This window comes from Phoxinus phoxinus (assembly GCF_949152265.1).
Source record: "Phoxinus phoxinus genome assembly, chromosome: 1".
NCBI classification, from domain to species: domain Eukaryota; kingdom Metazoa; phylum Chordata; class Actinopteri; order Cypriniformes; family Leuciscidae; genus Phoxinus; species Phoxinus phoxinus.
This window is the reverse complement of record NC_136876.1, coordinates 52,697,754-52,769,842: the sequence shown is the minus strand read 5'-3', so window position 1 is coordinate 52,769,842 and position 72,089 is coordinate 52,697,754. Positions and strand designations below refer to the sequence as shown.

The window sequence follows — 72,089 nt, the reverse complement described above, 5'->3', positions numbered from 1 at the left end:
ATATTTCTGATTACAATAAAAGAAGAAATCATATGCTAATATCCTCCAACGAAAAAACTTTATTTATTTTTACATAACCAACCAGCATAATGTAAAAATTACCTGCTTAAAAAAGAACAACATCCAATTAACAACCTTTTATAAATAAATGAAAATGAATTAATCAATCCATTAGATAAAACTTAATGAAACTCGGTTCAAAACTGACTTAAATAATCCTTGAAACCATTATCATAATGTCAGAGAGATTTCTTGTTTTAAACATTACCTAGTTATTATTATACACTTGATATAACATGTCACATTAAAACAGAGTTAGTTATGTTCCAGTCCATTTTGGTTTCTGTTCATAAGAATTATCATAACATCAGATTTTGTGGCTATAGTAATTGGTAGCACATTATGGGCTTTTAGTCTTAGGACTTCTGGTTAGTGACCATAATGTTTTAAGAAATATTTTTTTAATATTTAGAAACAAGTTCATAAGATCTATCTGAAGCACGAGCGTCAGTCTATACTCACTATACAGTCTATACAAACTCCTCTACCATGGCTAATAGCCGAGGGCTAACACAGATGGCACAAGCGGTGGCACAAACACAGTTTCCAGCGGCACACCTCGCATTATCTTACACATGACAACAGGGAAGCCATCACATACTCACAAAAGAAGCCCGTACAACTGGCCACCTAACAGGGGAACTCCAGGGCCCTAATAAATGTTACCTTACCTTATATAGACATTGACATGTCCCCTTAACTCTACACAGGGAACGAGGTCTGTAGAGAGATACACTTTAGTGTTAGTTGCACACAAAAATTACTCTTTAGATGACCAGCGGCCTGCGGCGTGAAGACTCGCCGGATAGTTCTTGTGAACCTTTACATGAATGAAAGAGGCGCTCTTACTAACCAAGCCGAGGCGGGCCACCAGACCATAGTGCTCATCATGGGTCCTGCCCCAGGCCTGAAGTAAGGATCGCCTGGGGGGTCGGGAAGAGAGGAGAGGGCTGTGATGTAATGAAGTCCTCCGGGGAGATTATCCATCAGCGACTCTGTGTACTGGATAACCTCCCTCAGATCTCTCTTCTTGCGGGAGGCGACACTGGCTCTCTGGCCCTGTCTACAGTCCTCGGACCATGAAGACCAGGCCTTCCCGCCTGCCTGGCGTGGACCCGGATCTCAGCGGTATGCAGGTCCTGTAAAGCAGATGAGCGCGCCTTCGCCTCCTGAACTTCCCAACCACTGCCTCCTCGGAGGAGCCAAAGAGTTCAGAGGGCGAGACCGGCGAATCGAGGAGAAAGGCCTTCTCTTTCAGGTTTAACCATAGACCGTATATAAACTGGACACAGCGACCCCATAGGTTTCAACAGAGAAAAGTAAAGCCCATTAGAAGCATCACTTCCTGATCGCCAGGCGAACTGCACAGGCTCAAACTGAGCTTGAGACGTGATGTGACGTGAGCCTGTCTGACAGCTGTCAGTCTTCTAGTCGCTGTGCCGAGAGAACTCTGAATCATTCCCTTCCGAATCTCGCAGAGACGGAGAGCGTGAGCATTAGCTGTCCATGAGCTAGCAGCGGGAGCAGCTTCATCACTCTCTATGGGCTTCTCTCTTGACTTTATCAGACGCTATGCCTCCACGTCCCCCCGATTGCCTGCGAGCTTCTCCGCCGGTCTATACGGTAATTTCTCGACTTGTGCGACAGAGTCGCGCGATTATGACGCAATCGTTAGCCTATTTTTACAAAAACTGCTTCTACGGGGCCATAACGTAAGATACAAGATAATGGAGCCTTTTATACAATGCCGTGTTTCTTTAGAAATAAATAATGGACAAATGGAGTCTTTAAACGCCTCAGATGTAAAGTTATTCGCTGTCAAAGTGACGCCAAAATGAATGGGAGTCAATGGAATGCTAACAGCAGGTGGGGGTCCGCTAATCAAAGGCGGCGCCCGGGGAAGCTTCAGTTTCCGGTGGATGGATTACCCCCTTGGGTTTAACCACAGATGTCTCTCCGTGGCCACCATCGCCGCCATCGAGCAGTCTGTTTGGCCCGGAGAGCAAGGTCCGTGGTACGGCCTCAACGCCTGCCCCCTGGTGGAGATCCCGCAGCCGGTCGGTCTGGTACGCCTGTAGCACCGCCTGACCCGCTGCCGTGTATGCTCTGCCATTCAAACGTGCTGTGGTCTTCAGCGGTTTGGATGGCAGGGTTGGAGCTCTCAGTGTTGACGCCCGCCCAGACACGAGATAGTTCGCAAACGTCTCGTCAATGGGCGGCATCGGCACATACCCATGCTCTCCGATCCCCTCAACATCAGCGAAACTACCCCGCTGATGTCGGTGGATACTGGCAGAGAATGGGTTCTTCCATGCCCTCTCGATCTCTGTGTGAAGATCAGGAAGGAACGCAAGGCTGAGCTGGTGGCCTATGGCCGGGGAGAAACCGATCGTCAAGCCGGCCGCGTGCGGTCTCTCCCCTAACATGACGCTCCATGACATCCACCAGCTCCGCATACACGGGGCAGGGTGGTTGAGAGGTCTCAGGATCTGCCTGAGTGTCACCCTCATCAGCCGTATCCTGCTCGTCCTGAAGAGCACTCGCTGGAGGAACAGTAGGAGAATAGTCTTCCTCATCCACCCGCAGCTCACCCTCGTCAGCCGCCGAATCGACCGAGAGGTTTACAGCCCTCTCAAGGTGATCGACGAGCTCCATCTGGGAACCCCATGATCTGCCTCAGCACGAGCAGGACCTGAACCACGAGGTCCAGATGCTGAGCCCTCTTCACTCGAGAGCCAGACGAGAGCGGAGCGTTTTCAGAGAGAAATGCTCACAGTTTACACAGAGGCGGCTCCCTCGAGAACCTCCCGTGCTCTTCACCCAGGCAGACAACACACAGTTCGTGTCTGTCACCCGGCGTCAAAAACCTCGGGCACGGGTCGACACACTTCAGAAAACAATCAGCCTTTGATTTGATTGTGATTTCAGACCCCTTCTCACGCCCGAGGCGTTCCCCTAGCGTCATGCGACGCAGTGCGAGTTCCCTTTCGAAAGGAAACTTTTAACGAACCCAAATGGGCCAATAATGTGATGGCTCTTCCAATCGTATTGTCATATGGGGCCATAACTTCAAAATGTACAGTATGGCAATCCCTATTTCTTAAAAACATTGCAGCAAACATATTTTTCAACATTATTAATTTTATATAAATATATATATTTAAAGCTTTATATTTACTATGAATTGAAATTGAAAATTTGTAGAAATAAGTACAATCATATATCAATGAGAAATGTGCCCCCTTAAAAAAGTACACTGTAAAAAAAATTTTTGGTTTAACTTAAAAAAGCAAGTTACCTTGTTGCCTTAAAATTTTGAGTTAATACAATGAAGAAGAATGGTTTAATAAACAGAAACTCCAAATAGTATGTTATCTTCACACATTAGTTATTGAACTTGATTTGACAAAAGATAAAAAGTTGTGATAACAAATCATTAATTTTTTTTTTTTTACAGTGTATTAACACAATAAACAGTCTTAACACAAAGGGGTTAAAGACTATTGGACTGTTAAGACACTTGTTCACTAGGTTTTAAGTCAAGTCAAGTCATCTTCATTTATATAGTGCTTTTAACAATGTGTATTGTTTCAAAGCTGCTTTACAGAGATAAACGTATAATTTAAGGTAACAGATTGTTTTGGCTTTATAGCGTTTCTTGAATAATGTTACTTTCCAGCTAAAGTTAGTTTTGATTGATTCACTTCCGTCGAAAGGATAATTTGTTATTAAATTAGGGGCGCTAAGATGACACCGTTCTCTCTACACAGACTTTAAACGCGAACCTGTGAGAAACGCTGATGGCGCTCACGTGCGCATCAAGAATTAATTCTATAGTTATGTGTGTTTGAATATATGTGCGCATGTTTGTAATTCTCTACAAACCAAGCCTATACAAACTACTTGTCCTGCCTATAGATTTGATAGAGAATTTTATTTTATCACTACGGGGGAGATACGCAAATTTTCCACAATGCTTTATCTGTAGAGTGGTAAAGGGATCCTCCATAGGGAGAGGCTAGTTGGCACTTCAGCACTGCGTTGTCATCGGGTCCAGGCAAAGGTCTTTCGTCAGATCTGGATACGGCCTGGATCCGGCAGGCTGCGGGAAAACCTCAGGATAAACGGAGAGACTAAAATTAGCGTAGATGCCATTCTTCTTATAATGTAACGAGTACATCAGGATTTACGGGAAGTGTTCCCAGTTCCGGCTGACCTAATCTATGCAGCCTAACATTGAGTTATAGAAGTCTATAATGCATTATGTGAATGCTAGGCCAAAGAGATGTGTCTTTAATCTAGATTTGAACTGACAGAGTGTGTCTGCTTCCCGGACAATGGTAGGAAGACTGTTCCAAAGTTTTGGTGCTAAATAGGAAAAGGATCTACCGCCAGCAGTCGATTTTGATATTCTAGGTATTATTAACTGGCCGGAATTTTGAGATCGCAGTAGACGTGAAGGACTATAATGCGTTAAGAGCTCGCTCAAGTACTGCGGAGCTAAACCATTTAGTGCTTTGTAAGTAACCAGCAATATTTTAAAATTGATACAATGTTTAATAGGCAGCCAATGCAGTGTTGACAGAACGGGGCTAATATGGTCATACTTCCTGGTTCTGGTAAGAACTCGAGCTGCTGCGTTTTGAACTAGCTGTAGTTTGTTTGTTAAGCGTGCAGGGCAACCACCCAGTAGAGCATTACAATAATCTAGCCTTGAGGTCATGAAAGCATGAACTAATTGTTCCGCATTTGTCAATGAGAGCATATGGCGTAATTTAGATATATTTTTAAGATGGAAAAATGCGGTTTACAGATACTAGACACGTGACTTTCAAATGAAAGATTGGTATCAAAGCGACCAAAGGTTCCTAACCGACGACGAAGACTTAATAAAGCAGCCATCAAGTGTTAGACAGTATTCTAGGTTATTACGTGAGGAAGTTTTTTGTCCAATAATTAGAATCTCTGTTTTTTCTGAATTTAGTAGTAGGAAATTACTAGTCATCCAGTATTTTATATCAGCTATGCATTCCGTTAATTGTGTGAATTGGTAAGTTTCGTTAGGTTTTGAAGAAATATACAGAGTATCGTCGGCATAACAGTGAAAGCTAATTCCATGTTTCCTAATGATATCTCCTAATGGTAGCATGTACAGAGTGAACAGCAGCGGTCCTAGTACTGAGCATTGTGGTACGCCATACTGAACTTGTGATTATTTAACAGTGGCAATATTTTCACAGGACACATTCTGGAAAAAGTTAACATCTAGGATTTCATCATCTAGTCTGTACATTTCCCCATCAGCTGAAGCTATTATTTTTTACTGTACTTTATATTTACTGAAAAATATTTCATTTTTTGGTCCCCATGGGGAACACAGCTTATAAATCATACTAAATTATGTTGTTTGTTTTCTTCTTTTTTTGTTGTTGTTGTTGTTTGAAAATCTAAAAATGCAGAAAGTTTAGGTTTAGGGGATAGCATATACAGTTTGTACAGTATAAAAATAATGATGTCTATATGGAAAGTCCCAAAAAATGAAAACCCAACGTGTGTGTGTGTGTGTATTCTAATTCATTATGGTTTGGTCTGTTCAAATAAAAATGTTTATTCCTTTTACTTGTTTTGACACTAGACTGGGTGACCCGGTGGTTCAAATATTGATACCGAAGGGATTGCGGGAGTTAATTTTGAAAACTGCTCACGGTAACATAGCTGGTCATTTTGGAGTGAAGAAAACCTATCACAGCGTGATGCGTTATTTCTTTTGGCCTCGATTAAAGCGTGACGTGGCTGCTTTTATAAAAACTTGCCATGTCTGTCAATTGGTATGAAAGCCGAACGAGGTGATCTCTCCAGCTCCGTTGTATCCTATTCCATTGGTGGAAAATCCATTTGAGCATCTAACGATTGATTGTGTGGGGCCATTGCCTCCTTCTAAAACGGGTTCCATCTATATATTGACCGTGATGTGCCAAACTAGGCGATACCCTGCTGCATATCAGTTGCGGAATATTACTACAAAGTCTGTAGTGAAAGCTTTGACTCAGTTTATCTCCATATTTGGAATTCCTCGTGTTATTCAGTCTGACAGGGGAACAAATTTTACATCTCGTATGTTTGCCCAAATTCTAAAACAGTTGCGGGTAGATCATCAAAAAAGCAGTGCTTACCATCCAGAGAGTCAGGGGGCCCTCGAACACTTCCATCAAACACTAAAACAGTTGTTGAGAACGTACTGTACTGAATTGATGAAAGACTGGGAGGAGGGACTACCTTGGTTGTTGCTCGCTGTTCGTGAGGTCACTCAAGAAAGTTTGGGTTTCAGCCCTAATGAATTAGTATTTGGACATAAGGTAAGGGGACCGCTCGCGCTGTTGCGTGACGATTTATTGGAAACCGAACCGCCTGTGAATCTTTTGGATTACGTAAACGGGTTCCGATATAGGTTGTATTTGGCCGGTACAGTAGCCCGTGAAAATCTGGGTAAGGCAAAATCCAAAATGAAAGCCTGGTTTGATCAAAAGGCAGAAAACAGGGAATTCAATTCTGGAGATAAGGTTTTGGTGATGCTTCCAATGATTGGTTCCTCTTTTGCTTCAAAATTTTCTGGACCTTACACTGTGCTTGAACAACTTTCAGAACAAAACTATATGATTTCTACTCCGGTATAGGAAGAAGAAGGCTCAGTTGTGCGATGTAAATCAACTGAAGCCTTATTTGGTTCGGGAAATTGGACCAGATGCCGCTGTTGGAGGTGCTGTTGCGTTTGCAGTAAGGGGTGAAAGTGGGTCTTTGCAAGATGGGGTTGAGAAGGATATTTTTGACGAATATTTAATCCAACATAGACTTCGAAATTCTGAGCAATTAAAGAGATTGGATATTATGCTTGGGCATTTATCTCAAGATGGTTGTGAGGAATTAATACATCTGATAACTGAGTTTCAAGTGCTTTTTTCTGATACTCCTTCATGCACTGACATGATTCAGCATATTGATGTTGGTGACTCCCAACCTATTCGACAGCGATTTTATCGTGTGTCTCCCGATAAACAAAAACTTTTGGAATCAGAGGTAAAGTATTGGAGAATGGACTTACGGAACGGTCAAGTTCCAGTTGGGCTTCTCCTTGTCTTCTGGTTACAAAACCAGAAGGAACATTTAGGTTTTGTACCGATTATAGAAGATTGAATGCTGTAACTAAATCCGACTCTTTTCCACTTCCACGAATCGAAGACTGCATTGATTCGGTGGGGTCAGCTAAATTTGTTACGAAGATTGATTTACTTCAGGGATATTATCAGGTACCCCTAACATCTCTTGCTCAGGAAGTCTGTGCTTTCACGACGTCTTCAGGATTATATTCTTATAAGCGTATGAGTTTTGGTCTTCGAAACGCTCCAGCTACATTCCAGCGCCTGATGAATCTGGTAATCTCTGGGCTTGAGGGATGTGCTGTGTATCTGGATGATGTGGTGGTGTATAGCCAGACATGGGAAGAACATCTTTGCCAATTGCGCACTCTATTTACTCGTCTTGAGACAGCAAAGTTGACGGTAAATTCAGCGAAATTTGAATTTGCACGTGCCACTGTAGTCTATTTGGGAAATGTGGTAGGACAATGTAAAGTTTGTCCTGTTCGGGCAAAAGTCCATGCCAATTTCCCAGTTCTTTCTACGAAGAAAGAGCTAATGAGATTTCTAGGAAATCTGGTTACTATCGAAAATTCTGTGAAAATTTCTCAACAGTGGTGGCTCCTTTAACAGATTTGTTAAAAGGCAAACAGAAATATGAATGGTCCTCAAATTGTCAAAATGCTTTTGATAATGCCAAACTTTTGCTGAGTTCATTTTGTTTGATTTCTGAGGCTGGTTAAAATCTTATTCTGTGATAGATTATGTTTCTTGTTTGTGTATTATGTTTACAGAGTACCTTTTATAAGGGCCTCTGTCTTTGGGAGGGAGCTGTGACGATCCAAGGGGCTGTGGTATTATATTGTGTCCAGCAGGTGTCTCTGTGTAACCCTTGTTGTGTCCTTAGGTGAATTGCTGTGACACAGGTGTGGAGAATTGATGTCATCAACCGTGCTGCTTATAAGCTGCTGGTTTTGTCACCCTTGAAGGCAGAAAGCTTGGGATCCCGGTCCGGCTGGTCTCGCTGTTTGGTGGTCATGCTGGCTTTCTCGCCCTCTCCAGTCCAAAGCTTGATGTTTTTGTATCTTTATAGTATTTTAATATAATGTAGTTATTCGTGTTGTCTTGATGAAATGCTTAATTTTACAACTTTGATTATGTTGTATGGCCTCTCCCTTCATTTTGCTACTCCTTGAGCCAAGGGGTCGTAACAAAACAAATAAAATATATCTCGTTAATTTCTAAAACATACAGATTTTTTTTTACAAAGAAACATTATGACAAACTTTGTCAGCATGTTTCACCGCATGGGTGGGGGTATTTATCATATTTATGCTGCTTGAATCTTCCTAGGAATAGATTGACTAGACCAAGTACAGTTTTTGCTTTAAAATGTAAAAAGAACAAGTATTGGAACAGGAACTGTTTAATAAACAATACACTTTAGGTTAGATTTAAACAACTTTATACAGCTTGTAGGAAGATTCAAGTTTTAATTAAAAAAAAAAACATATCTATTTAAGATTTAAATTAAACAATCTTTTCATTTTAGAAGGTCATATTTAAACGTTTACGATTATGCTCTGGTAAAAAGAGTGAACTCATATGCTGTGGCACAGTGACCTCTGACCCCGTCTCTGCCAGAACACTTGTCTGCTGTCAAGACCTCACCACAGAAGTCCTCTGAGATTTATCAGTTCAATTTAAACTACAGTATTTGAAGCCTTTCATTTTACCGTATGGATATCATTGCATGAGGAATGACTTACTTCACTCTCAGAAAATGTTTTTATTTTTTATTTATATGTTCATTTAGCTAAACTATAATAATTGTTTCGCTTTTTATTTTAATATCATGTTTCTTTTTATATTTTGCGCGTTATATAAAATTATATATTTTCAAACATCTTCTTTAAAATAGAGAAAAGTTCCTTTTATAGAACGTGTGTGTGTGTATGTGTGCGTGTGCGTGCGCGTGCGTGTATTCTAATTCATTATAGTTTGGTCTGTTCAAATAAAAATGTTTATTCCTTTTTGTTTTGACATTTTCTCATTATTTCACTCATTGCTCACAGAGACGGGGAGCCACACACACACACACACACACACACACACACACACACACACACACACACACACACACACACACACACACACACACACACGACCCTGTGCTGGAGTGAGGAAGAGGAGGATACCACAGTCCACAGATATGAAACATCAGGAGTTTGATTTGCGATGTCAAAGTTCAAAATTAACAAAGCTCATATTAATCACCAGATAACAGGAACAACATAAATATTACAGAAATATGCAAATGTCATAGGTCATATTGATATGATAGGTCAGAGGTGGGGGAGGTGTCCCATGTAAGTAATACTTATTTGTTCAACCTTATTGCCTTATTGTTTATTTTCTAATATATATGTCTAATCACAGATGTGTACACTGATTAAATGGTTAAAAGTGAACATAGATCTGAAACTGCTGAGTCTGTGAAGGGTTGTGATTATATCAGCGTACTGTCATTCTCAAAAAGAAAACAAAGCATTCATCACAAAGCGTTTTTTTTTAATGTGTGAATATGAATTATAATGTGTTGTTCAAGCTCTCTCAGATCAGCTCTGTTGTGTAGGTTTTGAATCTGAGGGTTATTCACTTAGTCTTACGTTAGCAACATGGTGGATAATCCCCGTCCTTCCTTTGAGTCATTCATGTTCAAATCTGTTTGTTGTTTAATTGTTTTGGTATTTGGTGAAGCTGCAGATCACTTGTTCTAGTCGACCTGGCCATTTTGCACGACGTGTAATTTCCTTAATTCTCTGCAACAGAGATGAAGAGTGTGTGTTATCATGACCACAGACACATTCATGGGAAAACCCCTTAAAATAAACGTACTCGGTTACTAACGTAACCTCAGTTCTCTCTAGAAGAGGAACGAGTACTGCGTTGAAGACGCTACGGGAAAGATTCTTTCTCGAGATATTGAAGCCTAAAAAATTAATCCTTAAAGCTAGAGTAGGTAATGTTGGAGAGCTAGCCAGATTTGAAAGTGGCACCTCTTCTAAGCTCCGCCCCCTCCTGTCAGTCCTCTGTCCAAAGCTACGCCCCCCCACAAACATGAACGCGCATCCACATTTGGAGTCAGCCGCATGTACCTACCAGACCAGTGATGCACGGGTTGATCCAAAATGAGCGGGTGCCTGCGCCCGCGGTTACGAGTCATCCAAAAATATTTTTAATGATATTCGGGTCGCGGTCGGTCGGGTCGTTTACCTTTGTAATTTATATAGTACTAGACACAATGTTCTATGAAATACATAGGTCTACACTTTATTGGCTGAATGCGCGAGGATGACGCATGAGCAGTCTGCAGATGAAAGTGGGAAATCCTTATTTACCTTTTGAATGTTGAGCGCGTTATTAACTTTTGAATAAAAGCTGACGTGGGACAAAATGCCCGATTTCCCAACGCGTTGAACTGAGCAATGCCATTGTGCCATTTTAATAGGTTACTTTTAAACGCATATAGCTCAGTAATGTCAGTTTTATGTAGCCTATTTGCTGAGAGGGGGCGGGGTTTTTGTTGGGAAAGTCCGGGGAGAGACGCACACGTCGATTAGACTGGATAAACACATGCAGCATCTTAATTGTTAAGAAAATGAAACGAAATAAATGAATAAATCAAGCCTTTATTACAAAACACTGGCGATATCATACAGCATTCTGAAAAATGCGCACCCCTAGTTCCTCCGTCTATGGCCCATGACGCGATGAGCATTTACTCGCTACTTTAAAAAACGCGGGTCGGGTACAATATTTTCTTTCTTTTTTTTTGCGGTCCGAGTTGCGGGCGGGTTAGTTGAAAACGTCGGTCGGGTGCGGGTTGTTTATACATTGACCCGCGCATCACTGCTGTGCACGCAGTGGTGCTCGGGCACGAGACATGAAGGCATCTGATTGGTTCTTTACATTCGCACCGAATGGCAGTGATTGGTCAGAGTTTTTACTGTCCTACAGCTGCTACAGAGGTCAGATTTGTTTCATTCCTTTTTCTGAACACATAATGTATTGACTACTATCAGAATGGAAGGACCATTTCACCCAGTATAAAAAAAAATGTTTCTGAACAGGATTACCAACCCTACCTTTAATTTTGTATTAATGTAAAACGCATTTCTGCAGCATACAGCCTTTGGCGGACAGCTTGCGCGCCTATTGGCTGCTCTGCCAGAAAAGCAGCAGCCTATGCGAGGCCTCAAGTGACACTTGACCCAATGACCCTCTGCGTCACGTCCCGCCGAAACGGGCGTGGCCTAGGCTATAAATACTCGAGCGTAGCTGCTCCACACTGATTTTCTTTTACTTCACGAAGCTCTCGCATCGTTGGATCTGGATAGCAAGCCACCACCGCCGTCTGAGAAAGCAACTCTGCAGGACGCGCTCTTTCCCTGAAGCAGCTGATCATCGCCGCCTTCAGTAGCCGTTCCCTGCAGCGCTATCCGGCGTGGATTATATCCTTTTCACTTTGTGTGTGTTTTGTGTGTGTGTTCGCCGCTGCGTCACACATTTTTCGTCTTGCGTCACAAAAGAGCAACGAGTGTCTTTTTAAAGATGCCTCGTACCTCCTGCGGCTCGTGCAGAGCCCCACTCACTGACGGGGACCACCACGTGCTGTGTGCTTCCTGCTTGGGTGAGGAACACGCAGCTATCGCTCTCGGTGATGGCGGCTGCCATCATTGCGACATGATGCCTATGGCGACTCTGCGGACTCGCCTAGCATCGTTCACCGAAGCTGCTCCTCCGCCCGCTGCAGTGCCGCGGCGTAAAAAGCGCCGCGCTCAGCGGGTCCCGGAACCTCCCTCCACCGCGAGAAGCTCGCCGCCGCCGCCGCTAGCTTCTCCGTGCGCTTCGTTGGAGTCGCTCACTGACGGACAACAGCCGCTGCCCGCCGCCTTGTCTGTCATGGATGACGATCAACAGCCCGTGTCTGAAGGGGATGACGACTGCTGTTCTCTCCTCGCTTCGGGGAGCGAGGGATGGGCGAGCTCTGTGGACCTCCCCTCCCCCGCCGTTCCGGAACGTCGAGGAGGAAAAGTTAGCATCGAGGCAGAGCTGATGCGTCTGCTCTCACAGGCCGTCACTTGAGACCTCGCATAGGCTGCTGCTTTTCTGGCAGAGCAGCCAATAGGCGCGCAAGCTGTCCGCCTAAGGCTGTATGCTGCAGAAATGCGTTTTACATTAATGCAAAATTAAGGATTAATTTTTTAGGCTTCAATATCTCGAGAAAGAATCTTTCCCGTAGCGTCTTCGACGCAGTACGAGAGAACTCTCGTAAGAGAACCACAGTTATCAACATACACCATATAAAACATATCCTCGATACTCTATCAAATAACAATATCAGTGACTGTGTGTTTGAACTGTAATCTGTGGTGTTGGGCTTCTTCTAATCTCATGTTCAATGTAACTAGTATAGTGACGACAAAGAGGATGTAATGGACACTCATGTCCAGCTTGATGAGGATATAGTCAAAGCTTTGAAAGCTAAACTGAGAAGTCAACTAAATTATAATGCATATCTATGCAAATTATAGTCCATCATAGATACAAAAATGTAAGTTACTCATGATATGTCTCAATTGGTGCACAAAAGATGTTGTAGCGTTTATGGAAGAACTTCTATCACAACATATTCTATATGTGTTTCTTTCTGTTCATTAATGCTTCAACTTCATAAATATTTAAGTCAGTCATGAGACTACAGAAAAAGCAGTTGTTTAAACCACTTTAATGCCGTCATTGATTGCGTTTTAATCAATCCTTTTTTAATCAATGCAGAAACACTATTGCCCAACTAAAGCAAACACGGATCTCAATAAATGTGACTACACAGAAAAAAACATTTAATAAAACATCAACATCCAAACCTCAATATAAACTTCGGTAGACATGTGACAGAAATAAAAACTTTAATCACGTAATTACTGCAGTTGCTTTGGTGTTATTAACACTCTTTAGATTGGACCCATAGACGTTAGAACAGAAGTGTTCGTTTAGTCTGAGAATTTTGCTGTTGAGTTGTTAATAAAAAATTAAGTTCAGGAACATCATACTAACCTTAAAAAAACATTCCACTAACATAAAAAAAAACTGGACATCCCATTCCACCAAAAAACTGAATATTTGGAAAACATTCTTGGAACAAAACTTTGTTAGCTGGGATGACAGCTTTCTGTTCGGATAAACTATCCCCTTAACCACAAGCATGTGACATTGAGGACAATCATCTAACTAAAGAGCCGTCCTGAACATGAACATCCTGAAGTAAGGAGAAGGAAATACAATTCTGTTAAAAATAATAAACATAAAAAAAGTTTTTTTAAGAACATGTTAAAATGCATGTTTGTTAAATAGCATAGCTATTTTATTTTATAGTACAGTATAATTTGCTGGAGTGCTTTACAATGGAAAAAAAAAATCATATATGAGGATTAGCCATTGATTATGACAGATATATATATATATATATATTAATAATTGATCATGAATACATGTGACGACAGAAGACTGTAATGCTCTTCCAGTGGATCCAGGAGTGTTGCTTTCCCAGCGAAACAGGACTGGCATGTAGAGGTAAAGGTCATCTCGGTGTCTTCCTCAGAGATCTGATCAGACTGATGATGAGGAAGGACATGATGAAGAAGAGTTCACGAAACAGATGTCACACAATCTCATGGCAGGCCGTAATTATTTTACACTTTGGCAAATCGGTGCTAAAAGGTAAGAATTCGTGCAATCTCATCCATACGTTTTCATACGATCTGCTTATGCCCCATTGATGGTTATGTTTAAAGTGTTTTCATACGATCTGCTTATGCCCCATTGATGGTTATGTTTAAAGTGTTTTCATACGATCTGCTTATGCCCCATTGATGGTTATGTTTAAAGTGTTTTCATACGATCTGCTTATGCCCCATTGATGGTTATGTTTGAAGGCGTTATCATACGATCGCATGAATGCGTCTGAAATCGCCACCTCGTAAAATAGTTGCGTTTCCCCATGAGATCGCGTTACACACACAGCTCCCAAACCAACTCGTGCTAATTCAGCAATAAAAGGTGCTTCCAGCTGCTGGTGTTGTGGTAGTATGTAGAAGAAACATTAGAAAAGAGTCAACTGCATGTACTGGGTTGTGTTAGTCTCTGCGGATGAGTTCTCCTACAGCACGGCCTGCGCTCGCTCCTCTTCTTGCCGCTTCATGGCCTGGATCACGGCCATCTCCTTGGCCTCCTTCTTCTGGTTTCTTGCCTCGAACAGCAGCCTGGGTGACAACAAGAGGGAATAACACTAGCGTTGCGTTCAGTGCTTGTCCATTTCAACATCTCACGTCACCTGACAAATATTACTTGATTTCTATTGTTATTTAACTCAAACCTGACAGTGAATACTGCATTTCTACAACTTAATTAATACGCTTTGGAAGTATAGCCACAACATTTTATCATTAAAGGGACAGTGTGTAGAAATTACTCCCATCTAGCGGTGAAAGTGTATTTTGCATTCAGACGAACAGTGCTCTCTAGCGCCTCGCTTTTTCAAACGCATGTTGCAATACGGTAGCCGTTATGTGCCGAGAAGCGATGACAACAATAGCCCTTCGTCGAGTTTAAAGGATAATTCCGGTATTTAACACCTTGAGTCTATATTGTAGTGGTGGACAACATTTTTTTGACAATGGTTCCTCTCTCGAGTTTTTGACTATAAAAGAATTGGCCATGGACCCATTTAACATTGGAGTCAATGGCCATGTCCGAAAATGTCATTAAAACAGCCAATAATGTTCGTTTACAAAACTGTGCAACTCACCGAGTGATTAGTGGTGTTAGTTGATGTTCCAGAAACAAAAAGTGTTGCGAAATATAGTTTCTGTCGTGTTTTATTCGTCATTTTGTAAAATCCCATTGAATTCTGTTGAAGGACTGAGTGCTCGTTAATATAAATGCGCTACCGGAAACGGAAAGGGGGCTGTTTACATTTGGTCAATGTAGTCTTTTTGCTCGCTTCCGTTTCTCATAAGGCTAGCGAGCAGAGCAACTGTGCTCCGGGAGAGTAAGCGAAATAAACAATAATTTTTTTAGGAACTTTACCGCAGTTTTTGACCGCACAAATTCTAACCATATTGAAAGACGTGACCACTGACCAGTGCAATATGAAGTTGAACTCGACTGTGACCGTGAATGTGCCGCGAGACATAAACATCGGTTATCACCATCAAGTGGTCGGGAGTGTGCTAACGCTTCAGATTCAAATATTGAGCGGAAGTTACACGGTTGTGAAGTGTCTGAAAAAATTGTTCCACTATAGCAAAATAAACGGATTGGAATCATATATTGCGACGATATATTGTTTATAATCATCAATGAACACCACTAACCACTCGGTGAGTTTAACAGTTTTGTAAACGAACATTATTGGCTGTTTTAATTACATTTTCGGACATGCCCATTGACTCCAATGTTAAATGGGTCCATGGCCAATTCTATTATAGTCAAAAACTCGAGAGAGGAACCATTGTCAAAAAAATGTTGTCCACCACTCTTGTTCATCCAAAACAAACTAGACTCAAGGTGTTAAATACCGGAATTATCTTTTAACTATACGTTACATGTTCTACTGTTGTGCTGCCTATATAATGAATTACACAACCAAGCAATGGAAAAAAAGCGTGTAATTTAGACCATAACATTGACTTACCCGTCGAGAAGAAACACACGCTACGGTAGGCTAGTGCTTTTTGTCCCTCTCTGCTATTATAGTTTTTCAAGATGGCGGAACGACATGGAAGCCTCCGTGAGTTACCCGTCTCATGGAATTAAAGGTAAGAAATTCTTCGCTTACGAGGATAAGTCGGATCATTGGGAGAGGTAATTGTACACCATAATTGTACAGGACATATTTATGAATGAAGACATTGCTTTTAGTTAATAAAATACTTAAAAAACTACACATTGTCCCTTTAAACATGACATAGAACTGAGCTTGTACTGTTATACATGCCATGTCTAAAATGTCTAAAAGTCGTTTTTGTTGTTGTTGTTGGAGATGTAATGTAGGCACTTTAACAAAGATACGAGTTGCAAATGTCTGAAACTGAACCATTGTACGTGCATTAAACATGTTTCCAATTGATATATGCATACTGAGAAATAGTTCATAACAGCATGTTATAGATGCAGTCAAAAGAGCTGATCTGGTTTTGGAACTGAAACTGTTAACCTGTACAAAAATCTCATCCTGAAAGTGAGCATTCGCACAGTTTTGCCAGAACCTGCACAATATTCTCTGTATAAACCCAGTCAGCGGAAAACTGTGTGTACGTGCATCTCCAGCCCCTCTCCTCCCCGAAATAACCAGATATTTTATATTTCATATTTACAGATACTTACAAAGCCTCGTTTTACAACGGATATCATTTCCATGCATATTCCCATTCCCATTGATAAAGACTATGTGCCGTCACATTACATTACTAAAAATCATTCAGTACCATGACTTATTTTAGAATAAATAAATCAAAATTGAACATTTAAGTGAAAGTTTTCAGAAAAGAGTTATTCTCAATCTTCTCCACTGGCCAAATTGTGTTTTTAATTGCTTTAAGCTAATCAAAATGTATGGAATTGTGCATAGAAGTTAAACATAATTTTAGGATGTTTATATAGGCTATTTTTAAAAATAACTTTCGATTGCAGTGTGTTTTGTCCAGATGTAATGTGCATTATTACAGAGATGATTAACACCTGTTTTTGATGATCCTCTGCACAATGTTGTCAGTGGTCAGACTGTTTCCACTATCCACTGTCCGCAATATTCCCATGTTCCTGGGCACCTGTGTGTGGAGAATGTGCACAGATGATCAGATGTGTTCAGTAGTTGTGTAAATCATGTTTTGTGCTGTATTTTGAGTGGCACTTACAGCATATGGGTCGGATCCATCTCTGTCTAGAAACACTTCAGTTTCGCCATGGCACACCAGGTCTACCTACACCATGAGGACAGTGTGTTACTCTTGGTCACGTTCACACAGATAAAGGGTAGTCTCACGCACTAAATTAAAACTCGAGTTATTTCATTTGCAGAAACCGACTGCCTTAAATTGATCAACTGCTATTAGATTTAAAAACTTACATTTATAATGCAAGCATATTATTACTGTGAACTTATTTCATTTGAGAGCACTAAAAAATATTTTAATGAAAGAGATGTTCACTGAACGAGCAATTACACAGTCACCGCTTGTTAAATAACACAACATGCAGCATATCATCAATGTCTTTAGATCTACTGCTGGACTGAAGCACAGGCTCTACTCTTCAGCACAACGGTGACCCACATACAGTATAAAACTGTTTTTTAGCTTACAATAGTGAGGTAATTAAGTGAATATGTAAGTGATGATTGTGAGCATTAGTGATGAACACCTGCTGTTAACAAGCAGAATCACTGAAAGAGGAACAACAAGAAGAAATAAAGAAGAGACGAGCAGAAACACAAAACCTACAACTGACTTCCAGCCATTGCACATTACACAACCAGTGTTGAGGTTTAACTGAACATGTTTGGTTTAATGTCACCATTATGGAGAATCAGTGTTTGGTTTAGTTGGGCTCTTGACCCTAAACGTCTTTTATTTCTCTGGTTGCTTTAACTGTATTTGCAAGCCATATTTATTATGAGAAATATAGATACTGGTCAACTGATCTCATCCAGTGATTAATCTCACATAATAAAGTGTCACATTATTAACAGACTGAAATTTTACGTTACCACTATTGTGAAATAACAGGAAGAGTTCCAGCCGCAAACAGTAATAGTTGAGAATATTGTTTAAAACACACCATAGAGTCAAGTCTCCATTTATACAGCGCTTTTAACAATGTAGTGTAAGCAGCTTTACAGTGATAATAGGAGATTACATTATTTAGGCTTTACAGCAGCTCTAGAATAAAGTTATTGTCCAGATAAAGTTGGTTTTGATTGATTCACTTCCGTTGCAAAGATCATTAGTTATTAACTTAGAGGCCGCTAACTTTTGATTGTCACCATTGTTGAGATTCATACGCTGATTGTTTATGTCTGTGTGTTTAAGTCATGCAATAGGTCATAATGGTTCTGCACCATAGAAATCAGAAGTTAGTTTTTGATATTCTCTTGGTTATTTCTTGATTTAATAAAAGTGTGTTAAAAATTCACTTTCAGACAAAAACTATGTGTGAAAGAGTCAAGAGCCCAACTTATCACAATAATGTTGAATACACATTTTATTATTTTCAGTAAAACATCAACATCTGAATTACAGTTAATTCTCATCAAGATCTTTTGTACGTGTATGAAATAAATAATGTTAAACTGGTTTGTAAACTGGTTTCACACTCAGTGTGGCTGGAAGTCAGTTGTAGTTCTTGTGTTTCTCTTTTTTCTGTTCTTGTTTCTCTGTCCTTCAGTGATTCTGCTTATCAGGTGTTCATCAGTGTCTCAATTCACTCACTTCTTTTCATTCAAGTGGACTATATAGTGAACAGGGAATAGTGTGTGATTGGGAACACAGCCGCTGAGTGTCGACTTTGAGCGCTGTTAATTCACAGATTATTCCTGTAGGGCTATTTTCTCGAAAATAACAAATATTACCCTAAATGCATTGTTTTCTACGCTATATTACTGTTTTAATGGAAAATTGTATGATAACTTCAGAATGGCCATTTTTATACAGCAGGTTTTATACCGATATGGCTACACGTTTTCCAACTCTGTCAAGCAGGTCTGACAAAAAGTCAGAAGTCAAATTCAACACATTAAAAGAAGGGGATACCTTAAAATGGTCCAGTAAGTCTTTTGTCACAGCATACGGTGCTCCTATAACAACCTCAGAGACATACTGAGAGATTGGAAGACGAAAGAAAGACATTTACACAATTCATTGCAAGGCATTACCAGGCATTGACTGGGATCAGATCACACACTCACTCGACAGGCCAGCACACTCAGAGTCCTCTCGTGGATGTTCATGATGGGATAGTTCTTCCCCTTGTAACGATTCACCTCCTGGAATAATAAAGCAAACAGACATGCAGTTACTCCTGCTTCTCACACACCTCTTCCAATAATAATGAGCATATATGCTCAACTGAGAAATAAATGTGTGTGTATATATATATATATATATATATATATATATATATATATATATATATATAAATCCCAGATAGCATGGCCCAGATGTGGGCCGGATCTGGGCCGTCACAGTGTTGCTATCTGGGATATATATATATCAAAGACTTTCCTGTATCCAGCCTACCTGATCAAAGTGCAACCCCACGATAACATATGGCTTCTCTGAAAGCTGGGACACCGCATCCAGGAAATCCACATGGCCGATGTCTGATGTGCATCGGGTCAAAAAGGATAACATTAATATGGTTTTGTTTTTGTCCATGTTGTTACCGGCTATTCATGAAATAGTGACAGCTGCTAACTATACAACTTTCCAAGCTATTTTTTTCAACGCAGACTGTAATAGTTTCCTGACCATGTTGTGACCGGTGCCCACCAGATCTCCTGCTGACATACTTTAAATTAAATCATTTTCACCATGAGCATGAGCATTAGTGATGAACACCTGCTGTTAACATGCAGAGAAACACAAGAACTACAACTGACTTCCAACCACAACCTTAGATGAAATCAACTGAAGATAAAATATATTTAAATCTGTCAAGATCTCAGCAGAGGAGGATTACCAGCTTCACTTATTTACTAACCAGTTTGACTTTTATCATGCGTCTACAGAAGTTGGTATTGTGAATGAACAGAGGTTTAGATGAAGATGATTTATTGAGTTTCATTTAAAGACACCATGATAGTGGTCAGTGTTTGCTTTAGTTGGGCTCTTGACCCTTGCCTTTATAACACCAGTGTTTCCTCTGGCTGCTATAACTGAGTGTTTATATAACACATTTGTTTGAGTTATTTGCACAAAAACCTAAAGGAACTTTGAGCTTGAGATTGTGTTTTGAAGATGAATTATGAAATGATGAATCGTCATTTGGTGTTTGATTCTCTGATCGTTTCTCGAGAATAATCTTTGATTAAACAGGTGATGTATAACTTGTATAATTCATTATAAAAGAACTGTGATTTTGCTGTAAAGTCCATTGTTGATACAATCAGATTTTAATAACCTCTCTATGTTATCATGCTGACTTACACAGACATCAAGAATCAGTATATGAATCTCAACAATGGTGACCATTAAAAACAATTCATGCTGCAATGCATGCTGGGAGCCATTGATAAGGTTTGTATTATGGTAGTACCCAACATGCATTGCAGTATGAATAATTTTTTAATGGTAACCATTGTTGAGATTCATATGCTGATCACTAATACAGCATGTATTGAAAGTTATAATGTTGTGCTATGTGTTACTTCATTTGCTATATGAAACTCTGTAGCAGCTTACTAGTAACAGTTAAACTAGATCAACATTAGAATAACATACAAATCATATTCTAACATTTCATCATGTTGAGCTATACCATTGATTTGGTTTATGTACATTTGCTCCCTTGTCGTTAAAAAGCATGTGCAAGAGCGTTGCGGCATGCTGATATTGAGCGTCACTGCTTATATAGTATGCTCGTAATGATGATTGACATGACTGAATGTTTATAGGCTCCTCCCAAACCTGCGTTTTGAACTTCATTTAGTCTCTTTAGTGTGTGTGTGAGCCATCATCAGAACACATACCTTGTTATCAGCAAACACAGTCCGTCAAAGTGACGTCAGGAAGACGTTGGACTCCAATTAATCCAAGGTCTGTCAGACGTCATATTTTGGTTGAAAATGAAAGTGGGGTTGACGTCTAAAACCAACGTTTGCTTGACTTTATTTCTGTCAGACGTCTACAGAAGCTCTTATTGAGATTAACAGATGTTGATGTTTTATTGAAAATAATAGTTTGGTTTGAAGTTACCATTATAGTGATCAATGTCTCATTTAGTTGGGTATTCCATTAGTTTTTCTCTGGCATATATAGCTGATATCTAAACAAAGAATCAAAGAATATACTCTGAACATGATTAGTGAATCAAACACGGCATTATGATCATGTCTTTATTATCATCAAGAAGCCAACATCATCTGAAGACAGTTTCTCTTGCAGTTCTTGGTGTTACAAACACAGTTACAACAGCAAGATAAAAACTAATGTTCAAGAGTCAAGTGGCACAACTAAAGCAAACATTCAAACCAAACATTACCATCTAAACCTTCTGTAGACGCCTGACAGACATAAAGGCAATCTGGTTAATAATAAGTAAAGCTGTACTGCCATGCATTTCACCTTTTTTTAAATGTTTTTTCCTTTTTTTGGTGTTTATTCCCACCAGAGCTTGACGTCAACCCGACTTTAAATTTTCAACCAAAATCCATCATCGTCCTGTGCCTGCTTGGGGATATTCCCTTCCACCACATTTTCTAAATCATATGTTGATTTTGAGAGCCCCAGTCTTCGTTACAGAGAAGACAACTCTGGATATTGTTCTTCTGAGTGTACAGGAGAAACTTTGGGATATTGTCTGAAAGCATGAAAGGATACGGAAGAGGTCGAAAGCTCCCGCCACATAGATGATGGTGTCCCCCGGCTGCGGCTCCTGGCCCGAGGCGAACTGGATGATTTTCTGAGACGTCTGCAGGAACTGTGACACTCCTGTCCAGGGACTGTGGCCCTTAGGACCCTGTGGCCAACGGTACAGAAATGATAACAAACAGACATTACAGCAATATATGCCAACGAGGGGTTACGGTCAAACCATTCCTCTTTCAGTGACGTCACTTACAATCATGCCAGGTTTAGAAGTGCTTTCTATGGAGTCATCACATTTTTTTAGTCAATGTTGTGTTTAGAATTGAACTCTTCTCACGCCATTAATGGAAGTTTCCGGCTTTCACTGTTATACATGAAACAAAAATCATGAACATAAAAGACACATGTCTTTGGATCATGAGAGAAACCAGATCTAAGATCTTCATAGATGTCTGACAGAAATAGTCAAAGTATCTGTATGTTATGTCTGTGATTAAGTTCAATCTTTCCTTCAGATCTGGTTTCTCTCATGATCCAAAGATGTGTGATTTACATATGTGTATTTTATGTTCATGATTTTTGGATAAACACACACTGTCTGTGAGTTGCTTTGTTTAGAAGTGCTTTCTACGGAGTCATCGTTGGCTTATGTGAATTGTTTTTGTCAATGTTGTGTTTAGAATTGAACTCTTCTCACGCCATTAATGGAAGTTTCCGGCTTTCACTGTTATACATGAAACAAAATCATGAACATAAAAGACACATGTCTTTGGATCATGAGAGAAACCAGATCTAAGATCTTCTGTAGATGTCTGACAGAAATAGTCAAAGTATCTGTACGTCTGTGATTAAGTTCAGTCTTTCCTTCAGATCCACACTGTTAGCCCTTACTGTAGAAAAAGACAAAATTATTACAACATAGCATTTTCCATTAAAACAGTAATATACAGGAATATACCTACAGGAATATACTGTGAATTAACAGCGCTCAAAGTCGACACTCAGAGGCTGTTTTCCAATCTCACCCTATACCCTTATTCACTATTCCCTACACTAGTTCACTAATATAGTCCACTTGTATGAAAAGAAGTGAGTGAATTGAGACACTGATGAACACCTGATAAGCAGAATCAGGACAGAGAAGGACAGAGAAACAAGAACAGAAAAAAAGAGAAACGCAAGAACTACAACTGAGAACTACAACTGAACTCCAGCCACACTGAGTGTGAAACCAGTTTAACATTATTTTTTCATACATGTACAAAAGTTATTGTTGAGAATTAACAGGGATTTAGTTAATAATAAAGTTTAATAAAGTCACCATGATGGAGATCAGTATTTGCTTTAGTTGGTCTCTTGTACTTTGACTTAAAAACGTATTTCATTCAATTCTCTTTGGCTGCTGTAACAGTGAGTTTATAAAGCACATTTGTGTCGGCAACAAAAAGTCAAGAGAAAGTTGATCAGGTGGTTTTGGTTAATGTGATAATGTCATAATCATCCATGAGTGAGTTTCCGCTCTTTTTTGTATGTGAGCTATGAATTTATGGGTATAATACCATGTATCTGATATGCAGAAAGTCATCAACGATCAGCGTATGAATCTCAACAATGGTGATGATCAAAAGTTTCATGTCGCAATGCATGCTGGGTTCCAGGATAGTATAAAACTCACTGCTGCATGAATAATAATAAAAAATATATTCCCACCATTGTTGAGATGCATGTTATAATTTGTGATATCTCTGTGTTTCTACAAGACAGTGTAGCTCTGTTACTTTTGGTTATGCTTGTGTTAAAAATAAAATTAGTCGTTGTTCACAGTGGTGGAAATGTAACACTTTTGATCGAGAATTAAACTCTGAATGAGCGAGAATTAACTTTGTGAACGGACAGGCTATATGATGATTATGTTATCATAATGAATATAACCATAATCATTCACCAGCTGTGTGTGTGCACAAGTGTGACTTTAAAAACACAGCTCAAGCAGCAAGAGAAAATCTAATGTGTTAGCATCAGCAACCCAACTAAAGCAAACACTGATCTCTATAATGGTAACTTCAACTCAAACATTTTCAATTAAACATCTCAATAACAACGTCTGTAGATATATGACAGAAATAAAGTCATACTGGTTAATAATACGTGTAATAATGTGTAATGGCTGGAAGTCAGTTGTAGTTCTTGTGTTTCTCTATTTTCTGTTCTTGTGTTCCTCTTGTCTTCAGTGATTCTGCTTGTTAACAGCAGGTGTTAATCACTAATGCTCAACAATCACTTACACATTCACTTAATTATCTTATCAATGTTAATTTTTACTCTTTGTAGTGTGGATTTTCCTGTGGGGTTGAAAGGGTTAACAGTGTAAGATAAAAAGACACACCCACGAAAAATATTTAAACAGTAATAAACTGTAAGTTATAAAACAGGTATATACTTTTTACAGTTTACAGTAAAATGTAGTTTTTTGGGTCACCATTGTGCTGAAGAGTAGAGCCTGTGCTTCAGTCCAGCAGAAGATCTAGAAGCATTGATGATACGCTGCATGTTGCTTTATTTAACAGGCGGTGACTGTGTAGTTGCTGATCCAGGGGAAATCTTTTTATGTACTAAAGTTTTTTAATGATTTCAAATGAAAGTTCACAATAATACTTTGCTCGTGTATTTAAAGCATTAAACATTTTAGTTAATACATTTAAATGACAGTTGGTCAATTTAAGGCAGTCGGTTTCTGCAAGTGAAATTAGTTTTAACTCGAGTTTTAATTTCGTGCATTTTTACAGTAACAAACTGTACAATTAACAGTAAATTAACCTGGTAAGATCTAACAGTGTGGTTTCTCTCATGATCCAAAGATGTGTGATTTACACATGTGTCTTTTATGTTCATGATTTTTGGACAAACACTGTGAGTCTGAGTTGCTTTGCAATTACAAAAGGAAATCAAATAAAAATAAACATGAGTTTTAATTCAATGCATCCTGAGAGTGTTTTTTTGGTCCAGAAATAGTAAATTATGTCTAAATGAGACCATAAATGATGTTGAGAATATGTCCACAATGGCCACATTTGAACTGGTTTTAACCTTGTACGGAGGATCCATGAACGTCTATATCGGACGTGCAGAACACGCCAAAAAAGACGTCATAAAAACGTTTAACTTTGGACAACTTTTCAACGTCCGACTTTTGTGACAAAGACATTGAAAAGACGTCTTTTGGACATCATTTTGTTTTTGGCAACTTAAACCCCCCAACTAATCTTATCTAATCTAATAGCCAACCATGATCTTGAATACATAAAGCAAATTATAACACAGAATGGTATTTACTGTCTTTGGTTTATTATATCACTTACTCCTTGAAACCACTGTATAGTTTACCACCCCAGTTTGTGATACTCCAGCCAAAAATGGTTTTACTCACCCTCATGCCCTCGTCCCAGATGTATATGGCTGTCTTTCTTCAGATGAACACAAACTAAGATTTTTAGAAAAATAATCCATCTTTGTAAATCCACATAAAGCAAGGACCTCTAAAGTAGACACTTCAATAACCACACAAAATTAATATGACAGTAATCCATATATGTCCCCAGTTGATGTAAACAAGCAAAATGGTTGCTGTGTGTCAGAAAAATACTAATATTTTAATCTTTTTAAACTATAAACCACTTAGCCATCTGTTATACTTTTTTTTTTGTGTGCAATTTTGCTCATGGAAATGTATAACTCAGAAGTTTTACAATCAAAATTGTAATTTAATTTTTTGTTTAGATCTGACAATTTTCTTTGTATTCTTGATAAATATTATCTATGGTATGCAACTTGAAGTATACAACTTTTAAAACTTCAATTGTGTGATAAATAAAACCAGCAAAAACAATGCTTTGGTCTCTTTATATTTAATCAATGCAGCATTCCAGCTTTGGCCCTGTTGGCAATGCAAACTAATGGCTAGAAACATATTTTCGGGGATATTTGTGTCCAGTGTAAGTGACATCACTGACAGAGGAAGTTATTCTCGGTTATAAGAGCCAAAGGGAATAAAACACTCACTCTTCCAAAGTTGTCTGTGTGTTGTTGATAGTCTGAACTGCCCTAAAGAGGAAAGAACGATTGTAAATAGAAGTTTGGGGTCTCTACGATTTCTCTGACTGTCACACACTCGTATTATGTGTGTGTGTGTGTGTGTGTGTGTGTTTGGCCTCCTCACCATGTTGCTGTGATGAGCTTTGGTCATGAGAAGCATGCGGCCCACCAGGTCAGTAGTGGACACTCCCTGAGTCCTCTTACACTCTCTGCAAACATCAACTCTGAGTGAGAACCGGACTCAACACCAGCAGCGTTAAAGGGTTCGTTCACACAACAATATAAACTCTGTCAGTAACCCGTAAGACTTTCCTTCACCTTCGCAACACAAATGAAGATATTAGTGATTAAATCTGAGAGCGGTCTCACTCCTCCATAGGCTTCTAGTGTAATTGAAACTTGAAATAGTCCGAGTGACTACAGCGACTCAACCTTAAGTTTATCAAGCGACGAGAGTCAAAAATAATAACTTTAAAATTTAGAATTAAATTCTAATTTCAGTTACATTTTCATGTTGAGTTTACTTAAATATACAAGTACACTTGAAATTAACACTAAGTTAAGTGAACTTTATTGTTTAAGTACATTAAATAAACGTCAAGTTTGGTGAACTAAACAATTTAAGTCAAGTCTACATAAGTTAAGTAAACTTAAATATGCACGTTTTGGGAGACCCCATTACTCAATTAAATTGAGGGAACGAGTTTACTCAAACCAATTGAGTTCAATCAACTTATAGGGTTTTCAGTCTGACTTTTTGTGCTAAAAAAACAAAAATAAGGACTTTATTGAACTCTTGATGTTATTCTGTGTGTTCCTCTGAGTGAGTTCACGTAGTGTAACAGCGCAGCGCTTCTGGGTCGTACGTCAGAACGGAGGCTCACTATTGGCCAGCATCACAAACATGACCAGCGTCGACCAATAGTGAGCCTCCGTTCTGACGAAGCGCTGCGCTGTTACACTACGTGAACTCACTCACAGGAACACACAGAAGAACATCAAGAGTTCAATAAAGTCCTTATTTTTGTTTGTTTTTGCACACCAAAAGTATTCTGGTCGCTTGATAAACTGAAGGTTGAGCCGCTGTAGTCACTCGGACTATTTTAAACATTGTCTTTACTAACTTTCTGGGCCGGCAAGTTTCAATTACACTAGAAGCCTATGGAGGATTGAGACAGCTCTCAGATTTAATCACTAATATCTTCATTTGTGTCCCGAAGATGAAGGAAAGTCTGACGGTAACAACATGAGGGAGAAGTACTGACAGAGTTTACATGTTTGTGTGAACTAACCCTTTAAAGAGGAGTGTGACGGGCTTACCTGTACCTACCAGACCGTTTCACTTCTTCATATGTGTCTTTTCCATCCACAGTAAGAGTGATGTCATCTGTGAAGACAGAACCACACTTAAGTGTATTCAAGTGAACTACAGTAAAGTTTCCTGAGGACTTTAGAGAAAATTAATGCATTTTTACTCTAGTGCTTCTTATCGTATGTTTAGGTGATCCCAGCTGGTGTGTGGTATAATGTGCCCAAAATATTATGCATGGAGGACCAAGTTAAGTTAACTTAAATATGCAAGTTTTGGGAGACCCCATTACTCAATTAAATTGAGGGAACGAGTTTACTCAAATCAATTGAGTTCAATCAACTTATTAGGGTTTTCAGTGTACTTTTTATGCAAAAAACAAACAAAAATAAGGACTTTATTGAACTCTTGATGTTCGAAGACTAAGGCCTACGGCAGGACAAAGGCAGACTAGGAAAACGCTAGGCGATTTGCTTAAAACGCCGTGCTATGTCCGCTTGAGAGCGTTTTGGCAGCGCAGTTTTTTTTCAGTTAAGACGCTTCGTTGCTATGATACAGAATATCCGTTGGTCGGTGTGGTATTAGTCCCGCCCCTCCTCCACTGTGGGTAAAAAGTGACAGTGATGAGCGCGGCGTTTTACCAAAAGTTGAACATTCTTCAACTCTCAGCGATCTGTAAAAAACGCCGGACGCTCAGCGCTTCAGCGTGAAAAAGACGTTCAGCGCCTCGTTACGCTCATGCCGTTTTTAAAACGTGGCGCTCCCATTGAGAACAATTGTAAAAACACGCCAGCCGCGTGAAAAAACGCTTTGGTGAACAAGTTATTGAAGGCTATATTTCCAGACAATAATGATGCTGGAAACCGTCAGCTTTGTTTTTACTCATGTGCAGGACATGCATAACATAAGTTGTTGACAATGAAATGTACAGTCTCAAAATATTAAACACAAACTAATTTAGTGGGCCCTATTTTAAGGATCTAAGCGCATGGTCTAAAGCGTACGGCACAAGTGCACTTCGATCGTGTCCGAATCCACTTTAACGACGGGGAAAAATGCTCGGCACTCCCGGCACATGGTCTAAAAGGGTTGTCTCTATTCTCTTAATGAGTAATGGGTGTGTGTTGTGTGTTTTTGGCAATAAACCAATCAGAGTCTCATCTCCCATTCCCTCACTCAAAAAAATAAATTGTTGAATGAACATGATTTAATCGTATCACCCATTATGCATCTAAGCAAGATTTGAATATTTTATTTGAACACAATATTGGTTTGTAAATTGAACATGATTGTAATATGTCAATGCAACTTCTTTGCAACTAATTGAATCAACATGTTTGTATTGTGTTAGACTAATCAAATGTATTCTCATTCACTCAAAGCACAGGAAAGCAGAATCACCAAAGGAGAAAATCTAATTTTAAGTCACCATTATGGAGATCAGTGTGTGTTTTAGTTGGGCTCTTCACCCTTAAATTATTAACTTTAAGTTTTGTTTGGCTGCTGTACATAAGTTATAACAGCCAGATGAACAAATAGGAACGGTGATCTGATGGTGTTGGTTGTGTATTAACATAACCATTATTTCACAATCATTTAACCTGAATCACTGAACTCATATAGAGTCCAATTTATGAGTTAGGTTTAATTTATTAATTTTAGCTGCATAATAGTTTTAGCCTTTTCAATGAAATTAAAATGATCAAATCAATAAAAATAAATATATACATAAACACATTTCTCTTTTAGGCACACACAGACATCAAGAATCAGTGTATGAATCTCAACTATGGTGACATTTATAAAGCATGTTGCAGTGCATTCTGTGTTGCACCAATCAAAACTCATTCATAGCTCCCATCATGCATTGCTGCATGAATAAATAATGAGCTTAAGATCAGAGGTGATTTGTTTCTCACCATTGCTGAGATTCATACGTTAAATCTTGATGTCTGTGTGTGCCGAAAAAAGAAATGTGTGTATATAGTTTTTATTTTTATTGATTTGATCATTTAATTTCATTGAAAAGGCTAAACATATTATGCAGCTCAAATTAATAAAATAAACCTAAATCATAAATTGGACTCTATATGAGTTCAGTGATTCAGGTTAAATGATTGTGAAATAATGGTTATGTTAATATACAACCAACACCATCAGATCACCGTTCCTATTTGTTCATCTGGCTGTTATAACTTATGTACAGCAGCCAAACAAAGCTTAAAGTTAATAATTTAAGGGTGAAGAGCCCAACTAAAACACACACTGATCTCCATAATGGTGACTTAAATGAGATTTTCTCCTTTGGTGATTCTGCTTTCCTGTGCTTTGAGTGAATGAGAATACATTTGATTAGTCTAACACAATACAAACATGTTGATTCAATTAGTTGCAAAGAAGTTGCATTGACATATTACAATCATGTTCAATTTACAAACCAATATTGTGTTCAAATAAAATATTCAAATCTTGCTTAGATGCATAATGGGTGATACGATTAAATCATGTTCATTCAACAATTTATTTTTTTGAGTGCTTTAAAAGCCAGTTGCGCTCACGTCATGGAGGATTCACTATTTACACGGAGAAATTAGCAAACGAAAAAACTGAACGCTTCTCAGATCTCATGTGCAGGTTAAAGCTGTGTGTGTGTGTGTGTGTGTGTGTGTGTGTGTGTGTGTGTGTGTGTGTGTGTGTGTGTGTGTGTGTGTGTGTGTGTGTGTGTGCGTGTGTGTGTATGTGAGGTTAAAGCTCTCAAGCAGACCATCTACGGGATAAGCCGGATTCCACAATATCTTTATGTACACAATACTCATCTTTAACATTCTAATCCTTTTATTTTAATATTTGGCTAGTGTGTGTACTACACCCTGTGTAATAAGCAGAGTGTGTGTGTAATAAGCATAGTGTACGAGCATTGTGGACCCGCCTAAAGGCGCACATTACTAACACGCTCTTTAAATAACAAAAGTAATACATTGACTTTAGAGCAGGTTTCAGTCGGTCAATGGCTCAGTCTATATCAGTTCCTCAAGCTCCAGCAATGCGCCTGAACACACACCTGGTTCTCAGACCAGCAGCCTATGGGCCACAGACGGGCACAAATGACAAAGTGACGCAGGACGTGAAAATGTGCGTCGGGCTGAAACTAGCAGAACACACTTGCGATAAAGAGACGTCATTGGGCCCTATCATACACGTGTATGATAGGGCCCAATGACGTCTCTTTACTGACTTCATCAACACTTTAGCACAGGTTATTATGGTTATTATGCTTAAGCTCTGACCTCCATGAACACAGAAATCACAGGTGTATTTGTCCAGAGTCTCGAGCGTGGTCACGTATGGAGCTCCTTCCACGATCTCATCCACCCACTTGATGGCTCGCACCATCTTATATCTCTCCGCCTGAGTGAACACTGGAGGACCTTTGTGCTTAGAGATCTCATCTGCTCAGAGAGAGAGAGAGAGAGAGACTCTTGGTTTGTTCGATGATATCAGTTTTGATATCGCGTCTGATAATCCTGGTTTTCATGGATATGAAATGAATGCCCCTGTTGAGAAACTCTGATGGACCCACCTATAGAAGCTTGTTTCTGCAACAAAATAAAACATTTTAAAATAAAATTTCAACTTTTTATCTAATTGTGAGTTTACAGCTCGCAATTCTGAAAATATTCCTATTTATATCACGCAATTCTGACTTTATAACACGCAATTGCGACTTTATATCACGCAATTCTGACTTTATAACACGCAATTGCGACTTTAAATCATGCAATTCTGACTTTATAACATAATTGCGACTTTATATCATATAATTCTGACTTTATAACATAATTGCGACTTTATATCATATAATTCTGACTTAATAAAACAATTGCGACTTTATATCACGCAATTCTGACTTTATATCATGCAATTCTGATTTTATAAAACGCAATTGCGACTATATCACGCAATTCTAACTTTATAACACGCAATTCTGACTTTATAACGCAATTGCGACTTTATATCATGCAATTCTGACTTTATAACACATAATTCCAACTTTATATCGTGCAATTCTGACTATAAATCACACAATTGCGACTATATCATGAATTCTTACTCGATATCATGCAATTCTGACTTTATATCACGCAATTCTGACTTTATAACACAATTGCGACTTTATATCACACAATTGCTACACTGTTAGACCTTACCGGGTTTTTTTACAGTAAAATACTGGCAACACTGTTGCGAGTAATTGCGACTTTAGATCATCTATCTATCTATCTATCTATCTATCTATCTATCTATCTATCTATCTATCTATCTATCTATCTATCTATCTATCTATCTATCTATCTATCTATCTATCTATCTATCTATCTATCTATCTATCTCACAAACAGCATTACCAGCTTCACTTATTACTAACCAGACTGACTTTAACCCCGCAATATCGTGCAATTCTAACTATAAATCACACAATTGCGACTATATCACGAACTCTTACTTTATATCATGCATTTCTGACTTTATATCACGCAATTCTTACTTTATAACACGCAATTGCGACTTTATATCACGCAATTATGACTCTAAAATGCAATTGTGACTTTATAACGCAATTGTGACTTTATAACGCGCAATTGCGACTTTATATCATGCAAATCTGACTTTATTACTCGCAATTGAAACTTTATATCATGCAATTCTGACTATATTACTCGCAATTGTGACTTTACATCACGAAATTCTGAATTTATAATACAATTGCGACTTTATATCATGCAATTCTGACTTTATATCAGCAATTCTGACTTTATAACACATAATTCCAACTTTAAATCATGCAAATCTGACTTTATAACACATAATTCCAACTTAATATCGTGCAATTCTGACTATAAATCACACAATTGCGACTATATCACAAACTCTTACTTTATATCATGCATTTCTGACTTTTTATCACGCAATTCTGACTTTATTACTCGCAATTGCAACTTTATATCACGCAATTCTGACTTTATTACTCGCAATTGCAACTTTTTATCACGCAATTCTGACTTTATTACTCGCAATTGCAACTTTATATCACGCAATTCTGACTTTATTACTCGCAATTGCGACTTTATATCACGAAATTCTGAATTTATAACACAATTGCGACTTTATATCACGCAATTGACTTCATCACAGGCAATTGCGACTTTATATCAGGCAATTCTGACTTTATATCACGCAATTCTGACTTTATTACTCGCAATTGCAACTTTATATCACGCAATTCTGACTATTACTCGCAATTGCAACTTTATATCACGCAATTCTGACTTTATTACTCGCAATTGCAACTTTATATCACGAAATTCTGACTTTATTACACAATTCTAACATTATAATACGCAATTGCTACTTTATATCACGAAATTCTGAATTTCTAACGCAATTGCGACTTTGTATTATGCAATTCTGACTTCATAACACACAATTGCGACTTTATATTACACAATTGACTTCATCACAGGCAATTGCGACTTTATATCACGCAATTCTGATTTTATATCACGCAATTCTGACTTTATTACTCGCAATTGCAACTTTATAACATGCAATTGCGACTTTATATCATATAATTCTGACTTTATATCACGCAATTCTGACTCTAAAATGCAATTCTGACTTAATATCATGCAATTCTGACTTTATATCACGCAATTCTGACAATAACACGCAATTCTGACTTTATAACACGCAATTGCAACTTTATATCACGCAATTGCGACTTTATATCATGCAATTCTGACTTTATATCAGCAATTCTTACTTTATAACACGCAATTGCGACTTTATATCACGCAATTATGACTCTAAAATGCAATTGTGACTTTATAACGCAATTGTGACTTTATAACGCAATTGTGACTTTATAACGCGCAATTGCGACTTTATATCATGCAAATCTGACTTTATTACTCGCAATTGAAACTTTATATCATGCAATTCTGACTATATTACTCGCAATTGCGACTTTACATCACGAAATTCTGAATTTATAACACAATTGCGACTTTATATCATGCAATTCTGACTTTATATCAGCAATTCTGACTTTATAACACATAATTCCAACTTTATATCATGCAAATCTGACTTTATAACACATAATTCCAACTTAATATCGTGCAATTCTGACTATAAATCACACAATTGCGACTATATCACAAACTCTTACTTTATATCATGCATTTCTGACTTTTTATCACGCAATTCTGACTTTATTACTCGCAATTGCAACTTTATATCACGCAATTCTGACTTTATTACTCGCAATTGCAACTTTTTATCACGCAATTCTGACTTTATTACTCGCAATTGCAACTTTTTATCACGCAATTCTGACTTTATTACTCGCAATTGCAACTTTATATCACGCAATTCTGACTATTACTCGCAATTGCAACTTTATATCACGCAATTCTGACTTTATTACTCGCAATTGCAACTTTATATCACGAAATTCTGACTTTATTACACAATTCTAACATTATAATACGCAATTGCTACTTTATATCACGAAATTCTGAATTTCTAACGCAATTGCGACTTTGTATTATGCAATTCTGACTTCATAACACACAATTGCGACTTTATATTACACAATTGACTTCATCACAGGCAATTGCGACTTTATATCACGCAATTCTGATTTTATATCACGCAATTCTGACTTTATTACTCGCAATTGCAACTTTATAACATGCAATTGCGACTTTATATCATATAATTCTGACTTTATATCACGCAATTCTGACTCTAAAATGCAATTCTGACTTAATATCATGCAATTCTGACTTTATATCACGCAATTCTGACAATAACACGCAATTCTGACTTTATAACACGCAATTGCAACTTTATATCACGCAATTGCGACTTTATATCATGCAATTCTGACTTTATATCAGCAATTCTTACTTTATAACACGCAATTGCGACTTTATATCACGCAATTATGACTCTAAAATGCAATTGTGACTTTATAACGCAATTGTGACTTTATAACGCAATTGTGACTTTATAACGCGCAATTGCGACTTTATATCATGCAAATCTGACTTTATTACTCGCAATTGAAACTTTATATCATGCAATTCTGACTATATTACTCGCAATTGCGACTTTACATCACGAAATTCTGAATTTATAACACAATTGCGACTTTATATCATGCAATTCTGACTTTATATCAGCAATTCTGACTTTATAACACATAATTCCAACTTTATATCATGCAAATCTGACTTTATAACACATAATTCCAACTTAATATCGTGCAATTCTGACTATAAATCACACAATTGCGACTATATCACAAACTCTTACTTTATATCATGCATTTCTGACTTTTTATCACGCAATTCTGACTTTATTACTCGCAATTGCAACTTTATATCACGCAATTCTGACTTTATTACTCGCAATTGCAACTTTTTATCACGCAATTCTGACTTTATTACTCGCAATTGCAACTTTTTATCACGCAATTCTGACTTTATTACTCGCAATTGCAACTTTATATCACGCAATTCTGACTTTATTACTCGCAATTGCGACTTTATATCACGAATATCTGAATTTATAACACAATTGCGACTTTATATCACGCAATTGACTTCATCACAGGCAATTGCGACTTTATATCATGCAATTCTGACTTTATATCACGCAATTCTGACTTTATTACTCGCAATTGCAACTTTATATCACGCAATTCTGACTTTATTACTCGCAATTGCAACTTTATATCACGCAATTCTGACTTTATTACTCGCAATTGCAACTTTATATCACGAAATTCTGACTTTATTACACAATTCTAACATTATAATACGCAATTGCTACTTTATATCACGAAATTCTGAATTTCTAACGCAATTGCGACTTTGTATTATGCAATTCTGACTTCATAACACACAATTGCGACTTTATATTACACAATTGACTTCATCACAGGCAATTGCGACTTTATATCACGCAATTCTGATTTTATATCACGCAATTCTGACTTTATTACTCGTAATTGCAACTTTATAACATGCAATTGCGACTTTATATCATATAATTCTGACTTTATATCACGCAATTCTGACTCTAAAATGCAATTCTGACTTTATATCATGCAATTCTGACATTATATCACGCAATTCTGACAATAACACGCAATTCTGACTTTATAACACGCAATTGCAACTTTATCACGCAATTGCGACTTTATGACATAATTGCGACTTTATATAATATAATTCTGACTTTATATCATGCAATTCTGACTTTATATCACTCAATTCTGACTTTATAACACGCAATTGCGACTTTAAATCATGCAATTCTGACTTTATAACATAAATGCGACTTTATATCATATAATTCTGACTTAATAACACAATTGTGACTTTATATCACGCAATTCTGACTTTATATCACGCAATTCTGACTTTATAACACAATTGCGACTTTATATCACGCAATTGCTACTTTATATCACGCAATTCTGACTTTATAACACACAATTGCGACTTTATTTCACGCATTTCTGACTTTATAACACGCAATTGCGACTTTATATCACGTAAGTCTGACTTTATTACACACAATTGCGACTTTATAACACACAATTGCGACTTTATATTACGCAATTGACTTCATAATATACAATTGCGACTTTATATCATGCAATTCTGACTTTATTACTCGCAATTGCAACTTTATATCACGCAATTCTGACTTTATTACTCGCAATTGCAACTTTATATCACACAATTCTGACTTTATAACACGCAATTGCGACTTTACATCATGCAATTCTGAATTTATAACATACAATTGCGACTTTATATCACGAAATTCTGAATTTATAACGCAATTGCGACTTTATATCATGCAATTCTGACTTTATAACACATAATTCCAACTTTTATCGTGCAATTCTGACTATAAATCACACAATTGCGACTATATCATGAATTCTTACTCTATATCATGCAATTCTGACTTTATATCACGCAATTCTGACTTTATAACACAATTACGACTTTATATCACACAATTGCTACTTTATATCACGCAATTCTGACTTTATAACATGCAATTGCAACTTTATATCATGCAATTCTGACTTTATAACACGCAATTGTGACTTTATATCACGCAACTCTGACTTTATTTCACGCAATTCTGACTTTATAACACGCAATTGTGACATTATATCATGCAATTCTGACTTTATATCACGCAATTCTGACTTTATAACACAATTGCGACTTTATATTACGCAATTGCTACTTTATATCACGCAATTCTGACTTTATAACGCGCAATTGCGACTTTATAACACACAATTGCGACTTTATATTACGCAATTGACTTCATAATATACAATTGCGACTTTATATCATGCAATTCTGACTTTATTACTCGCAATTGCAACTTTATATCACGCAATTCTGACTTTATTACTCGCAATTGCAACTTTATATCACACAATTCTGACTTTATAACACGCAATTGCGACTTTACATCATGCAATTCTGAATTTATAACATACAATTGCGACTTTATATCACGAAATTCTGAATTTATAACGCAATTGCGACTTTATATCATGCAATTCTGACTTTATAACACATAATTCCAACTTTTATCGTGCAATTCTGACTATAAATCACACAATTGCGACTATATCATGAATTCTTACTCTATATCATGCAATTCTGACTTTATATCACGCAATTCTGACTTTATAACACAATTACGACTTTATATCACACAATTGCTACTTTATATCTCGCAATTCTGACTTTATAACATGCAATTGCAACTTTATATCATGCAATTCTGACTTTATAACACGCAATTGTGACTTTATATCACGCAACTCTGACTTTATTTCACGCAATTCTGACTTTATAACACGCAATTGTGACATTATATCATGCAATTCTGACTTTATATCACGCAATTCTGACTTTATAACGCGCAATTGCGACTTTATATCACGCAATTCTGACTTTATAACGCGCAATTGCGACTTTATATCACGCAATTGCTACTTTATATCACGCAATTCTGACTTTATAACGCGCAATTGCGACTTTATATTACGCAATTGCTACTTTATATCACGCAATTCTGACTTTATAACGCGCAATTGCGACTTTATATCACGCAATTCTGACTTTATAACACAATTGCGACTTTATATCACGCAATTGCTACTTTATATCACGCAATTCTGACTTTATAACGCGCAATTGCGACTTTATATCATGCATTTCTGACTTTATTACTCGCAATTGCAACTTTATATCACGCAATTCTGACTATATTACTCGCAATTGCGACTTTATATCACGAAATTCTGAATTTATAACGCAATTGCGACTTTATATCATGCAATTCTGACTTTATATCAGCAATTCTGACTTTATAACACATAATTCCAACTTTATATCATGCAAATCTGACTTTATAACACATAATTCCAACTTAATATCGTTCAATTCTGACTATAAATCACACAATTGCGACTATATCACGAACTCTTACTTTATATCATGCATTTCTGACTTTATATCACGCAATTCTTACTTTATAACACGCAATTGCGACTTTATATCACGCAATTATGACTCTAAAATGCAATTGTGACTTTATAACGCAATTGTGACTTTATAACGCAATTGTGACTTTATAACGCGCAATTGCGACTTTATATCATGCAATTCTGACTTTATTACTCGCAATTGCAACTTTATATCACGCAATTCTGACTATATTACTCGCAATTGCGACTTTACATCACGAAATTCTGAATTTATAACACAATTGCGACTTTATATCATGCAATTCTGACTTTATATCAGCAATTCTGACTTTATAACACATAATTACAACTTTATATCATGCAAATCTGACTTTATAACACATAATTCCAACTTAATATCGTGCAATTCTGACTATAAATCACACAATTGCGACTATATCACAAACTCTTACTTTATATCATGCATTTCTGACTTTATATCACGCAATTCTTACTTTATAACACGCAATTGCGACTTTATATCACGCAATTCTGACTCTAAAATGCAATTCTGACTTTATAATGCAATTGCGACTTTATATCATGCAATTCTGACTTTATAACACGCAATTGTAACTTTACATCATGCAATTCTGACTTTATAACATGCAATTGCAACTTTATATCATGCAATTCTGACTATAACACGTAATTCTGACTTTATAACACGCAAGTGCAACTTTATATCACGCAATTGCGACTTTATATCACGCAATTCTTACTTTATATCACACTATTCTGACTATAACACGCAATTCTGACTTTATTACACGCAAGTGCAACTTTATACAGTATTACGCAATTGCGACTTTATATCATGCAATTCTGACTTAATATCACACTGTTAGCCCTTACTGTAGAAAAAGCCCACATTCTTACAATATCATACCATTTTCCATTAAAACAGTAATATACAGGAATATACCTACACTGTAAAAAAAATCCCGTATTTTTTACGGAATAATGCTGGCAACTTTGGTTGCCAGAACAATTCTGTAAAAAATACATTAAAACTGTAATCACCTTTACGGAGCAGCATGTAAGTTTTACATTTTAAACTGGTATATTTAACAATGGATTTCAGCAATATTGACATGGCCATAAAGTTATTGAACAAATTCCTTCAGTAAGAATTGAAAACACCTGATGTTAACAAGCAGAATCACTGAAGGAGAAAACCATAATTAAAGTCACCATTATGGAGATGAGTGTGTGTTTTAGTTGGGCTCTTTACCCTTAAATTATTACTTTAAGTTTTTGTTTGGCTGTTGTATATGAGCTATAACAGCAGATGAACAAATAGAAAAGGTGATCTGATGATGTTGGTTGTGTTTTAACATAATCATCAATTCACAATCATTTAACCTGAATCACTGAACTCATATGAGTTAGGTTTATTTTATTAACTTTAGCTGCATAATATGTTTAGCCTTTTCAATGAAATTCAAATAATCAAATCAATAAAAATAAAAAAACATGTATGCATATTAAAAAATGTTTTGGCAACACAGACATATCAAGATTTAGCGTATGAATCTCAGCAATGGTGACAAACAGATCACCTCTGATCATAAGCTCATTATTTATTCATGCAGCAATGCATGATGGGAGCCATGAATGAGTTTTGATTGGTAAAACCCAGAATGCACTGCAACATGCTTTATAAATGTCACCATTGTTGAGATACACAGGCTGATTATTGATGTCTGTGTGTCTCTTTTTTGAACAAGATAAACTTTTTAGAAATGATTTGGATTACATTGTAAAAGTTAATAATATTATGGTGTTCAATGACGGTACTACTATTGATAATAAAGTAACCTAACTCATGAATTGGACTCTATATGAGTTCAGTGATTCAGGTCAAATGATTGTGGAATAATGATTATGTTAGAACACAACCAACACCATCAGATCACCTTTTCTCTTTGTTCATCATCTGCTGTTATAACTCATGTACAACAGCCAAACAAAACTTAATGTTAATAATTTAAGGGTAAAGAGCCCAACTAAAACACACACTGATCTCCATAATGGTGACTTTAATTATGGTTTTCTCCTTCAGTGATTCTGCTTGTTAACATCAGGTGTTTTCAATTCTTACTGAAGGAATTTGTTCAATAACTTTATGGCCATGTCAATATTGCTGAAATCCATTGTTAAATATACGAGTTTAAAATGTAAAACTTACATGCTGCTCCGTAAAGGTGATTACAGTTTTAATGTATTTTTTACAGAATTGTTCTGGCAACCAAAGTTGCCAGCATTATTCCGTAAAAAATACGGGATTTTTTTTACAGTGTACAGGAATATACTGTGAATTAACAGCGCTCAAAGTCGACACTCAGAGGCTGTGTTCCCAATCACACCCTATACCCTCATTCACTATTCCCTACACTAGTTCACTAATATAGTCCACTTGACTGAGTGAATGAAAAGAAGTGAGTGAATTGAGACACTGATGAACTCCTGATAAGCAGAATCACTGAAGGACAGAGAAACAAGAACAGAAAAAAGAGAAACACAAGAACTAAAACTGACTTCCAGCCACACTGAGTGTGAAACCAGTTTAACATTATTTATTTCAAGTTCTTGTTGAGAATGAACAGGGATTTAGTTAATAATAAAGTTTGTTGTCACCATGATGGAGATCCATATTTGCTTTAGTTGGTCTCTTGTACCTTGACTTCAAAACTTCTTACATTCTTCTCTCTCTGGCTGTTGTAACATTGAGTTTATAAAGCACATTTGTTACAGCAAGAAAAAGTCAAGGGGAAGTTGATCAGGAGTTTTTTGGTTTTGTGATTTCAAAATTATACATGATTTATTACTTTTTTAACTTATGTGAGCTGTGAATTTCTGGTTTAATACCATATATCTGATAATCTACAACATGAAATACAGCAATATTTCTGTAATCAGGTCAAATGAAAATTTTGGAAATCATATAGTGCATTAAAATTGTATTAACTCCTGCTTGACTCACGCACACACAAGACATCAACAATCAGCATATGAATCTCAACAATGGTGATGATCAGAAGTTTCATGTCGCAATGCATGCTGGGTACCAGGATAGTATAAAACTCCCAGCATGCTCTGCTGCATGAATAATAATTAAAAATATATATATTCCTACCATTGTTGAGATGCATGTTCTAATATGTGATATTTCTGTGTTTCTACAAGACAATGTAGCCCTTTTATTTTTGGTTATGCATGTGTTAAATAAATTAGTCATTGTTGCTGTTGTTTCACAGTGGTGGTAATGTAACACTTTTGATTGAGAATTAAAGTCTGAATGAGTGAGAACTAATTTCTTAGTGATTGGACAGGCCACATAATGATTTTGTCATGATAGTGAATATAACCACAATCATTCACGAACTGTGTGTGTGCACAAGTGTGACTTGCAAAAACACAGCTCAAGCAGTAAGAGAAAAAATAATGTGTTGGCATCAGCGACCCAACTAAAGCAAACACTGATCTCTATAATGGTAACTTTAAATCAAACATTTTCAATTAAACATCTCAATAACAACTTCTACAGATATATGACAGAAATAAAGTCAAACTGGTTAATAATACGTGTAATAATGTGTTATGGCTGGAAGTCAGTTGTAGTTCTTGTGTTTCTCTATTTTCTGTTCTTGTGTTCCTCTTTCCTTCAGTGATTCTGCTTGTTAACAGCAGGTGTTCATCACTAATGCTCAACAATCACTTACATATTCTCTTAATTATCTCACTGCAACACTGCGTCAATGTTACTTTTTACTCTTTGTAGTGCGGATGTTCCTGTGGGGTTGAAAGGGTTAACAGTGTAAGATAAAAAGACACACCCACAAAATGTATTTTAACAGTAATAAACTGTAAGTTATAAAACAGGTTTATACTGGCAACACTGTTGCCAGTAGTTTACTGTAAAATTTTGTTTTTTGGGTCACCATTGTGCTGAAGAGTAGAGCCTGTGCTTTAGTCCAGGAGAAGATCTAGAAACATCGATGATACGCTGCATGTTGCTTTATTTAACAGAGTGTAATTGCTGGTTCAGTGGAAATCTTTTTATGTACTTAAGTTTTTTAATGGTTTCTAATGGAAGTTCTTAACTATTTTCTCACATTATTAATGCATTACACATTTTAGTTTTACACATTTAAATTACAGTTGGTCAATTTAAGGCAGTCGGTTTCTGCAAGAGAAATTAGTTTTAAGTCAAATTTTAATTTAGTGCATTTTACAGTAACAAACTGTATAATACAGTAAATAACTGTACAAATAACAGTAAATTACTGGCAACAGTGTTGCCAGTATTTTACTGTAAAAAAACCCGGTAAGGTCTAACAGTGCACGCAATTTTTACTTTTTGACACACAATTGCGACTTTATACAGGGCCGGATTAAGAGTTCAGGGGCCCCTGGGCACAATGACTTGGAGGACCAATGGGGACCAGCAACCGCCCGGTTAGCCACACTCCTCAAAATATCTTCTTTTGTGTTCAGCACAAGAAAGAAATTAATACATGTATGGAACAACATTAGAGTGAGTGAGTAAATAATGACATCATTTTTATTTTTGGGTAACTGTCCCTTTAAGGACAAGCGGCAGCATGTTTACTATTAGGGCTACTGTCTCTTTAAGATCTGCCCGCGACGAGTCTAATATACACGCATTTGAAAAGCAGATTTTTTTTCTTATTTTTTCTACTCTTCTTTCACTTTAGACATAACCAACTTTGTTTATGTAAACCTTGAGTGTATTTGACAGTATTAGAGCAATAAGACTCGAAAGATAACTTAGTCCAGTAACAGGCGCTGTTAGACAGGCTTTTAGTGCATGTACGCGTCGGGGTGTAACGTTATTGCGCTCAGAAAAGCGCCCGTTAGAACAGCGCATCAGCAGCGAATGACATGTTTAACCGACAAGGCTTTAAAGCACATGCAAATAATTAATTTTTATGAACTACAGTGTCCCGTTCCTCTGCATTTGATGTAAATATACGTCGCGCTGTACAGTAGGCTATGTTGAGACGGAGGCGCCAGAACTGCAAACTGATAGAATGCACGATCCTACGATATTTCTTCAAAAGCAGATCGTGGAGACATTTTAATCATAATATTTGACATAATATTTGACGGTGCCCAGGGCCCCTTAGATGTCCTGGGCCCCTGGGCAATTGCCCAGTTGCCCTAATGGTTAATCCGGCCCTGACTTTATATCACGCAATTCTGACTTTATAACATGCAATTACAACTTTATATCACGCAATTGTGACTTTATAACACACTTTTCTGACTGTAAAATGCAATTCTGAATTTATAACACATTTATGACTTTATATCTCAAAATTCTGACTTTATAACAGACAATTGCGACTTTATATCATGAAATTCTGAATTTATAACGAAATTGGGACTTTATAATAAGCAAGACTTTATATCAGAAGACTTTATAAAACACAATTGCGACTTTATATTATGCAATTCTGACTTTATAACACACAATTGCGACGTTATATTACGCAATTGACTTCATCACAGGCAATTGCGACTTTATATCATGCAATTCTGACTTTATAACTCACAATTGCAACTTTATATCACGCAATTCTGACTTTATTACTCGCAATTGCAACTTTATATCACGCAATTCTGACTTTATTACTCGCAATTGCAACTTTATATCACGCAATTCTGACTTTATTACACAATTCTAACATTATAATATGCAATTGCGACTTTATATCACGAAATTCTGAATTTATAACACAATTGCGACTTTATATCACGCAATTGACTTCATCACAGGCAATTGCGACTTTATATCATGCAATTCTGACTTTATATCACGCAATTCTGACTTTATTACTCGCAATTGCAACTGTATATCACGCAATTCTGACTTTATTACTCGCAATTGGAACTTTATATCACGCAATTCTGACTTTATTACTCGCAATTGCGACTTTATATCACGCAATTCTGACTTTATTACTCGCAATTGCGACTTTATATCACGAAATTCTGAATTTAAAACACAATTGCGACTTTATATCACGCAATTGACTTCATCACAGGCAATTACGACTTTATATCACGCAATTCTGACTTTATAACACACAATTGCGACTTTATATTACGCAATTGACTTCATCACAGGCAATTGCGACTTTATATCATGCAATTCTGACTATATCACGCAATTCTGACTTTATTACTCGCAATTGCAACTTTATATCACGCAATTCTGACTTTATTACTCGCAATAGCAACTTTATATCACGCAATTCTGACTTTATTACTCGCAATTGCAACTTTATATCACGAAATTCTGACTTTATTACACAATTCTAACATTATAATACGCAATTGCGACTTTATATCACGAAATTCTGAATTTATAACGCAATTGCGACTTTGTATTATGCAATTCTGACTTTATAACACACAATTGCGACTTTATATTGCACAATTGACTTCATCACAGGCAATTCTGACTTTATATCACGCAATTCTGACAATAACACGCAATTCTGACTTTATAACACGCAATTGCAACTTTATATCACGCAATTGCGACTTTATATCATGCAATTCTGAATTTATAACGAAATTGGGACTTTATAATAAGCAAGACTTTATATCAGAAGACTTTATAAAACACAATTGCGACTTTATATTATGCAATTCTGACTTTATAACACACAATTGCGACGTTATATTACGCAATTGACTTCATCACAGGCAATTGCGACTTTATATCATGCAATTCTGACTTTATACCTCACAATTGCTATTATATCACGCAATTCTGACTTTATAACTCGCAATTGCAACTTTATATCACGCAATTCTGACTTTATTACTCGCAATTGCAACTTTATATCACGCAATTCTGACTTTATTACTCGCAATTGCAACTTTATATCACGCAATTCTGACTTTATTACACAATTCTAACATTATAATACGCAATTGCGACTTTATATCACGAAATTCTGAATTTATAACACAATTGCGACTTTATATCACGCAATTGACTTCATCACAGGCAATTGCGACTTTATATCATGCAATTCTGACTTTATATCACGCAATTCTGACTTTATAACACACAATTCCGACTTTATATTACGCAATTGACTTCATCACAGGCAATTGCGACTTTATATCATGCAATTCTGACTTTATATCACGCAATTCTGACTTTATTACTCGCAATTGCAACTGTATATCACGCAATTCTGACTTTATTACTCGCAATTGCAACTTTATATCACGCAATTCTGACTTTATTACTCGCAATTGCGACTTTATATCACGCAATTCTGACTTTATTACTCGCAATTGCGACTTTATATCACGAAATTCTGAATTTAAAACACAATTGCGACTTTATATCACGCAATTGACTTCATCACAGGCAATTATGACTTTATATCACGCAATTCTGACTTTATAACACACAATTGCGACTTTATATCATGCAATTCTGACTTCATCACAGGCAATTCTGACTTTATTACTCGCAATTGCAACTTTATATCACGCAATTCTGACTTTATTACTCGCAATTGCAACTTTATATCACGAAATTCTGACTTTATTACACAATTCTAACATTATAATACGCAATTGCGACTTTATATCACGAAATTCTGAATTTATAACGCAATTGCGACTTTGTATTATGCAATTCTGACTTTATAACACACAATTGCGACTTTATATTGCACAATTGACTTCATCACAGGCAATTGCGACTTTATATCACGCAATTCTGATTTTATATCACGCAATTCTGACTTTATTACTCGCAATTGCAACTTTATAACATGCAATTGCGACTTTATATCACGCAATTCTGACTTTATTACACAATTCTAACATTATAATACGCAATTGCGACTTTATATCACGAAATTCTGAATTTATAACACAATTGCGACTTTATATCACGCAATTGACTTCATCACAGGCAATTGCGACTTTATATCATGCAATTCTGACTTTATATCACGCAATTCTGACTTTATTACTCGCAATTGCAACTGTATATCACGCAATTCTGACTTTATTACTCGCAATTGGAACTTTATATCACGCAATTCTGACTTTATTACTCGCAATTGCGACTTTATATCACGCAATTCTGACTTTATTACTCGCAATTGCGACTTTATATCACGAAATTCTGAATTTAAAACACAATTGCGACTTTATATCACGCAATTGACTTCATCACAGGCAATTACGACTTTATATCACGCAATTCTGACTTTATAACACACAATTGCGACTTTATATTACGCAATTGACTTCATCACAGGCAATTGCGACTTTATATCATGCAATTCTGACTATATCACGCAATTCTGACTTTATTACTCGCAATTGCAACTTTATATCACGCAATTCTGACTTTATTACTCGCAATAGCAACTTTATATCACGCAATTCTGACTTTATTACTCGCAATTGCAACTTTATATCACGAAATTCTGACTTTATTACACAATTCTAACATTATAATACGCAATTGCGACTTTATATCACGAAATTCTGAATTTATAACGCAATTGCGACTTTGTATTATGCAATTCTGACTTTATAACACAATTGCGACTTTATATTGCACAATTGACTTCATCACAGGCAATTCTGACTTTATATCACGCAATTCTGACAATAACACGCAATTCTGACTTTATAACACGCAATTGCAACTTTATATCACGCAATTGCGACTTTATATCATGCAATTCTGAATTTATAACGAAATTGGGACTTTATAATAAGCAAGACTTTATATCAGAAGACTTTATAAAACACAATTGCGACTTTATATTATGCAATTCTGACTTTATAACACACAATTGCGACGTTATATTACGCAATTGACTTCATCACAGGCAATTGCGACTTTATATCATGCAATTCTGACTTTATACCTCACAATTGCTATTATATCACGCAATTCTGACTTTATAACTCGCAATTGCAACTTTATATCACGCAATTCTGACTTTATTACTCGCAATTGCAACTTTATATCACGCAATTCTGACTTTATTACTCGCAATTGCAACTTTATATCACGCAATTCTGACTTTATTACACAATTCTAACATTATAATACGCAATTGCGACTTTATATCACGAAATTCTGAATTTATAACACAATTGCGACTTTATATCACGCAATTGACTTCATCACAGGCAATTGCGACTTTATATCATGCAATTCTGACTTTATATCACGCAATTCTGACTTTATAACACACAATTCCGACTTTATATTACGCAATTGACTTCATCACAGGCAATTGCGACTTTATATCATGCAATTCTGACTTTATATCACGCAATTCTGACTTTATTACTCGCAATTGCAACTGTATATCACGCAATTCTGACTTTATTACTCGCAATTGCAACTTTATATCACGCAATTCTGACTTTATTACTCGCAATTGCGACTTTATATCACGCAATTCTGACTTTATTACTCGCAATTGCGACTTTATATCACGAAATTCTGAATTTAAAACACAATTGCGACTTTATATCACGCAATTGACTTCATCACAGGCAATTATGACTTTATATCACGCAATTCTGACTTTATAACACACAATTGCGACTTTATATTACGCAATTGACTTCATCACAGGCAATTGCGACTTTATATCATGCAATTCTGACTATATCACTCAATTCTGACTTTATTACTCGCAATTGCAACTTTATATCACGCAATTCTGACTTTATTACTCGCAATTGCAACTTTATATCACGAAATTCTGACTTTATTACACAATTCTAACATTATAATACGCAATTGCGACTTTATATCACGAAATTCTGAATTTATAACGCAATTGCGACTTTGTATTATGCAATTCTGACTTTATAACACACAATTGCGACTTTATATTGCACAATTGACTTCATCACAGGCAATTGCGACTTTATATCACGCAATTCTGATTTTATATCACGCAATTCTGACTTTATTACTCGCAATTGCAACTTTATAACATGCAATTGCGACTTTATATCATATAATTCTGACTTTATATCACGCAATTCTGACTCTAAAATGCAATTCTGAATTAATATCATGCAATTCTGACTTTATATCACGCAATTCTGACAATAACACGCAATTCTGACTTTATAACACGCAATTGCAACTTTATATCACGCAATTGCGACTTTATATCATGCAATTCTGACTTTATAACACGCAATTGCGACTTTATATCATGCAATTCTGACTTTATAACACGCAATTGCGACTTTATATCACGCAATTCGGACAATAACACGCAATTCTGACTTTATAACACGCAATTGCAACTTTATATCACACAATTGCGACTTTATATCATGCAATTCTGACTTAATATCACGCAATTTTGCTTTTTAACACACAATTGCGACTTTATATCAGGTAATTCTGACTATAACGTGCAATTCTGACTTTATAACATGCATTTGCAACTTTATAACACACAATTCTGACTCTAAAATTCAATTCTGACTTTATATATCACGCAATTTTGACTCTTAAATGCAATTCTGACCTTATATCACGCAATTGCGAATTTATAACACAATTCTGACTCTAAAATGCAATTCTGACTTAAAATCACGCAATTTTTGACTTTATAACATGCAATTCTGACTTTATAACACATAATTCCAACTTTATATCGTGCAATTCTGACTATAAATCACACAATTGCGACTATATCATGAATTCTTACTCTTTATCATGCAATTCTGACTTTATATCACGCAATTCTGACTTTATAACACAATTGCGACTTTATATCACACAATTGCTACTTTATATCACGCAATTCTGACTTTATAACATGCAATTGCAACTTTATATCATGCAATTCTGACTTTATAACACGCAATTGTGACTTGATATCACGCAACTCTGACTTTATTTCACGCAATTCTGACTTTATAACACGCAATTGTGACATTATATCATGCAATTCTGAATTTATTTCACGCAATTCTGACTTTATAACACGCAATTGCGACTTTCTAACACACAATTGCGACTTTATATTACGCAATTGACTTCATAATACGCAATTGCGACTTTATATCATGAAATTCTGACTCTAAAATGCAATTCTGACTCTAAAATGCGATTCTGACTTTATAACAAAATTACGACTTAATTTCATGCAATTTTGACTTTATAACTCGCAACTGCGACTATATATCACCAAATGGACTTTAGAAACATGCAATTGCGACTTTATACGACTCAATTGCGAGTTTATAACTCACAAATCTGACTTTATAACACACAATTGCGACTTTATATCACAAATTTTGACTTTATAACTCACAATTGCGACTTTACATCACGCAATTCTGACTATAGCACGCAATTCTGACTTTATAACACGCAATTGTGACTTTATAACACACAATTGTGACTTTATATCACGCAATTCTAACTATAACACGCAATTCTGACTTTAAAACACGTAATTGCGACTTTATATTGCAATTCTGATTTTATATCACGCAATTGCGACTTTATATCACGCAATTCTGACTCTAAAATGCAATTCTGACTTTATATCATGCAATTCTGACTTTATATCACGCAATTCTGACTCTAAAATGCGATTCTGACTTTATAACAAAATTACGACTTAATTTCATGTAATTTTGACTTTATAACACGCAATTCTGACTATAACTCGCAATTCTGACTCCATAAAACGCAATTGTGACTTTACATAACGCAATTCTGACTTAATATCACGCAATTGCGACTTTATATCACGCAATTCTGACTAACACGCAATTCTGACTTTATATAATGCAATTCTGAATTTATATCACGCAATTCTGGCTATAACACGCAATTCTGACTTTATAATACGCATTTGCGACTATATAACGCGATTTTGATTTTATATCACGCAATTGCGACTTTATATAACGCAATTCTGACTTAATATCACGCAATTCTGACTATAACACGCAATTCTGACTTTATAACACGCTTTTGCGACTATATAACGCAATTTTGATTTTACATCACGCAGTTCTGACTTTATAACTCGCAACTGCGACTATATCACCAAATAGACTTTAGAAACATGCAAATGCGACTTTATACGACGCAATTGCGAGTTTATAACTCACAAATCTGACTTTATAACACACAATTGCGACTTTATATCACACATTTTGACTTTATAACTCACAATTGCGACTTTATATCACGCAATTCTGACTATAACACGCAATTCTGACTTTATAACACGCAATTTTGACTTTATAACACACAATTGTGACTTTATATCACGCAATTCTAACTATAACACGCAATTCTGACTTTATAACACGTAATTGCGACTTTATATTGCAATTCTGATTTTATATCACGCAATTGACTTTATAAGACGCAATTGCGAGTTTATATCTCACAATTCTGACTTTATAACACACTTTATATCACAAATTTTTACTTTATAACTCACAATTGCAACTTTTTTATAAAGTCAGATTTGTCCGATGTAAACTCGCAATTTTGAGAAAAAAATCTGAATTGTGAGATAAAAAGTCACAATTACCTTTTTTATTTTTCATTCTGTGGCAGAAACAATAATATCCTAATATATCCATAATATAATAATATAATAATAATATCCTAATATAAACATTCAAAATTCTATTTCAATCAAGCTTTCATTCCACTTACAGTAATGTGTAAACTCGGATGTGTGCAAACTATTCAAACATTTGAAGGATGCCATTGATTGAAAGCCTGTTGTTCTATCATGATCAAATGCACCATGCAAACAGAAAAAAGAAGCACCTTTTCATAGGGTGTGTGTGTGTGTGTGTGTGTGTGTCCTCACCGTCAGTGTGCACTCCAACAATGAGGTAGTCTCCCATAGCCTTGGCTTGTCGAAGTTGGTTGGAATGACCATAATGGACCATGTCATAGCTAAGAAGAAGAGAAGATGAATGAAGACAGATGTTAATATCTATCTATCTATCTATCTATCTATCTATCTATCTATCTATCTATCTATCTATCTATCTATCTATCTATCTATCTATCTATCTATCTATCTATCTATCTATCTATCTATCTATCTATCTATCTATCTATCTATCTCACAAACAGCATTACCAGCTTCACTTATTACTAACCAGACTGACTTTATTTCTGTCAGACGTGTACAGAAGTTCTTATTGAGAATTAACAGATGTTACAATTAATTCAAAGTACAAGTTTTTTTGCTTTGTGACAAACTCATTATCATATACTTTTTCTTTTTTCGTTTCTTTACTTTTTTATCGTGCTTTTGTTTTTTAGTCATTTTCTCAATGGCGATTCTCATCATAAATGAAATAGAGTAATTAAAAAACACTATAAAGAACCATAATTTCACCATAATATGATTTTGGAGTGAAATATGTGCTAAACATGTTTCTTGAGATGAATAAAAAAAAAATGTATTTACTTAATTATCTTTATTTGACCAGGAGAAAATACTCACTGAGATTAAAATCTCTTTTACAGGCCAAGTTTGCATACAATTTATATATCATACAATACAATCCGACAAGCTTCATGTTTTAGCTTCGTCTCATTCTGAAGAAGTAAAAGTGCTTATTTGAAGGAGGTTTAACCAAGCTCAGTTCTGGCAGAGGGCACACACACACATTGTAACTCGATTGAGAACATAATGAGTAATTGCCAGGTGATTTCTGTTGAATAAAACAACAAAGATAAGAGGGCAGATAACAGATATAGCTTTATATATCAGCAAATACCACTGCATTTTTTACTTCATATATACAACAAAGGCCATTTATTGCCTCCATCAAGCAACCCTTTTGTATAGATCACAATGGTGTGTTGAAAATGTACAATACATCTCAGAGTACCATGGTACAAAGCATCCAGAGAGGCAAGAAGATAAGATAATGCTGATACACTACAGCCCCATAATCAATAACTGGTATATATATATATATATATAAAAAGTAGCAGACACTAAAGTTCTCTTACGAGAGATACTCTCGTACTGCGTTGTCGTAGCAACGCATTGGGGAAAATCCTTTTCCACGAGAATACTGAAGCAAAAAATTATCCTTCATTTTGTATCTATGTAAAACGCTTTGCCACAGCATACAGACCTAGGCGAGACAGCTCGCGCGCCTATTGGCTGCTGTGCGGCAAAAGCTTAAGCCAATCGAGCGAGCCCTTGAGTGACGTCACACCCAATGAGGGCGCTTCGCGCCCTCCCGCGTCACGTCCCGCCGAAACGGGCGTGGCTTAGGGCTATATATTTCGCTCACAGGCTTATGAACTCTGATTTTTTATCCTTCAGCGAGGACAACTCATCGCTGATCCGAGTGAAGAAGCTGCGCCGTCGAGAGAGCACCTCAGCGGGAGAAGTCACGACAAGCTGCTGGCACCGCCGCCTTCGTCGCCTTCCAGCTGCGCGTTCCGGCGCCTATATATCCTTTCACGTATTGAGTGTGTGTGAGGTCGCCGGCGCGACTCACACTTGTTTTACTGTGTTGTATCTCAAGCGGCGTCTTTCTCAAGATGCCTCTTTGCGGTTCGTGCAAACGGACCACGCTCAGCGACGGGGACCGCCACGTGATTTGCGCTTCCTGCCTGGGCGAGGAACACGCGGCTATCGCTCTTGCGGATGGCGGCTGCCATCACTGTGAACTTCTGCCTCTGGCGACTCTGCGGACTCGCCTGGCGTCGTTCCAAGAGCCCGTGTTCTCCGCTGTTGTGCCGCGCCGTAAAAAGCGCCGTGCACAGCGGAACCCGGAACCTCCGGCAAGCCACCCAAGTTCGCCGGCGCGCCCGCGAACTGTGTCTCCGGCTTCCTCAGCGTCGATACCCGACGGACAGCGACCGCAGATTGCCGCCGCTTCCGTCGACGACATCGATGACATCGACATCGACGCCATGCTGAGGGACGAGGACTCGTGCTCGGTTTTGGCTTCCGGCAGCGAGGATTGGGCGAGCTCTGCGGATCTCGCGCCCCCTGCCCCCACGCCAAAAGGAAAGAGAGCGAGCATCGAGGCGGAGCTCATGCGCGTTCTCACTCAAGCCACGGCGAGCCTTGGCCTTGAGTGGGTTTCGCCCGAGCAGCCCGCTAAAAACCGGCTGGATGGCTATTTTCTGCCCGGGGAGAAGTCGACGCCTGTCTCAAAGCCCGCCCCCTTCCTTCCTGAGCTTCACGAGGAGGTCGCGAGAGCTTGGACTTCCCCGTATTCTACGAGGACGAGGTCATCTGTTTCTCTAGCGTTCTCCGAGGTCGACGACGCTAAGAACAGAGGTTACCTTTCCCTCCCGCCGGTCGAAGAGCCTATCGCGGCCCACTTATGCCCACCCTCCGCTGGACGGCGGGCTAAGATGGCGCTGCCTTCAAAGGCTTGCCGCACGACGTCATCCCTGCTCCGTCGCGCTTATGCCGCCAACGGACAGGCCGCGTCAGCGCTGCACTCCATGGCGACGCTGCAGATCTTCCAGGCCGATCTCCTCCGCAAGCTGGACGAGAACGGACCCGAGGCGATCTGCGTGGCGGACCTGAGAAGCGCTACAGACCTGGCTCTTCGCGTTTCGAAGTCTGCAGCCCAAGCCATCGGACGCAGTATGGCGGCGATCACCGTGTCTGAGAGGCACCTCTGGTTAACGCTCTCAGACATGCCAGAAGCAGAGCGGACCGCGTTCCTCGACGCCCCGCTCTCCCCTGCTGGCCTCTTCGGGACTTCAGTGAAGGACTTCACCGACAGGTATGCGGAGGTGCAGAAGGCGACCCAGGCTATGAAGCACTTCCTGCCGAAGCGCTCCAGTTCTGCAGCAGGCCGTGCGAAACCGCCCGCTCAGAGCTCACAGCCGAGACCGCCGCCCAGCTCCTCATCTCAACGCCGCCAGAACCAGAGCTCGAGACCGCGCTCTCGCTCTGCCGGTCGCCGCCCGCGACAGAAGGTAGCGTTGAAGCCAGAGCCCCCGAAGACATCCTAGCACTGCTAGGGAAGCGTCGGTGTTAAAGTCCCGCTGCGGCCGGACCCTCACCGAAGCTCACCGCTCGTGCAGTCCCAAGCGAAGCGACTGTACCTGCGATCATTGCAGCCAACAGGCGTGTCTCACTGGCCGCTTGCCTGCACACAACAGCCGTTTTCACGGCTACCCAGATAAATCCATTAAAGAGTGCATTTTCTGGTGTCCCGGCCACGGCCGACGGTGTTTCTTGTGTAGTAAATCTGCCCGCTGTAATGTGCACATCCCTACACACAAACACGGCCCCACACACAGGGCCCGCGCACATAAAATCGACTCAGTTCGATTGCGCGTTAAAAGTAGCACACGTGCCCACTACCCAGTGCCCACTAATGCTACCTCCTGCTCTTCGCACGGTTTCTGTAAAAACGAAACCTGCGTGCAGGCGCTCCGCTCCGGCGAGCGATGCTATAAAGGTGGTAAACGTGCCCGGTCCCCAGTGCCCGCGTTCCCACACAAGCATCACGGTTCCTACGGAGCCCGTCCAGCCCTCCCTTTCCCGCCTGAAGGCTGTCGAGGGGTCGAGCGCGGACATTCTGCCCGCTTTCATAAGCGCGGCCCCGGCCTCAGATGTTGCGAGCGAGACATTACAAATGTCGCAGCTCACGAAAGCCGCTGTATCGCGAGTCGATCAGAGCGCGCTTTTCACTCAGCCCCTAGCTACACGTGCAGATGCATGGGAAAAGCTTCCCGGGGTTTCAAAATGGGTGATAAACATCATAAAAGAAGGCTATTCGCTACAGTTTCGCAGACGCCCTCGCCGCCACACGGCGCGCGTCGAGACTTCGGTAGATTCGAATGTAGCACATATACTTCGAGCCGAAATTCAGAAACTTCTGAGGAAAAGGGCTATCGAACCTTTATCTCAGGCTCAGAGCGAAGGGGGGCTTTACAGCAGATACTTCCTGGTACCCAAGAAAGACGGGGGTCTCAGACCCATACTAGACCTGAGGCAACTGAACAGAGCGCTTGTGAAACGCCAGTTCAGAATGCTAACGACCAGAAAAATCCTCGCGCACGTTCGCCAAGGAGACTGGTTCGTGTCAGTAGATCTAAAAGACGCGTATTTTCAAATACAGATTGCGTCACGTCACAGGCGATTTTTGAGATTCGCCTTCGAGGGCCAGGCATACCAGTACAAAGTCCTGCCGTTCGGCTTGTCTCTAGCACCCCGTACATTTACGAAGTGCATGGACTCAGCACTCGCTCCCCTCAAACTGCAGGGTGTTCGAGTGCTGAACTATTTGGACGATTGGCTCATTCTAGCCCAATCTCATTCAGAGATAGTGGCGCACAGGGCCCTGCTGCTGAGTCACCTCGAGAGTCTCGGTCTCACAGTAAACTGGGAAAAGAGTTCGCTGTCCCCCAGTCAAAATATTTCTTTTCTGGGACTGGAACTGAACTCGCTGTCGATGACAGCGCAGCTGTCACAACAGCGCGCGCTGCGCATCCAGCGCACAGTCAGCTCATTTCGCTGCGGCGCTGTTCTCCCTCTAAAGAGCTTTCAGAAAATGCTAGGTCTGATGGCCTCAGCATCTGCGGTACTGCAGCTGGGTCTGCTGCGCATGCGCCCACTGCAGATATGGCTCAAAGGGAGGGTGCCATGCAAAGCATGGGCCTCCGGTCGGCTTCGCCTCAAGGTCAATCAAGCTTGCGTTGCAGCTTTGAAACCATGGAGGTCAAAAGACTGGTACCTGTCAGGTGTAAGCCTAGGGACTTCCTCGAGTCTGAGGGTGGTGTCTACGGACGCATCCAACGCAGGATGGGGAGCGCTGCTCGAGGGCAGACCGCTGTTTGGCCTTTGGTCAGAGCGAGAGAAGCTCTTCCACATAAACTGCCTCGAGATGTTAGCGGTGTGCAATGCGCTCACTCGCTTTCGTCCCCTGATTATGGGCTGCCATGTACTGATACGTTCAGACAACATGTCAGTGGTGTCATACATAAATCGCCAGGGCGGCCTCAGGTCCCTGTCATTATACAGGCTGACCAAACGCCTCCTGATATGGGCGCGCTGCAACCTCCTTTCACTAAGGGCGGCGCACGTGCCGGGGCACCTGAATGTTGGACCAGACGTACTGTCCAGGAACCGCGTTCCGGCAGGAGAACGGTCATTACACCCACACACAGTACAACTGTTGTGGAAGAAATTCGGCAGAGCGGAAGTGGACCTCTTTGCGTCCCCAGAGAACGCTCACTGTCTAGAATTTTTCTCGAAAAGCAAGGACGCGCTGGCTCATCAGTGGCCACGCCGCCCCCTACATGCTTTTCCCCCTGTCTCCCTCCTGACCCAGGTGGTGGAGAGGATCAGGGAGGAAGGATGCTCAGTGCTGCTAGTAGCGCCGCTCTGGTCGAATCAACCCTGGTTCCCAGCTGTGATGCAGTTAGCCAGCACCGCCCCGTTGCCAGTGCCTCTGAGGAGAGATCTACTCTCTCAAGCGAGTGGCTCGATTTGGCATCCTCACCCGGAGCTATGGTCCCTTCATGTGTGGGCCATCAACGGGTATCCGCTGACCTCCCTCAGGGAGTGTTAAACACGATCACACAAGCTAGAGCTCCGTCTACACGACGGCTCTATGCGTCTAAATGGTCTGTTTTTTCTGGCTGGTGCACGTCTCGCGGCGTGTCACCCCCAGACTGCGGAGTGACAGAGGTTTTGTCCTTCTTACAAGAGATGTTGGATAGCGGGAGATCTCCTTCCACACTCAAGGTATATGTGGCGGCTATAGCAGCTTTTTCTGAAACCGCACACGGCCAGTCCATAGGAAGGAACGATTTAGTCATTCGGTTCCTTAAAGGAGCTAGGAGACTTAATCCACCCAGACCTCCCACAGTTCCCATTTGGGACCTTTCCACGGTGCTGGACGCCATGAAGGGTCCTCCTTTCGAGCATCTTCAGGAGATTGATATGAAACACTTGTCGCTCAAGACAGTGTTTCTCCTGGCTCTCGCTTCAGTGAAGCGCGTTGGGGACTTACACGCGCTCTCAGTGAGCGCGTCGTGCATGGAATTTGGGCTTAATGACTCCAGAGTCGTGCTCAAACCTAAGCATGGTTACGTTCCAAAATCCCAAAACACACCGTTTAGGGCGCAGGTTATTTCCCTGTCTGCCCTTCCGGTCATCGGGGATAATATGGACGAAAACTTAATCTGCCCGGTGAGGGCATTGAGAGCTTACGTGTCGCGCTCGTCTGCTTTCAGGCAGACAGAGCAGCTTTTCGTTTCGTTTAGTGGGCGTCTCAAGGGACTGGCCACTTCGAAACAGAGCCTATCCAGATAGATAGTGGACGCTATAGCTCTAGCGTACGCATCCAAAGGCATTCAGTGCCCTTTGGGTGTTAGGGCGCACTCCACGAGAAGTATGGCTTCTTCGTGGGCTTGGTCGAGTGGGATTGCCTTACAGGATATTTGTATGGCGGCAGGCTGGGCCTCACCGTCTACATTTATCAGGTTTTATAACCTCGAGGTACCCGCCTTACAGGCCAAGATATTATCGGTTTAAATAACCGTATTTGTTAGACTGACATTTCAGTCGTCTATTATGGCATTTTTATGCTGAAACTGCTAAGCGCAGTTAATTCTGTACTGATCTGCTATGCGCAGTGTATTCTGTACTGATCTGCTAAGCGCAGTCAATTCTATACTGATCTGCTAAGGCAGTCATTTTTGTGAGAGATGGTGGTTAGAGCCCACCTCTTTCAGGATTCTCTGTGAGTCCTACAGGTGATTATGTACTATATGAACCCCAGCTCAGTGCTCTGGGTCTATGGTGTCGGATCACTGCACACACGGCGTCTTACAGGGTGTTCCCCAATGCGTTGCTACGACAACGCAGTACGAGAGTATCTCTCGTAAGAGAACGTACTCGGTTACTAACGTAACCTCGGTTCTCTCTAGAGAGAGGAACGAGTACTGCGTTTCCTGCCGTGTATGCGCTCTGGTTGTTTCGCTGTTAAAAATCAGAGTTCATAAGCCTGTGAGCGAAATATATAGCCCTAAGCCACGCCCGTTTCGGCGGGACGTGACGCGGGAGGGCATTGGGTGTGACGTCACTCAAGGGCTCGCTCGATTGGCTTAAGCTTTTGCCGCACAGCAGCCAATAGGCGCGCGAGCTGTCTCGTCTAGGTCTGTATGCTGTGGCAAAGCGTTTTACATAGATACAAAATTAAGGATAATTTTTTGCTTCAGTATTCTCGTGGAAAAGGATTTTCCCCAATGCGTTGCTACGACAACGCAGTACTCGTTCCTCTCTCTAGAGAGAACCGAGGTTACGTTAGTAACCGAGTACGTTTCTTCCTCACATTGAATGAGAAGCATGACTTATTTCTAAACTAAAATCCTAACTTTTTCTTGAGTTTTTGCCTCAAATAGTTACAGTTTTTCTCAGTCGCTTTGGTGCATTTCTCACATCACTATTTACATTTGCACAACAGTTAATGCAGTTCTCAAAACAATTAGTGCAAACTGCAAAACCTAGTTGATAACCTGCAAAAGCGTGTCACTTGCTCAAAATGGATCGCTCATTCCTCAAAAGCAAGTATTCATGTCAATGAAAGTGTCAGTGTCATCAAGATGAAAAGTCTTGACACCATTGCTTATGAACAAGATAGTCAAATGGCTTTGTCATGTTTTCATTATGACAGTTTACTCTGTAAATGTTTTCCAATGCAAAAAAGTCAGATATTGGTGACACTACCTGAAAATGCTCAAGGCGGCATTATATACTATTTGCACAGCCATTTGAAAAATACAGTAAAGTTACACATTACTGTATTTAGTGAGGTAACTACAAGACACTGAATGTTTCACATTTTTACTGCATATGCTCTTTGCAATTCTAATTTCTTCACAGCATTGTGCAAAAGAAAAAATACACCCTTATTTACAACAAACATAAACTCCCTTTGGGTAGAGCTGTGCACAACTGTAAACAATACTGCAGTACATATTGGAACTGAACATACAACATACATAGTACTGTAATCATTCATGCACATCCAGACGTTCCTCTCTGTCTGGCCACATAATTTCATCTACATCACAACAAATATCAATGCAATCCAAAACAACAACATGCTTGCTCAGATGGTCTCCAGTTAGACCCCTCTCATTCTCAGGGATTACGTCCCTGTAAAGAGTGTCTAACAAAGTCAGCAGATGTTGTGTGTTGTATGGAGCAAGACGGGGGATATGCCATTTATACACACCTGTTCTCCCGACGAAATGTTTGAATAATTGAATTTACAGTGGTTCTCCCAACATTTGGCTGCACCCTTCGACCAGCCTCAGCCGTTGTGAGGCCGTGATTGACAACATGATCCACAATTGTAGCCCTGATTTCATCAGGGATCCGCCTATGTCCTTGGCCTCTTCTTCCCCTTCCCCTTCCCCTTCCCCGTCCTGCACCCGCACCCGCACCCTCACCCGCACCCTCACCCGCATCCGCACCCGCACCCTCACCCTTACCCGCACCCTCACCCGCACCCTCACCCTCACCCCTCTTCCACAAGGCTGGCCTTCCATTTCTGTGTCACAGTATTGTAGAAATGGTACACACTATGTCCTGCTTGGTTCGTATATGCTTGTAAAGTGGGGGGTTTATGGGATTCAGCTCTGACAGTGATTGTAGAGAAGTGGCTTATCATTGGTTGCAACTAATGCTTCACACACCCCTTCGCATCAGTGAAAGTTGAGATTCATCTAAGATAAATTGTTCAATTTAGGAGACATTTTCAGAAAAAAAAAAGATTAAATGTTTTTTGTAAAATTTGCTTGACAGATTTTGACACTAGTTCAACATTTTTGTATGTAATGACTCAAGCAATGAAAGGAGGACTATTAGTTTAATATGGAATGACTATTCAGCATTCACAAGTATAGTTAATTTTGACTGACATGACATAAGCAAATGATAATGTTAGAAAACAGCAGAGAGTTGTATGAAAGCAATTGATGCATGTCCAAAAGCATTTGCAATTTGTTCGAAGGAATGAGAAACTGCTAATGAAGTGCACAAATGACCAAATGTTGTGGAGGTTGAACTAACTGTTGTGCAAATGTAAATAGTTATGTGAGAAATGCACCAAAGCGACTGAGAAAAACTGTAATATGCGAACTAAACCGTGATGTGTTATCGATAACAATCCCAAGGTTTTTGTACCCGATACTGCCCAGTCAACACGTGAGATCATGTGATGATCACAGTTACATCGCACCATACTGTGATACTCATTGTGAATGCTAAATGTTGAGCAGGTTGAGAGGAGGCGGTTCAAATATCGGTCATTCTACTTCCTGTTTCTTAACACTATCACAGTGACATCACAGTGGTGTCACATGATGAGCTCACAATATTTGTAATTGCACTGTGATTATATAGTATGAGATCCAGCAGTGTGATGATCATTTTGAAGGATTTTGTATGTATAATAATGTATAATAAGACAAGCATTTGAACTATTGTGGCATTCAGACACAAAAGAGATATCAAGACTCAGCGTATGAATCTCAACAATGGTGACGAACGATCAAAAGCTTCATGCTGCAGTGCATGCTGGGTATCCAGTCTTTGTGCACTTTGACCACATTAAGGCCATCTATCTATCTATTGTAGCTCACTGTGAACTCAGATTGTGATCATCTCACGAGTACTGCTCATGGTGAGATCACTGTGAGATCTGGGTTATATTTATATGGACCTATTATATTCTGTGCTTTGACTATTTATTATTTTGATGCCATTTAGGTCATATGATGTGCATTGAAAGTGAAGTAAAATAAGATGTTGATGTCAACGGCTAGCCCACGTTGGCCTGGCTCTGCTGTATCTTCAGGATCACAGCTGGCCGTGAGCATGAAACATTAACTACCGAACGGGTTTGTGTTTTCCGGCACCCAAACTGCACCTGAGCTCTGCGTGTTAGACTCCGGAGATGCCATCACACGCAGCACAGCGAGAAAGCACCATGAATTTGATGCGATTTTTTACAATATTATAGTAATGGGAGTCTAATGAGGATCATAAAGTGCAACAATCAGATTACAGTAATGTAGGGGGGAACTGTCTTATAATGTATCGGCCTCATTTTGAGATTCTCATGTGCTGATGAAAGATTTAGTGACTGATTGACCCAGCGTCAGCTGATCAGACCTGCATGGCATGTGGTCAATGCACACCACGACATGTTGGGTTATTCTTTAGAGGTTAACACAGCTGTTAAAAGACACACCAGGCTGCCCTTCGTTTTACCGTAATCACATAACATGCTATTTATAGTTGTGTTCCTGAAGGCTTTCTCAATGTCTTTGTGCTGACTAAGTGCTGACCATTGCTCAACACGGCTTAATGTGTTCTTGAGCGTCAAACATTACGTGATGTGCTCTCTGTACTGGTCACGCTATGGCAGGGAGGGGTTACATTACTATGAATGAGTTCAGTGTAGACATTCAGGGTTGGTGATGCACTTTTTTGTATTGTAAAAAGCGCTTTATAAATATAATGTGACTTGACTTGCTCACAACATTTATCTAGTGAAAGACGAGAAACAAGTTAAAATGCATGGTTACGATTGCATTTTTATATAAAATTTGCTTTTGTGAACACTATTGGGTTTAGGCTTTAGTGTACTTTATTTTAAATGGAGCATTAAGATTAGCGCCACTCACTGGACATTTCAGCTCAGAACTCAGCATTTATAATTGGACTCACATGTGAGAATTCAGAGTACATTTTTAAAAAATGCTCGCAGCCAGGGTGCGATTTGTGAAAAAAACAGAGGGGGGGATGTTTTGAAACATTTTTATTCATAAAAATAAATCATGCAACATGAACTTTATCACTGCATTTGCAGGAAATGTAAAATCTTTTTTCTTATTAACTCATGAAGCAGCCTAACGCAATATTTTTATTCTAATAGCTTATCTTTCCCCACAATCTTTCCACAGAACTGTGATCATGAAATAACTTTAACTTTACATCGTGATGCTGAGCTACAGTGAAATGATAGAAAAGACAGATGCATTATCTGTGTTAGCAATGTGCCTCAATCGCGCAAACTGGACGCGCGAATGAGGCTATAAGCACGGCCCCGCGCTAAACGCCTCATTCGCACCACAGGACCTCTAGCCGTGCGTTAACGCGTCTTTACATTGACTTAACATTAAAATCACTCGCGCCAGACGCTCAAGAGTGAGTGAGTAATCATTTAAAAATAAAATTGACTTTAATCAAACCACGGATCAGTGATAAGTTTTGTGATCAGTCTCGCCACTAGTGTAGTAGCACTATGATCACTTTGAGGGGGGAATAAATTTATCCCCACCGGGGATACAAATAATTAAGCAGAGGCAGGGATACATTGACCAGAAAGGGGGAAATCCCACGCATCCCCCCGGCAAATCGCACCCTGCTCGCAACGTTTATTTCTTCTTAGACAAATTTGTTGGGGTTGGAGTTAGACATCATATGTGACCCTGGATCACAGAACCAGTCTGGAGCCGCACGGGTATATCTGTGGCAATAGCCAACTATACATTGTATGGGTCAAAATGATACATTTTCCTTTTATGCCAAAAATCATTAGGATATTAAGTATCATGTTCCATGAAGATATTTAGTAAATTTCCTGCCGTAAATATATAAATATGTATTTTTTTCATGTATTTTTGTGAGTGAATGCAGCACAATCGTGAACATAAATGGACATGAGGTATAAATCTCAATAATAATAAAAAAGACCCATGAGACTGGTTTTGTGGTCCAAGGTCACATGTTTTAGAACGTGTGTACACATCTATTGTAGAGAGTGGATTAACTTGGCATCAAAAATCTCCTGGTATATGATCACTTAAACTGCAGATCTAAGAACAAACTCTTAGTACAACTCTACACTGAAAGGGCAAAGAAGGAGGCCAGGACTAATCTTGCAGATAGTTATCGCTCTCTCTTTAGTCAGTTTGAGTCCTTGAAATCAGGTATAATCCCTCTAGCGAATAAAAATGTGTTTAAGACGTCTTTTATTCCAAACGCTATTCAAATTCTCAACTCCCAATGGACCCAGAGGTGTGTTTATTAGGCAGTTTAACCAACTCTAGCCTTATGAAGCTTACTGAAATGTTGTTGTAATAGCTAAAAAATGCATTGCTTTGAGATGGAAAGCAGACACTGAAGTGCCAGTTGGATTATGGTTGTCGGAGATTTGCTGCTGTACAGAAGATCACATATTCAATATTTTATAAAATCTGGAAACCCTTTTCGAATTATGTAAATATAGTGCCACATGACTTGATTTGATAAAGGTGATTTTCTGTTTTACATTTTCTCCATTTTCCTTTTTGTTGTTGTTTTTTGACGTTGCCTCATTTGTGTCATTATCATTATCGATCACTTGCGGAGTTGAGTTTTTCAAATACAATAACAAACATCAGACAAGATGTTTGTTATTGTTATTGTATTTGAAAAACTCAACTCCGCAAGTGATCGATAAATGACAGTGGTATGAAAACTGTATTTTTATGTAATGTGAATCTGTCTGTGTTTTTGTCCTGGGTTTTCATCTTCGTTTTGTTTTTTACTATATTACTGCCTGTATTATTTTATAACCTGGTGAGCCAAAGACAAATTTCCACCTTGGTGGACAATAAAGAAATACAATACAATACAGTAGTTTTACTTAAATGCTAGATTTTTTTAAAAATGGTTATCATAACAGAAAAAACGTATGATTTGCCATACACAGCACTTTCTTTAGCAGAGCATAAGCAATACTCGTGCGCTCATCTCCTGATTGATCAGTCTGTCAGTCGTGTAGTTTGCAGAGGTGGACAAAGTACACAACTTCCTTACTTGAGTAAAAGTACAGATACTACTGGTCAAATATTACTCCGTTACAAGTAAAAGTTGTAAAGACCGATTTTTACTTAAGTAAAAGTACAGAAGTACTAATTTTTAAAAGTACTTAAGTATAAAAGTAAATGTCAAAGCATTGTTTTATTATTGTTGCATGTAATAGCCAATTTACAGTACCTTATGCCTCTGAATCTCTGCCTGCCTACCCTCATATCAATATCACATTTATTTCTAGAACACAGTTCCAGTCATGGGATTGAATAAGTGTACTCAATAACGTCCACAATGGTTTCGGACACCCAAATGGCTGTTCCCAGTTTTTTGGCTTTTAGTATGAATATGTTAGCCTTACTGTTATCTATAAGCTAGTGTGCTCTAAAACAATGACAAAATTTGCATTTAGAAGACCAAACCCAACGTTGAAAATTAAAAGCATGTTGATGTCAGAATCCAATGTCAGATTGACGTTAATCTCCAACGTTGGACAGACGTTGTATTGTGGTTGAAAATCGGTTGACGTCAGAAACCAACATCAGTCGAGTTCTGACGTCAACCAGACTATTATTTCCAACCAAAATGCAACCAAAATCATCCCTGACGTTATACTTTCTACTCAAGGCCCATTGACAGAAATGTAGTGGAGTAAAAAGTACGATGTTTGTCTTTCAAATGTAGTAAAGTTAAAGTAAAAGTTTCCAGAAAAAATAATACTCAAGTAAAGTACAGATACTCAAAAAGTGTACTTAAGTACAGTACTCAAGGAAATGTACTTTGTTACTGTCCACCTCTGGTAGTTTGGTGACTCTGTGTTACTTCTTCCGTCGGCCAGTTACTCCATCGGATCCCTTTCCTCGCCTGAACACCCGGACATCGAGACATCGAGACTGTCCGTCTCAGTGTTGACCCCTGGCCTCGTCTCGGGTTCTGGCTCTCAGATTTCTCTGAGGATACGATCTCCATTCTCCAGGCTTCAACACGAACCTTAGAGAAGATCTGCTCCCAGATTTAACCAAGCTGGTGTATGCCAACGCTATCTCACGACCAATGCGTACGAATGATTAAAAGGTGGCTAATTCGTACGACCTCACTCATACGAATTCGTACGATTTGTCTGGACCCACATGATTGGGTAGGTTTAGGGGCGGAGTCAGGGGTAGCTCATTATGCGAATTAGCCACCTCGTAAAACCCGTACGTAATGCCATAAGATCGGGTTGTAAAGTGACAGAAGCTTGTTCTGTGCCTAAAAGTCAAATGTGGCCCACTTATTTCAACCTGGCTTGTTGTCTGTCCTGACATTTCTGGACGATCTGAATATAAAAATATTTATCAAGCTTCTTAAAGTGCCATTTTTAGTCTTCAGTGCTGAGAATTCATGAAATGTACTCCTACTTTCAAACTTAAGTATAAAAGCAAGTTATCAAATGGCTTAAAGCAAAGAATCACACTTTACGACAGATCGAGAGGTCTCTCAAGACTGTGTTTGACGACGAGCAGTTCTTCAAACGGTCTCGTTTGGACATCATCTTTCTCAGCGCTGGTTCATGTTGGGCTGAACCTTTTATAACATGTTTCTGCTGTTCGACTCAGTCAGCAAAACTAGCTCTTCTTTCTCCCGCCGGTTCGGGAATCCATGTTGTCTGATTATATCATCAAATCTAGCTTAGCCGGTCAGTTAACAGCACACCGGTTTAACATTAAATGGTGTAAAACGTGTTTATCTTTCATTTTCCAGAATGTATTCTCTTGAAAATGAGTCAAATGTGTGTTGAATGTAAACTCCTCTTAGGAATGACACCATTCAATGTGAAGTTATCTGAGAATATTAAGGAAATCTATTCAGTGATTGGTCCATGCCTGTCGTCATCCAGAATCCCGTTTGTGGCACAGCAAAGTGTTGTGAATCATCTCTAGGACTGACACTTAAGATTTAGTCCCAGAATTCACTTAAATCACGACTGAGATGCTTGATAACTAACTTTTAACTTTTAAGATTTTTTTTACTCTTAAGTCAATTCTTAGCAGTGTTCTTGTGAGTAATTCTCAGAGGCTCGATAAATACAGGCGCTGATCTATCATATCAAACAAGTTCCCGTGGTCGAATCTGAGTAATAATGGTGTAAACCGTCAGAATTATTTGCACTTGCTGTAAAAACCTAATTCGCTCTTTGAAGGAGGCACTTCTTCCCTATTCTCTAACTTGCTGCCATAAAACCGGAGTCCTGAAAGCAAAGTGACAGAAGCCCCAGCGAGCAATTTTGCGTTTAAAAGACGTCTAATAGCCGTCCAAAAACACAGCCCAGACTAAAACAAGGCAAAATTTGGGCTATTTTATTGATTACATTTTATTGATGTCTAACCATAGCCCAAGATTAGACTAGTCATCAATTAGATTAAATGAAACCAAACACCTTGTAGTCACTGTTGACTTTGCTTACATGATGGAATATCACACATCTCGCAAGTTGTTTTGGTAATAACCAAATTCGAGGTTATTTTGGCTAGATGTGTTTCTCATAGCCAGACTATATCGGGTCTCTATATAGGGTCTCTATTGGGTCTCTAGACGGTGAAATGACTATGCACTACAAGGCTTCAGTTGTGTCGAGGAAAGAGACCTCAGTCTTTGTGAATACTTCAACAGTTTTCTGCTAGCACATCACAGAACACATCTAACAGAAAGCTCTTCTCCGTCTCTCGGATATCTGAGGTTCAGCCTCAGATGTTTCTCATCACCATTAATTAACTAAGAACAGCGAGACTTCAGATTTCAATAGCAGTCTTCATGAGCTGCATCTCGAAAATCAAATATATGCTATATTAACAAAAGTTAGTTATGTGGGTTATTTATTGTTGGGATATTAAGTTACAACCATTAGTTAAAGGATTAGTTCACTTCCGAATTGAAATGTCCTGATCATTTACTCTCCGCCACGTCACCCAAGATGTTCATATCTTTCTTTCTTTAGTCAGAAAGAAATGAAGGTTTGTGAGGAACACACTCCAGATGTTCTCCATATAGTGACTTCAATGGTCCAGCGGGTCGAAGGTCCAGATGTGAGTTTCAGCTTCAAATTCTCCACACTAAGAGTAAGAATAAGAGTCTCATCTAGACAAACCAGCCGCCATTTTATAAAATATAAAATAAACGTTTATACACTTTTAACCACAAAAGCTCGTCTTGGACGATTTGACCATTGAAGTCACTATATGGAGAACATCTGGAGTGTGTTCCTCAAAAACCTTCATTTCTGTTCGACTGGACTGGAGAGAGAAACACATGAACTTCCTTGATGACGTGGCGGAGAGTAAATGATCAGGAGATATTAATTCTGAAGTGAACTAATCCTTTAATCTCAATACATTCTACATTGGTTTGCATTGAATAGATGCAGTGATTTTTTCAGCTACGCACCGGAATGGCGGCGTTTAAAAATTACATATTGTACACAAAATTGAAGTCTGTATACCAGAGGAACCGGTATACTGCAAGTCACTTATATAGCATTTATACAACGCTTTTAACAATATAGTGTTTCAAAGCAGCTTTACAGTGATAATAGGAGATTACAGTAACAGAGATTGTTTGGCTTTACAGCAGCTCTAGAATAAAGTTATTGTCCAGATAAAGTTAGATTTGATTGATTCACTTCCATCACAACGATCATTGTCCATGACACCGTTTTAACTGACAACTTTTAATGTGTTTTGGCCGTTTATTTACACGACAGCAGTGTTTGGGGCTCGAGAACGCAAACTTTGGATTTCCGTGTAAACTTAAAAAACGTGAATCCGTGAAAATGGCGATACCGACCAGCACAAATCTGTGCCTTTCAGGACTTCAACTTGATATATGCCTGCATGTCCACCATTGGCACATATTATAGCCGTTCAGGACTTTAGGACCTCCATGATGAGGCCATGAAGGAGATGGGAGCTTTGGCACACCGTTGCTGAACTAATCCTGTAATGGTGGTCAGAGATAGCTAGAGAAAAAAGACTGTTTCCAGGACCATGAGATCTCTGGTGTTGATCCTGGAAAAGTGAGGTGGACCCGTGCTAGAGCCGGCCAGAAAGAGTTCCTCCATGTTAAACTGAGAATCTCTGGAGAAACGCTCACTCCTCGAGCTCAACAGCGGATCCCCAGGGCCCTGAGCGATCGCAGAACACACGAGGGACGGACAGGCTTCTTCTTTCCTCTGAAGGTCTCGAGTAAAGCCTTTCCTTTTTACTCACTCATCACATGTGTGCAGTTTAACAAGCGTTACGCACAGCTTGAGCTTGACCACACACTCAATGCATTTACCATGAGGGGCTTTGCTCACGGGGACATGGGGGAACACGCTTTCGAATCCCATTTTTGTGCATATCCGATTGGAATCCGATGAAAAATGACATGAAATGCGATTTTGAGCCACATTCATAAGCGGTTTAAATCCTGCATTTCTGTAAATCCGTCTCAGTCTGACCGCTCTGATCGGATTTCACATGGTTTATGTCACTTTCTCACGCCTAGTCAAATGTAAACATCACATGTTGTTAAAGGAAACATGCTTTAAAGCCCCCTGAAATCAAAATATACGTTTTTTTTTAGCTTTTAGTATGAGTGTATGTTAGCCTTAGGTTATGAACAAGCTGTGCACCAGAACAATGACAAAATTCACATTTAGGAGATATAAGCATTCAAAACTTGCATTCAAAACACTAAAATGGATCAGGGATTTTAATGACATCAACGCAGACTTCAGTTTACCATCACATCTTCTGTCCAATCAAATGCTCTCTAGAATCTGAAGCTCCGCCCCCTCTGCTATAAACACCAGCTGGCCGAAGCGAGCGTCGACACACACAGCAATACGGGTGGGAGTGTGTGTTCGGTTGCTCAAACGCTCGAGTTTTATCCCGTTCTCCAACCGTACGTTGGTTAAGAATGAAACGGCTAGAATTTATTCACGTCTACTATTGAGTCCAGCGTATCATCAGCGCTCGGATTCACTTCCATGTGCGACTCGCAGTCTGTGAGGGAAACTAAACGCTATTGGCTGTTTGAAAAGGGGGAGGAGCCATTCAATAAGTCCCGCCTTTCAGGGTGAATTACATCAACGCATCAAACAAAAGCTGCGCGATCAAAAACACTTAAAAATTATAGTTCACCCAAAAATTTATTTTGTTTTGTTTTTCCAAACCTGTATAATTGAACACAAAAGAAGATATTGTGAAAAATGTGGAAAACTGAACCGTTTTATTGCACCATTGACTTCCATTGTATGTTTTTTTACTACTATGGAAGTCAGAGCAGCCTAGTTACAAACTTTCTTCATAATATTTTCCTTATTTGAGGCAATGAATGTTGATTTCATACGGCTTCACACATCGTCACCTGAAGGTGCTTCAGTCCCTGACGCAGCGCCAGAGAAACAGCATCACGAGGCGAATCTCTCTCTGACTTTCTCCTATTATGCAGTGCAGGGATTTATGGGAAAAACAGTCAGGTGTGGGGGGGGGCGGGGGGTCTGTGTTTACACTGCCTCTCATTGGTGGTTCATTCCACTGTCTAATATTCTGGCATCCCAAACATTCGGCAACATTCGGGGGTAAAAACACATCGCACGGGCAGACAGAAATGGCTGGAATTCTGGAAGAGAAAGGCTCAATAATCCTGTCCATCATGCATTGCACATGAATCCAGACACCTCTTCCCAGCCACACACACTCTCACGCTTCAATCAATCTGCTTTTAGACGGAAACAATATCCTAATATCTCAACGTAGACACCCAAACCAAAAAGCATGTTAGATGACACGTGTTCCTGTGAGAAATGGCTAGTGTTTTTTTAGTGTGCTAAACTTATCCAACATATAATATCTTCAATATAATCATCACTATTGTTTTTGCTGTTATAAAGCAGTTATTGTTATTAAAACAAATATGCAAAAGTTACTCGTACTGTATTGGTCTGTTTTTGATTTCAGAGCAGAGAAATCTCCATAAAGTCAGCAGAGATTTAGTTCATTAAATCAAAAGTCATGTGAAGACTCCCAATATCATGTTGTATTGGACAGGGAAATCCACCGTAATAGCATTTGTCTATTAGTCTACTATTACTCTTATATATATATATATATATATATATATATATATTAGGGATGCACGATATATCGGTCACCATATCGGTATCGGCCGATATATGTTCATTTTTAATGTTAGCGTTATCAGCCCGATAAGAAAATTCGCCCGATATATTAAAGCCGATAAATAATGTATTATTTCCTTCAGCTGAGACTCTTCAGATGCGCACTGTTCAACATGATGGGTTTGAATTGCTTAAAATATGATTGAAATCACTTCAAAAAAGGAAAATACAGTAAAGTGTCATATCGGCTACATAAAATTATAATGAGAACATTATAATTGTGTGTTATGGACATGGATTTTAATGGTCAGACTTTTGTTTTTGTAATCAGGCTCTCGAAAATGATATTAAAATTTGGATTTAGATTTATCAGCCAATATATCGGTTATCATCTTTCAAATATAAAGAATTAAAATGGTCATGTTAGTGCATCCCAAATATATATATTAGTATGATTATTTATTAGTATGATTAAATATCCATAGTTATTTTTCTATTAGTAGATGAAATGTTAGTAGTAGTAGTGTAATATAAATGGAAACAGTAAAAAGTTCTAGACTTTATATTGGATGTGTTGCAGTGGCTGTCAGATCTACAGTCCGGTCACATACTCTTATTTCAGTGACCAGAGTCGTGTGCTCTGGTGTTTCTCCTGCAGAATCAGATTTATATGCCAGTACATCAGACACATATGCCGGAATATCGCAGTATCTCACTCACCATCCATCGCACCAGACGCGCACCGCGCGCCTCCTCTTCTCCGGACTGATCACATGATGCCCGTTCTTCATCATCTCATAAAACCCCGTTCGCAAGCACTAATCAACGGCTAAACACGGATAATACACTCGATAGGTATTCAGTGTGTGTCACAGGACCGGGAAGCCTCCAGGATAGCCGGCTTCTGCATGAAACGACGGTGACGCGGTACTGAGGGACAACGCCTCCTCCAGCGGCCAGCAGAATTACGCATCGCACTACCGCGAAGGCTTCCTCATGAATATTAGCCATGTGAGATGACGTTTGCATTAATTAATATGCTGAAGAGGCGTTGGCGAATGAACGAATCCTGCTAGTCATGGCGTGGCTCGTGAATATTAATGTGTAACGCCAGCACGAGCACATGTATATTCATGTACTGCGCCTTTGCTATAGTAGGGTTTGAGAGTTCGCTCCTTGGGAAGTGGCGTCATATGGCACGGACTCGTACGATAAGCGACATTATACTCTCTTACATAATCCCAGCTCTCGTGTCATGTGACCAGTTGAAATCCACACTAGCGGACTGCACGCGTCTCGTTTACCAAGCAGGATGATGAACGTGCACGAGTCGAGTTAACAGTTATGATGACGCGAGCCCTACTGTTTTTCAATAATAATGATTTGATTATTATTTAATGTTCGTGCACCTTTGTTGGCCTTAACATGCTCAAAAGCTCTTGCAAATGTGCACACATTCTGCTTCTAAACTGTGTTGGTGTTGTTTATCACCAACATCACCACATTTTAAAGGTGTTGTATGTAAGTTTTTGACTGTACTAAAGTAGGCTATTAAAATACCATAATATGTTTGCAGATATTTAGGAAACATGCTGAGTTAACACTTCTACAGCCAGTTATTTTACTTTGAAATGTGCATTCTGTGTTGGAATGTGTGTTTTTGCTTTGATCTGTGTGACTCCGCCCACTGCCAGTTCAGCCAATATTTCGCCACCATAGGTTGCCATTTGGTGGAAAACACAGCAAATTGTTGCCATGGAAGCAAAGCGAACGAACTGGGTCAAAGATCGCAGATTCTAACCGACCTATAAAGCTTCCGCACCCATCTAAAAAACTCATATTAGCATATTAAAAACGTGATATCAAGTCAATAAATCAACTCATCAACTTACAAGTTGCAAGTCTCCTCACATTCCATTGTAAATTGCGTGTCCTCAATCTGGCAACCCGCGTTATCGAGTCTGAGGAGGCGGGGAACAACTCTCTGGAATTGTGAATTTGGACTGCAGTACCCATTTAAGCCACTAGTTGTACTACACCTTTAAATTTTTTTATTTCAACTGGTTGAATGAAAAGTTTTCTTAAAATGCCTTCTGAAAATCTGAATAATTTGTTATAAATAATTATTCACGGTATTTTGAAGT

At 38.8% G+C, this 72,089-nt stretch overlaps 1 protein-coding gene across 3 annotated transcripts; it reads right to left on the bottom strand.

Annotated features, from left to right (window-relative positions):
- Positions 1 to 14,097: 14,097 nt before the first annotated feature.
- Positions 14,098 to 70,924, bottom strand: LOC306997105 (ethanolamine-phosphate cytidylyltransferase-like). 3 transcript variants are annotated; one of them, XM_079610192.1, is made up of 13 exons: positions 70,666 to 70,924; positions 50,790 to 50,878; positions 30,530 to 30,691; positions 27,254 to 27,320; positions 26,058 to 26,142; positions 25,901 to 25,942; positions 21,854 to 21,992; positions 19,553 to 19,635; positions 19,222 to 19,299; positions 19,067 to 19,132; positions 17,174 to 17,239; positions 16,998 to 17,086; positions 14,098 to 14,518 (listed from the first exon to the last, which is right to left on the bottom strand). In XM_079610192.1, exons 1-13 carry the CDS (start codon positions 70,737 to 70,739, stop codon positions 14,416 to 14,418), a joined length of 1,143 nt encoding a protein of 380 aa, XP_079466318.1. In that variant the 5' UTR covers positions 70,740 to 70,924; the 3' UTR covers positions 14,098 to 14,415. The 3 variants fall into 3 exon arrangements, with proteins under 3 accessions (XP_079466318.1, XP_079466320.1, XP_079466319.1); XM_079610194.1 differs by lacking the exon at positions 30,530 to 30,691 and having other exon boundaries at positions 70,666 to 70,886; XM_079610193.1 differs by lacking the exon at positions 50,790 to 50,878 and having other exon boundaries at positions 70,666 to 70,714.
- Positions 70,925 to 72,089: the final 1,165 nt, after the last annotated feature.

What these genes read in the sequence shown, in the direction of transcription:
- LOC306997105 (XM_079610192.1), bottom strand. Translation starts at nt 70,739, where the DNA reads ATGATGAAGAACGGGCATCATGTGATCAGTCCGGAGAAGAGGAGGCGC. An exon ending in TGTTGGAGTGCACACTGACG is followed by an intron (nt 30,692 to 50,789) that starts GTGAGGACACAC and finishes CTCTCTGAGCAG; the next exon opens with ATGAGATCTCTAAGCACAAA. An exon ending in ACTTACTGGACCATTTTAAG is followed by an intron (nt 17,240 to 19,066) that starts GTATCCCCTTCT and finishes CTCATGGTGTAG; the next exon opens with GTAGACCTGGTGTGCCATGG.